Genomic DNA, 71,086 nt, shown 5'->3' with positions numbered 1-71,086 from the left:
ACAGGTATCGACTTTCAGTTGTTTTACTCATATGAGAAGTAGTATTGGTATAACAAGCAGTGGTAGAGTTGACATCTGCTGTTCATTTTTCTGAGGGTCAGGCTGGGGGTTGGGGGGCATGCAGAACAATTTGTTTATGTTATTCCTCAGGGCATTCTGCACCAAAAAAATGCAAATGCTGAGCACAATATTTTAAAATTCTGCAAAATTCTGTGAATTTTGTCAAATAAATGTGGAGGCTCCAGCATGGCAGTGGGGAGCACAGGGCACTGGCTGCACAGAGATAGGAGATCACTGTGCAGCTCCCCCCTGGGACATGGACTCAGCAGTGAGGCTGCCCCAACCCTGACATAGCGCAAGGACCGGGCCTGCCCCAGAAACACCCCAGGGCCCTGCTCCTCCTTGCCATGTGCACCAGGTGTGGGCAGGCAGGCAGGCTCAGGCAGGCCGGATCCAAGGGTGGAGGGGCTTAGTGTGTGGGGATCCAGGTGTGGATTGAGAGGGTTCTGTGTGGGGCAATCTGGGTGTGAGTGGCTCAGTGGGGGATCCGGGTGTGGAGGGGATGCACAGGGGCTTGTTGGGGGGTTCTGGGTGCAACGATAATGGAACTCTGCAGGGGGATCCAAGTGAAGGTGGTTGGAGCTCAGCGGGGGGGAGTGGGATCTGGGTGTGGAAGGGATAGAGCTTGGCAGGGGGGCATGGATGTGGGGGCTCAGTGGGGGGTCCAGATGCAGCTGGTTGGGGCTCAATGGGGATCCAAGTTCAGGTGGCTCATTGGGGTGGGGGAGTAGGTGTAGAGGGAGTGGGGCTCAACGGAGGGGGAGGTTCTGAGTGTGTGGGGGGTGATGCTCGGTGGAAAGGTCTGGGTATGAGGGGGTCTGGATGCCCAGGGGTTGGGTGGATGGGGGAGAAGCTCCCTGTAAAGGGATCCCTCCCCCTTCAGTTGAGGAGTGATGGGTGCAGGAAGTGTGTGTGTGTGCATGGGGGGGGGAGGGGAGTTTGCAGAGATTCATTCAGCCAGGGGAGTAAATTGAGGGTGGGTCTGATCTGGCCCCAGATGCCATGCAGGGGAAGAGGAAGTCCTGTTCTCCCCAGCCCAGCTGGGACTAGCAGCTGAGCCTTGCACAGGATAGGAGCCACCATCTGGGTCTTCCTCAGTCCCACCTCCTGCCCCACAGTGATTTACCTCTCTGCCAGCTGCCCTGGGCCCCCAAAACATACTTCTGAGGAGGGTTGCATGGCCACGCTTGTGGATTGCCTTTGCTTCCCCGTCAGAAAGTCATTTTTCTGTGGGGAAGCAAAGAAATCTGCTGGGGACATAAATTCTGTGCATGCACAGTGGTGCAGAATTCCCCCTTGAGTAATATAATGCACATAGGGATGTCTCTTATATCCTGAGAGATCTCAATGAAATTTTCTTGGTGATACTCTGCAATCCTCTCTTGAAGGTTTCTAGGGATGACTACCTTATTTTTTCCTCTGCAGAAGGACACTTTCCCATGCCAATCCACGATGACTTCGGCTGCTGCCATTGCAGTCAACAGGCTAGTGGCATATGGGTCTTTGCAGCTTTGGGACGCCAGCAGCAACTGTGCTGTCTGTGCCTTTGTTACTCTCACAAGTGTGATATCCACTACAGTCACCCCCACCAGTCAAGAATAGTGCCAGTATTCGGTGTCATAGCCCTATACTCATGCCCCTGGAAATAGGGGATGAAATCTTATTATTTCATGCAGCCGAGAATCTTAATGTCTTCCTCCCTTCCCCTTCACCTGCCCCTGGTGGGCCACTCTCACCCTGGCTGAGGCACAGTGGTGATGTGCGGAGGCACTCCAAAGCTGAAGTGTCAATAAGCAGGTCTTACTAAAACATTTTCGGGAATAGGGGAAGGGACTTATCTTTCCCTTTCCATTGTGGCTGCAAATCCAATGATACATCTTCCTGTTTTATATGTAGCTGCTGCCATTGTGGCCTTGAGAGCCCCTTCACAGCCTAGAATGCCTAGCCCTGATAAGGCGGAGAAAGACGAGAACTAGGGAGGATATGTTCACCAAGATCTTGCAAGTCAGTCCAACAATCAGTGGTCTTATTTCCCTATGCTGTTTCTGGAGAACTACACTGTAATAGCCAACATTCCACGTTGCATCACGTGTCGCGTCCCTTCCCTACCACTCCGTGTCAGGGGACAGTGAGAACAACCACAGCTTCCAATACACTGACCCAGGATAGCCACGGTTCATGTACGTGCAGCCAAAATGGGCTGCATTTTTGCACTGAAATGGACAGAAATATTTGCTTCCTTTTTAATTTTAAAGTTCTGTTAACTTATGTTAGATTGTATTGTCTTATCTTTTTTATTTGCACACTGTTTCTTTGCATTGTCTTTGCCACTCAATAAATTTCTCTCTTTTTTTAAAAATAAATTCCTCTTTATTAGTTCTCAACACATATTGCAGGATGCATAGCAGTTACTCAAAGCACCCAGTACTTGTAAGTGTCCAGCACCACCAAACTCATGGGTTCAAGAAAACACCCAGGCATATGTGTACAGGTACAGCCAGCACTGCAGAATCCATAGGTTCTGTGCAACATACAGTGTAACATTTATGAATGTACACTGAGCACTACACATATCTTAACAACTCAAACACCTTCAGGGCCAGTGCTCAGTCAAACACAGCACATTAATGTGACTGACTGTTAAAGAGCTCTGTCAAAGACTCCCGCAACTGCATGGCTCCATGATGAACTCTTGTAATGGCTCCTGTGCCTGGCTGCTCGAACGTAGCAGACAGCTGCTCCACCTCCACTCTGGCAGCAACTTTTCCCTCTTTGCCTCACAGATATTACAAAGCAAGCAGCTATAACCATTGAGATATTTTTCTGAGTACAATCCAGTCTTGTGAGTAAACATCGCCAGCGACCCTTCAATCTACCAAAAGCACATTCAACTGTCATTCTGCACCTGCTGGGTTGGTTGTTGAATCTTTCCTTGGTGCTGTCGAGGTGGCCAGTGTACAGCTTCATGAGCCAGGAGTCCCAGAATCACTATTGGCATTTCAATGTCACCAGTGGTAATCCACTGGTCAGGACACAACGTCCTTGCTTGCAGCTTTCAGAACAGTCCTGTATTCTTAAAGACATGAGCATAATGCACTTTCCCTGACCAGCCCATGCTCATATCAGTGAAGTGTCCCCAGTCATCCACCAATGCTCGTGTAACCCTAGAAAAGCAGCCCTTTCTGTTGATGTACTCTGTAGCAAGGTGTGCTGGTGTCACTCTATTGCATTCAGGAACCCCATTGTTGAAAATCCAGCCATTGCCAACACAATTTGGCATAGCAGGAGACAATTAATGGCCTCCCGCACTTGCATGGCCCCCACTGTGGATTTTCCAACTCCAGAATGATTCCCATTGACTGGTAGCAATTTAGCATTGCCAGCTTGCAGAGAGCAATCACCACTAGATTCTCAACTGTCAATGCAGTTCTCATCCTGGTATCCCTGTGCTGGAGGGCTGGGGTGAGCTCAGCACACAGATCCAGGAACGTCACCTTTCACATCCAAAAGTTATACATCCACTGCTCATCGTCCGAACCCTGCATCGCAATGTGATCTCACCAGTCAGCGCTTATTTCTTCAGCCCACAAGTGCCTCATCACCATCTGCAGCTGCTCCATGAATGCCACCAATAACTGTGAATGGTTTTCATGATGTCTGTCTCCATGAAGAAATCAACATGTCCTCCATTGTTGTGGTACTTCCTGTGGAACTTCCTACAAATACCAGAAGAGCATGCGTGCTGTATTAACAATGTTCATAAGAACAGTGCAGAACTCTGTGAGCTCCAGGCTTCAGTCCGAGATGGCAGACAGCAAAAAGTGCCAAACGGGTTTGTGCTGCTTGAAAATTATGGGATATGGATGGCATTATGGGATGGAGAAAATTCAACAATGGGAACTTGACCCTCCAGCTCCCAGAGATCCCTGCGTGACTCATTTCTACCTCAGAACATATTGTGAACATTTCCCAAAAGGCATTGCGCCGGATGGTGGTGTGTGGTACTTGTGGTGCACCTCACTTTGCACTGATGCAAGCACTCCAGGTGAGTAAGCGCAGTGCCAACGCAAGCAGCTAAGTATACATGTGCATGACTGATATGATCTTTGGCAGCTGTACGCTGACATAACTTGAATCAACCAATGTTTGTAATGTAGACATGGCCAGAGATAGAAAAACCCTTCTGTCAGGTGTAGGCTTTGCCTATGTTGTCGGGTTATGCCAGCATACCTATGGGGACATCGCTATGCTGGTATAGTCCCCTAAAACAAAAAACAACAGATGATACAGACAGATGGGCGAGCACAAAGTTTGTACCTCTCTTCCCCTTTTCCTTTGTGCTGTATGAACATGGCATGAAAGATTTTGTGGGGTTTTTTAAAAGGTTCTGTCTGCTCTTTTTTTAAATTAGAAATTCAGGTTCTGTCTCACCTGGGAGTGCCTGTGGATATGTCTACACTGCAGCTGGGAGGTGTGATTTTCAGCCCAAGTAGACAGATGTGCTAGTTAGCATGCTAAAAATCACAGTCTGGATGTTGTGGCATAGGCTGCAGAAACATCCACCCTCCTGGATTGAACAGTGCTAGTGTGACCCGTCTACCCATGCTGGGGCTATGTCTACTCTACAAAATTGCATTGACTTAGTTTACATCGCCATGCAGACACTGCAGTTATTAAATAGCTTGTCTGTGTGCACACTTGGATCCTCATGTCGGCGATGCATATCCTCGCCAGGAGCGCTTGTCTCAGTTGCATTGTCAGTGTGGGGCATTATGGGACGGCTCCTGAAATCCAGTAACAGTCAATGTAAGTAATGCAGTGTCTACACTGACACTGCGACAACCTCACCACATCGACCGTGACTCTGCACCGCACAGGGAGACGGTGTTATTAAGTCAGCACAGAGAGGCACTTATGCCAACAGGATTTAAATTTAAGTGAAGATACTTCCACAGCTCGGTTGACGCAGTGTAGACATAACCTGTGAGTATTCCAGGAGTGAAAGTAGAGCAATTTAGAGAGGAAGGAATTTTTAGTCAGCCTGCTTGAAACTTTGTCTTTTGTTTGTTTAATTCATATTTAGCTTTAATAAGGGGAGAAAGGAAACCTTTGATAACCACTCATCTTCCCCCCACCCCCTTTCAGTTAAGGTGAGAGAACTAACAAGGAGCAGCATCTGGATCATCCACAGATCCTTCTGCAACAGCCGGGATAGCCAGATCTTTCCAAGTTGCAAGAACAAGCAGAGGAAACCACACCTCTTTCAGGCCCACTTTGCACAATCCTAATGACGCAAGAAAGATCACAAGCCCTAGTACAGAGGTTCTCAAACAGTGAGTTGGGACCCCAAAGTGGGTCGTGACCAATGTTCCCTCTAATTTTTTCCCATGCCTGTGCAGAATGAATTTTGTTATGTGCACAAATATGGAGGTGATGTGTGGCAGGGGTGGGGCCAAGAGGTTTGGCGTGTGGGAGAGGGCTCAAAGCTGGGGCAGAGGGTTGGAATGCAGGAGTGAGGGCTCCGGCTGGGAGTGCAGGCTCTCGGGTGGAGCCGAGGATGAGGGGTTTGGGGTGTGGGCTCTGGGGTGGGATCGGGGCCAGGGGGAGAGGCGCCTCTCCCTGCCACAGCAGTTATGGCACTGGGAGAGTTCTCCTCTCTCCCTGTCGCAGCCCCAGAGCTGGGAGGGAGAGGTGTCTCTCCCCGTCGCAGCCCTGGGGCTGAGGGAGTTAAGTGTGTGGCCTTTGGTGGTGTCCTACACAGCGTGCAGGCCCAGACCTTAGAGGGAACTTAGGTTGCGACCCTGTTTTAATGGTTTTAAAGGGCTGGCATTAGACTGGCTAGGGTCCAGAGCCAAAGCCAAATCCTGAGGCCCACCACCTGGATCTCAGGCTTCAGCTTTAGCCCTGGGCGGTTGGGTTCAGGTCATAGACCCCCTGCCCAGGGATGAAGCCCTTGAGCTTTGGCTTTGGCCTCCCCATTGGGGGTGGTGGGGCTAGGGCTTTGGCTTTGGCCATCCCCTGCCGTGGCGGCAGGGCTCAGGTGGCTTCAGGCTTCAGTCCCCCCCTCCTGGGCTCGTGTAGTACTTTTTGTTGTCAGAAGGGGGTCATGGTGCAATGAAATTTGAGAATCACTACCCTAGTATTTTAAAATACACGGCTGGACACCTTTATGGAGCATTGTCAGCTTAGAACAGATAGGATTTCCCTGTGGACAGGGATTGGCCTATGATCCTTGAAGACAATGGCCACAAAAGAAAATCCTCATTGATGGGTCATTGTAATCTGACAGTCTCCAGATGACAAAGAGACCCATCAAGGCAACTAGCAGATGAGAAAGCATGAGGAATTCAGATGTACATTTCCGACAGCCTTTGAAAAATACACCTGTCACGTCTGTGAAAAATTCACCTGTTTGCATAGAATCATAGAATCTAAGGACTGGAAGGGACCTCAAGAGGTCATCTAGTCCAGTCCCCTGCACTCATGGCAGGACCAAATATTACCTAGACCATCCCTGACAGGTGTCTGTCTAACCTGCTCTTAAAAATCTCCAATGATGGAGATTCCACAACCTGCCTGGGGAATTTATTATGTGTGTGTGTAACCCATGTCAGTTGGGTGTGGTGCTCCGTCCCCTCTGATGAAGTGAGCTGTAGCTCACGAAAGCTTATGCTCAAATAAACTTGTTCGTCTCTAACGTGCCACAAGTACTCCTTTTCCTTTAGGCCATCTAGAGATTGATGAGTCTGCTACAGCCTTAGCTAAGAGCTTTTAGCTCATGCAGTACAGGCTCATAACACTGAGCTTTAGAGGTCCCAGGTTTGATGCTGACGAATGTACACAAAGGGCATTTCATTCCCCCAATTGACTGACTGTGTATCTCTAGCACATACTCATTTGTGGCCAAAGTTATCTGGATTGCATATGAGTTTATTAGAAAGAAAACCCCAAGTGCCTGGAAATGCTGTAGACTTGTTTGTGGGAGCCTCTAGCAATGGGATTGTGGCCCTACGTCTGCTATGCACACCTGATACACCTAATTGTCCTTTCCACCTGGAAGTTTGATCATCTGCTTCCAGGCCCCCTCAGAGGTCCAGAGGGGCCCGGGCCACTTCCAGCTTTTGAGGCCCCTCGCCATAATAAAAATAAAAAATGACGACATATGAAAACAAAATAAGGCACTAAAATGTAACAATTCTCTACCTTTCAACACACACTTGATCCAGCACCAGCCACTAGTAGTGGTTTGTTTATAGACTCCGCTGATCTGAGAGGACATGTTCATCATGGTCTAATCTTGTGCCATCAGAACCAATATATTTTTATTAATATTTATGAATATTTTAAACTCTTTAATATGACAAAATCTATATCAGTTAACAAAAAAATTATGTCTTTTACCAAATCACATCTCTTATTTGCTTAAATTTGCAGCTCTAAGCTGAGTGTGTCACATTTTCGTCCGATAGGGATGCGCATAAAAACAAGTTGCAAAACTTATCAAATGCCAAAAAATTAACAAGTGTCTAAATCTGAGGCCCCCTTTGAGCTTGAGACCCAGGCCAAATGGCCCTCCTGGCCCCCCCTCTGATTGGCCCTGTCTGCTTCCTAGTCCCTGGGGGGTAGTGGTGGGGTGGTCTTTAGAAGCTGCAGAGCCTCACAAAGAAGTGGGGGGACTGGAAAAGATGAGAGGCATTTGCAGATAAGAGACAGCAGCTGGGAGAGAAAGGTAGATGGTTGTGAGACCCTGTTATAACTGGAAAAGAGCTGGAGGGAACCGATCACATTTTATTTCACAAAGGGCTCCATTAAACCTAGGGCCAGCCCTAGCTAGCATATTTCTATAGCGTCCATCACTGAAGCTTGTGAGCCCTGCCCAGAAATGCTTCTCATGCAGGGTGTGGTCTTCTTTATTGACTTGACCTGTGCAGTTTGGTTCAGCATAGTGCTAGGTGTTGAGCAGAGATGGGCTGACTCAATCAAATCCCCAGATCCAGCCTTCCAACACCAGATCTAGGTGTCCAGGCTAAACCTATCTCTATAATATCAGATCCAAACATTGAATGAACCAAAACACCTCCTCAGGAAGGGAAGTTCAGAAATGCATTTACAAAGCCCCCAGCTCAGGACTGATGGATCAGGCTCCATCTCTCATTTAAAAAAAAAAAAGCGAAATAAATAGAGCTCATTTGCATTCCTCATTCAGCCACTCATAGCTGGTCCTGTTCTAATGCAGCACACGGATCCCTTGAAACTGTTCCCCCAGTGTTTCAAATGAGGCTTAGATTCCTGAGGTTCTTTATAGGAGTCACTGTGAGAACCAACCAATGGCTTGTGTGGAGCTTCTGGGCATCAGACGAGGATCGGGAGCTGGTAGCTAACTCAGAACTGCCCGCTACAGTTGCTGGTGATCACTCTGGGGGTAGCGACCTACGGGCTGAGACCATCTGGTTTAGTACAACAGACAGAGCTGTGTATAAAGAGTGACATTCCCACTCGCCTCTAGCTTATTGTTATGTGCATAGGGAAAGAACCAAGTCCTCTACCCAAGGAGCACGGAAAGACACACAATGAAAAGCAGAGGACTTAGTTTGTCTATCATGTCCCCTTCCCCAAAGATCCACTCTCTATCTCGTGTACAGGAAATACAACTGGCCACTGCTACCTCTCCCCACTTTCTCCATAAAGCCATCCAATTTCCCTGTACGATTCTGATCCTTCAGGCCTCAGAATTCACTTGGAATTTTGCCAGACTACAGTTTGAATTTGACCCAAGTAAGACCTGTAGGTTTATTGGTGTAGGGGGGTGGGGAGAGGTCGGGGGGGGGGGTACTGTTTTGTTTTTACCTATTCAGAGTAAGCTCCTCTGAAATAAAGCTGGTAAATAAAACATTCAAGAATCTTCTCCAGCAAGGGTTGTGAGCAGGCAGTTTCATTTAGACCAGTGGTTCTCAAACTTTTGCACTGGTGATCCCTTTCTCATAGCAAGCCTCTGAGTGCGAGCCCCCCCCAAGCGGGGTTTCAGGTGGAGGCTTGCGTCCCACCCATGTAATAACCTCACGACCCCCTCAGGGGTCCCAACCCCCAGTTTGAGAACCTCTGATTTAGACTGTGCTGAGTGTTTACCACCTGTTTTCTGAGCATCCAGATCAGCTACAGATTTATTGCAAAGGATGGAGTCCAGATGAGTATTCCTTCTTGAGGAATCGTTTATTCCTTCCTCCCCCAAGCATCCTGCTTATCATATGCTCACTGTGTGCCTAACTACTTATGCACACCATATTTTAAATGCATAAATACTTGTTTGTCAAGATGCCTTCTTTCTTCTGCTTCTTGAGAAAGGCCCTGAAGCCCTGCCTGTTCCGTGCAGTATCCATTACAGCTGCCTGGAATACACCTCACTTCGAGTTTGCTGTAAATAGTATTATACTTTGATTGCGGTTTTGCTATTTGCTCCACTCAAAGTGCCACATACGTGTCCAATGCTATATAACAGTTAAGACTTCCAGTTTTCAGTTTCTGGTCTTATTCATTTCTGGCGTCTATTTCTGGCTGCTTGGTCACTTCCTTGGCAAATCAGCTTTTTAATTTGTTTGTTGCGAAAACACAGATTTCAGCGGAAATCGTTTGTTTCAGCAGCAGAGAAATAAGCCCCAAAGTTAAAAAAAGACTCATAAGAGCTCCTTTTAAACAGTGTTGTTATCTGGGTTCTCACACAGCGAAAAATCACGCACCGCTTCTTGTTGCCACCAAGAAGTGAGCCAAAGAGGACATGAATATGATGTGACACGGATTGCCTTTTACAGTGGCCAGAATGTGAATTCTGCTTTGCTGTTTTCTGTGGTTTTTTCAGTACTTATTAGTTAAAAGTAGATTCTTGAAAAGTTTCAATCTGGGTTGGTTAACCAATTGCTTTCAGTTTGAACCAAACCCAGGGTCTTTAACAACTCAGTTTTCAGAGTAGCAGCCGTGTTAGTCTGTATTCGCAAAAAGAAAAGGAGTACTTGTGGCACCTTAGAGACTAACAAATTTATTTGAGCATAAGCTTTCGTGAGCTACAGCTCACTTCAGAAAGCTTATGCTCAAATAAATTTGTTAGTCTCTAAGGTGCCACACGTACTCCTTTTCTTTTAACAACTCAGTATGTAGTGTTTACTTAACACTTTGTAAACATTAACTTAGCACTCCTTCTAGGCATGAGATCAGAATAAGAGGTAACTCAAATTCCTTCCATAACACAAGCCCCATCCACTGATGAGGCCACAATGAAATGCTGCCCAAATTAAATTGTTCAAATGTTAATATGCTTGTCCCACTTCTTTCTTGTGTACTTTGATCAGCAGTGAAATAGTTAACAAAGTTAACATTTAAATTGCCATCATTAAGCTTCAGCGTTAATATAAAATTGAGGTAAATGAGAGCAATTCACACTTCTCTCTGAGCTCATTCAGGCTGCCTACAGACTCAGGCAGACAATGCTGCACCAGTGTCTATTATGAAAGGCTAGAGCAGTGGTTCTCAACCTATTTACCATTGTGGGCCACATATGCATTATCTGGGCCACATCCACAGAATATATATACTACAGTAACTCCCCACTTAACGTCCTCTCGCTTAACGTTGTTTCGATGTTACCTCCCTGCTCCATTACAGAACATGTTTGTTTAAAATTGTGCAACGCTCCCTTACAACACTGTTTGGCGCCTGCTTTGTCCACGGCTGGCAGCCCCCTATCAGCTCCCCTACGCCCCCCGCCCCAGTGCCTCCCGCCCACTAGCAGACCCCGTGGATCAGTGCCTTCCCCCTGCTCTCCCCCACCTCCTGCCCGTGGCAATCAGCTGTCTTGCAGTGTTCAGGAGGCTGGGGGGAGGAGCAAGGACGCGGCGCGCAGCCTCCCCACTCCCTCCCCAGCCTCCTGAATGCTGCAAACCAGCTGATTGCCGCGGGCAGGGGGCTGGGGGGGGGAGGAGCGAGGACGCGGCATGTAGAGTAAAGGGGACGGAGGTGGAGTGGGGGGGAGAAAAGGCAGGTTAAGGGTGGGGGCTTGGGGGAAGGGGTGGAGTGGACGGGCTGAGGGTTGAGCCCCCTGCTCCCGGCAAATTCAATGCCTGTGCTTACAAGAACAGCAAGAGGAGCAGGGGGGACAATCCACCCTCTTTTACTCTCTGACTCCACCACCTCAACCAAACTTCATACTCAGCGTTGATGATTGTAGTATTAAATTGTTTCTTTAAAATTGTTTAAAACTTATACCTTATTAAATTGCTTCTTTAAAATGTATATAATGCCTTTTGTCTGGCAAAAAAAAATTTCCCTGGAATCTAACCCCCCCCCCCCCATTTACATTAATTCTTATGGGGAAATTGGATTCGCTTCACATCGTTTCACTTGAAGTTGATTTTTCAGGAACATAACTACAACGTTAAGTGAGGAGTTACTGTACCCGTATGGCCCTGAGGATGTCACATGGGCCGCAGCTGTGGGTTGATTGGGCCACAAGTGGCCTGCGGGCCATGGGTTGAGAACCACTGGGCTAGAGATTTTTTTTTTTTAAATGAAAGTTTCGACTGTGGCCCACAAGATGGAAGCCTCCAGTGGGAAATGCTTGTGCTTGAAGGACTCAATCCAAAGCTGCTCAGCACCTTGGAGGATCTAGTCCCCAGTTGCCATGAAGGAACCCAACCCGTCCACTGATTTTCAAATACCTCCATGAGGCAGGTACCATAAGTAGGTAATATCCTCATTTTACTGAGGAGGCCCCCATTGGGTCAGACTAATGGTCCATCTAGCCCAGTACCCTGTCTTTGGACTATTGGTCTGACCCATTTTGATGGATAATACTGATGTTTATTTTTAAGTTTTTTTAAAGATTTTTATTTCTTTAAATTTTTACAATTGTGGGAACTTATGGGAGGGCCAGAAAATAGAGGGGGTGGGGTTTAGACAATAACTATTTAATGACAGTAGATGTTGATGTCCAAAAAGTTAAAGTTTTTATAACTGTGAAACCATAAACTGTGAATTTCATAGGTCAAAAATATACCAAGTAAATATCCTTAAATCAAACTAGGCTTGAATAAAGACTGGGAGTGGCTGTGTCATTACACAAAGTAAAACTATTTCCCCATGTTTATTTCCCCCCCTACTGTTCCTCACACATTCTTGACAACTGCTGGAAATGGCCCACCTTGATTATCACTACAAAAGGTTTTTTTTCTCTCCTGCTGGTAACAGCCTTACCTGATCACTCTCGTTACAGTGTATATAGTAATCACCCATTGTTTCATGTTCTCTGTGTATATAAAATCTCCCCACTGTATTTTCCACTGAATGCATCTGATGAAGTGAGCTGTAGCTCACAAAAGCTTATGCTCAAATAAATAAATTTGTTAGTCTCTAAGGTGCCACAAGTCCTCCTTTTCTTTTTGCGAATACAGACTAACACGGCTGCTAATCTGAAACATGGTAGAGTATGTGAGAGCTGCTGCAAGTCCATAAAAAGAAAAGGAGTGCTTGTGGCACCTTAGAGACTAACAAATTTATTAGAGCATAAGCTTTCGTGAGCTACAGCTCACTTAGTCTCTAAGGTGCCACAAGTCCTCCTTTTCTTTTTGCGAATACAGACTAACACGGCTGCTACTCTGAAACCTGCAGGTCCATAGTAGAGCTGGTGGGGAATTTTCCTTTAGAATAATTATCTGACAGAAAAATTCACTTTCTGCAAAGTCAAAATTTTTCCACGGGAGAATTGCCAGTTTGGTGGAAAATTCAGATTTGTCCATTGGAAAATGGTTCCCAACTCTGCAATTCCCCCACCTCTTGGCGGCCCACCAGCCAGGCTGCTGAGCAGTCAGGACTTCCAGGCCCACCTGGCACATTGCCAGGCTGCTGGAGCTATCAGGCTCCCTGGTTCTGTGGCAGGCTGCCAGGTGGGCAGCTGGGGAGTCAGCAATCCTGAGAAGTATGTTTCATTCTGGAAACATTGCAATATTCCTGTTTCTGGGAATATGTTGGTGTTTCCAAAACAAAAGATTGCAGGACTTCAATTCTGTGAAAAATCTTGAGGTTTTGGCTTCTCATCCTGACTCAGGATGAAAATGTTTCCAAAAACATTAGTCCTTTTCCCAGCCAGCTCTACTCCACCGTCTATCCACTCTGTGTTTGTATCCATCATCACCACCACAGCAAACGGAGCACCTTGCAAACTGTACAACACCCACACAGGATCCTTGTTTCTCTTTGTCCATTCCCCAAAGGGAGGGGGCATTTTGTTCTGAATGGTCATTGTGGGAAAGCTAGGATGAAGCAATCGGTTTTACGTTTATTTCTGAAAGGGTCCTTTTTTTTCTAGGGCCCTTGAGGGAAAGTTTCATATTTTATCCTGCTGTGGATGGAAAGTGGAAACAGGTGCACCCTGACTCTTGCAATCTGAATTCAGACATAAAACACAAACCCAGGGAATAAAAGCACAAAAGGTAAGGCGAGGTGAGATGAGGTGAGGTGGGGATGGAGGAAGAGCTAGGTCAAAGGTTGCAACAATACCGTAGTGCAGCCATGTGGAAAACCCCTGCACTGGCCCCTTCCCCCAACAGAACAACTAACTTCAGAGATTGAACTACTTTAGTTTTTTCTTTCTTTCTTTCTTTCTTTCTTTTCTTTTTCATTTGATGTTCTAACTCCCTTACTCCTTGCTTGAATTTTCCAGTGATTTGGGGGTGGGGATGAGTCAAGGCAGAGGAAGAGTGTTATGGGGTGTAATAAAAGGGTGATACAAAAATGTTCAGACCTAGACCCAGACCTGAATGACAAAAGGTTAAGAACATTGTCACATGGCAGGGATTAGTACCCACTAAGTCCAAGTGGCTGTTACATCTGAAAAGGAACTTTGTGAAGGTGGCAGTGATTTGAGTGCATATTACCTAGTGAAAAAGAAAAGGAGGACTTGTGGCACCTTAGAGACTAACACATTTATTTGAGCATCAGCTTTCGTGAGCTACAGCTCACTTCATCGGATGCATTCAGTGGAAAATACAGTGGGGAGTTTTATACACACAGAGAACATGAAACAATCATAGCAGTGCCAATTGAATATCAAACAGGGAGATCTTGAAAGATATTTAGGCATGTTTCAGAGTAGCAGCCGTGTTAGTCTGTATTCGCAAAAAGAAAAGGAGTACTTGTGGCACCTTAGAGACTAACAAATTTATTTGAGCATAATCTTTCATGAGCTACAGCTCACTTCATCGGATGCATTTGGTGGAAAAAACAGAGGAGCAACTCCCATTGGTTTCAGGGGGAAGTAGGGCCTGGGGCTGTCGCTAACTCTGGGCCCCGCAACACCTTCCAGCTGTCACCCTAACACAAATCACCGATAACGACAATAATTATTTAAATAATAATAATAATTAAAGAGACCCCAGGAGTCCTGGCTGCCGGCTCCGTGCCGCAGGCAGGGCTCGGTGAGTGTTTTGCATTGGTTCCCCGGCAGGGATCTATGCCCGGACCCCAGGGCATGGTGCATTACTCCGAAAGCCGCCGCAGGGAGGTCTGCAGCTCGGCCCCGGGCCGGCCAGCTGGCCGCAGCGGGGATAACACCGCGTCCCATGCACAGCGCCCGGCCACCAGCCGGCGGCAGGGGGCAGCACCAGAAAACTACAAGTCCCGGAGGCCTTTGCGCCGGCCCTTTGGCCCCTCCCTCGACTCTGACGCAGGCAGGCTGAGCAGAGGGGGGTCACCCAGCGCCGGAGCCGCCCGCGCGGTGGTCGGGGTCCGGGGCCGCGAGCGGGGGGGATCAGCCCCCGCCCCTCAGTGAGCAGGGGCTGCTGGGACTTGTAGTTCGGGGCAGGGCCAGCCGCGGGCCATGGAAGGGTCGCTGGCCAGCGGCTCCAGGCTGGGGGAGATCGGTGAGTGAGTCCTGCACCCAGCGAGGGGGGAGATTTTTTTGGGGGGCCTCTTCTCCCAGTGGAGGGGAAAAGGGTGATTTGGGGGCAGGGGGCTTGTTCCCCAGGAGAATGGGGGGAGCGCCTGTTTCCATTAGGGGTGGCCCCTGCTATCTAGGAGTGGGGGTGCCTGCTTCTGGGGAGGAAGGGGGGAGTGATTTGGGGAGGGGGAAGGAGGGAGGGGAGCTATTGGGGGCCAGGGACTCCGTTCCCTAGAGCGGGCCAGGGGTGTCTCGGGAGGAATTTGTAGAGCCCCAAGAAGACCTGTGGGGGTAGGGGGGAGAGCTCCTGCCCCCATGGCATGGTCTCCTGCAGGGCAGGACTATTCTGAGCAGAATAAAGGACATTGTACACCCAGGTGCTGAGGCAGATCCCACGCTGCAGCAGATGGAATGCACCTGCTCCGGGGTGCGACGGTGGGTTAGGGGCAGCAATCTGCAGGGACTCGGGTGTGCAGGCAGCAGCAGGTCTGGGGCCGCTGGTGCCAGATGCTTTGAGCGGCTGCACTGCACCATTCAGAGTGTCAGCGCTGCCGTGTCGTTGTGCACATAAGGCTACAATGTGCAGGCTTGGTTTTCCAGGAGCTGAATGGTCCTATCTGTGTCACGAGAATAATCGCCTTTAAACACAGGCAGTGTGCTTTTCTTCTTTGGCTCCGGAATGGCCCCTCTCATCTCCAGCCCTGCTGCTAGCAGGGGAGGGCTGCTTCTTAGCAAACAGCCTGCCCTCTCCTGGGCCAGATTCCCCTCTCACTTACAGTGCTGTAGATCAGGATTATTGCCATTAAACACAAAATATCTTTCCTCCGAGTGGGGTGAGGAAATGGAGGTCCCAAAAGACTACAGCGTATAAGTGTGCCGTGAAAACATCAAAACCCTTAATAACAGAAAAGAAGAGCTAAGGATTAGGGCAACAATGCAGCCAAGGTGTAAATGCATCATATTGTTGCTTTTTGCGGCAACATTCATGACTCTGCAGCTTTGCATTTAGCAGAGGACCTTCAATCCAGTAGCAGATACAGCTGGAAATTTTACAGGGAGGGTCCAGCCTTTTCCGTGTTGTGGGCACCTCCATGGGCAACATGCAGACCAGACATCATCTGTGTGGCATGACCTCACGTGTACGGGGTGTGCAAGGTCAGGCTGTGTGGTGGGTGCCGTTTTGTGGCCTGCAGAGGTGCCGTGCAACTGTGCTTGAGGCCCATGTCCCTGAAAAGGTTGGAGCACCCTGATACACGTTCATTAGAACCCCCTGTGAGGCAGGCTTGTCACCACCTCACCTTAAATCTCTTCACCCTGCCTGCCCACCTCCTGGCACCATGGAGTGGTTGCTTCTCAGGGGCTGTGTGGAAGGGCATTTCAGCATGGGGCCTATAGCATGTTGTTCTTCTTGGTGCCCTGGTAGTGGCTTTTATGCACACATAGAATATCATAGAATCATAGAATATCAGGGTTGGAAGGGACCCCAGAAGGTCATCTAGTCCAACCCCCTGCTCAAAGCAGGACCAAGTCCCAGTTAAATCATCCCAGCCAGGGCTTTGTCAAGCCTGACCTTAAAAACCTCTAAGGAAGGAGATTCTACCACCTCCCTAGGTAACGCATTCCAGTGTTTCACCACCCTCTTAGTGAAAAAGTTTTTCCTAATATCCAATCTAAACCTCCCCCATTGCAACTTGAGACCATTACTCCTCGTTCTGTCATCTGCTACCATTGAGAACAGTCTAGAGCCATCCTCTTTGAAACCCCCTTTCAGGTAGTTGAAAGCAGCTATCAAATCCCCCCTCATTCTTCTCTTCTGCAGACTAAACAATCCCAGCTCCCTCAGCCTCTCCTCATAAGTCATGTGCTCTAGACCCCTAATCATTTTCGTTGCCCTTCGTTGTACTCTTTCCAATTTATCCACATCCTTCCTGTAGTGTGGGGCCCAAAACTGGACACAGTACTCCAGATGAGGCCTCACCAGTGTCGAATAGAGGGGAACGATCACGTCCCTCGATCTGCTCGCTATGCCCCTACTTATACATCCCAAAATGCCATTGGCCTTCTTGGCAACAAGGGCACACTGCTGACTCATATCCAGCTTCTCGTCCACTGTCACCCCTAGGTCCTTTTCCGCAGAACTGCTGCCGAGCCATTCGGTCCCTAGTCTGTAGCGGTGCATTGGATTCTTCCATCCTAAGTGCAGGATCCTGCACTTATCCTTATTGAACCTCATTAGATTTCTTTTGGCCCAATCCTCCAATTTGTCTAGGTCCTTCTGTATCCTATCCCTCCCCTCCAGCGTATCTACCACTCCTCCCAGTTTAGTATCATCCGCAAATTTGCTGAGAGTGCAATCCACACCATCCTCCAGATCATTTATGAAGATATTGAACAAAACGGGCCCCAGGACCGACCCCTGGGGCACTCCACTTGACACCGGCTGCCAACTAGACATGGAGCCATTGATCACTACCCGTTGAGCCCGACAATCTAGCCAGCTTTCTACCCACCTTATAGTGCATTCATCCAGCCCATACTTCCTTAACTTGCTGACAAGAATGCTGTGGGAGACCGTGTCAAAAGCTTTGCTAAAGTCAAGAAACAATACATCCACTGCTTTCCCTTCATCCACAGAACCAGTAATCTCATCATAAAAGGCGATTAGATTAGTCAGGCATGACCTTCCCTTGGTGAATCCATGCTGACTGTTCCTGATCACTTTCCTCTCCTCTAAGTGCTTCAGGATTGATTCTTTGAGGACCTGCTCCATGATTTTTCCAGGGACTGAGGTGAGGCTGACCGGCCTGTAGTTCCCAGGATCCTCCTTCTTCCCTTTTTTAAAGATGGGCACTACATTAGCCTTTTTCCAGTCATCCGGGACTTCCCCCGTTCGCCACGAGTTTTCAAAGATAATGGCCAAGGGCTCTGCAATCACAGCCGCCAATTCCTTCAGCACTCTCGGATGCAATTCGTCCGGCCCCATGGACTTGTGCACGTCCAGCTTTTCTAAATAGTCCCTAACCACCTCTATCTCTACAGAGGGCTGGCCATCTCTTCCCCATTTTGTGTTGCCCAGCACAGCAGTCTGGGAGCTGACCTTGTTAGTGAAAACAGAGGCAAAAAAAGCATTGAGTACATTAGCTTTTTCCACATCCTCTGTCACTAGCTTGCCTCCCTCATTCAGTAAGGGGCCCACACTTTCCTTGGCTTTCTTCTTGTTGCCAACATACCTGAAGAAACCCTTCTTGTTACTCTTGACATCTCTTGCTAGCTGCAGCTCCAGGTGCGATTTGGCCCTCCTGATATCTTTCCTACATGCCCGAGCAATATTTTTATACTCTTCCCTGGTCATATGTCCAACCTTCCACTTCTTGTAAGCTTCTTTTTTATGTTTAAGATCCGCTAGGATTTCACCATTAAGCCAAGCTGGTCGCCTGCCATATTTACTATTCTTTCGACTCATCGGGATGGTTTGTCCCTGTAACCTCAACAGGGATTCCTTGAAATACAGCCAGCTCTCCTGGACTCCCTTCCCTTTCATGTTAGTCCCCCAGGGGATCCTGGCCATCTGTTCCCTGAGGGAGTCAAAGTCTGCTTTCCTGAAGTCCAGGGTCCGTATCCTGCTGCTTACCTTTCTTCCCTGCGTCAGGATCCTGAACTCAACCAACTCATGGTCACTGCCTCCCAGATTCCCATCCACTTTTGCTTCCCCCACTAATTCTACCCGGTTTGTGAGCAGCAGGTCAAGAAAAGCGCTCCCCCTAGTTGGCTCCCCTAGCACTTGCACCAGGAAATTGTCCCCTACGCTTTCCAAAAACTTCCTGGATTGTCTATGCACCGCTGTATTGCTCTCCCAGCAGATATCAGGAAAATTAAAGTCACCCATGAGAATCAGGGCATGCGATCTAGTAGCTTCCGTGAGTTGCCGGAAGAAAGCCTCATCCACCTCATCCCCCTGGTCCGGTGGTCTATAGCAGACTCCCACCATGACATCACTCTTGTTGCACACACTTCTAAACTTAATCCAGAGACACTCAGGTTTTTCCACAGTTTCGTACCGGAGCTCTGAGCAGTCATACTGCTCCCTTACATACAGTGCTACTCCCCCACCTTTTCTGCCCTGCCTGTCCTTCCTGAACAGTTTATAACCATCCATGACTGTACTCCAGTCATGTGAGTTATCCCACCAAGTCTCTGTTATTCCAATCACGTCATAATTCCTTGACATCACCAGGACCTCCAGTTCTCCCTGCTTGTTTCCAAGGCTTTGTGCATTTGTATATAAGCACTTGAGATAACCTGTTGATCGCCCCTCATTCCCAGTATGAGGCAGGAGCCCTCCCCTCACAGACATTCCTGCCTGTGCTTCCTCCCGGTATCCCGCTTTCCCACTTACCTCAGGGCTTTGGTCTCCTTCCCCCGGTGAACCTAGTTTAAAGCCCTCCTCACTAGGTTAGCCAGCCTGCTGGCAAAGATGTTCTTCCCTCTCTTCGTAAGATGGAGCCCGTCTCTGCCCAGCACTCCTCCTTCATGGAACACCATCCCATGGTCAAAGAATCCAAAGCCTTCTCTCCGACACCACCTGCGTAGCCATTCGTTGACCTCCACGATTCGACGGTCCCTACCCAGGCCTTTTCCTTCCACGGGGAGGATGGACGAGAACACCACTTGCGCCTCCAACTCCTTTATCCTTCTTCCCAGAGCCACGTAGTCCGCAGTGATCTGCTCAAGGTCATTCTTGGCAGTATCATTGGTGCCCACGTGGAGAAGCAGGAAGGGGTAGCGATCCGAGGGCTTGATGAGTCTCGGCAGTCTCTCCGTCACATCACGAATCTTAGCCCCTGGCAAGCAGCAGACTTCTCGGTTTTCCCGGTCAGGGCGGCAGATAGATGACTCAGTCCCCCGGAGGAGAGAGTCCCCGACCACCACCACCCGCCTTCTCCTCTTGGGAGTGGTGGTCGTGGAACCCCCAACCTCAGGACATCGCATCTCATGCCTCCCAACCAGCGGGGTCTCCTTCTGCTTTCTCCCCCCAGACATATCATCTGGTCCACTCTCCGCAATGGTACCTGTGGAGAGAACATGAAAGCGGTTAGTTACCTGTGTCTGTGTTACTGGAACCCGGACATTCCGCTTACCTCTTCTGGAGGTCACATGTTGCCAAGCTTCTTCACTGGCCTCTTGGCTCCTCTGTGCAACCTGCTCTATATCTTTAGAGCTTTGTGCCCCTAGAAGGCTATCCTGAGTTTGGTCCAGAAAATCCTCAGTCTCTCGTATACAACGCAGGGTCGTTACCTGTTGCTCCAGACCTTCAATCTTCTCTTCCAATATGGAGACCAGCTTGCACTTTGTACAGACAAAGTCGCTTCTGTCCTGTGGAAGAAAGACAAACATGGCACATCCAGTGCAGGTCACAATAGCTGAACCCCCCCCTTCCATATCACCTACCTACTATGAGCTTCCTCAGAGACGTTGGCAAGATGTAAGCCTCACTGGGCTCACTCCAGGCGAACTCCCAGGCAAACTCCTGCTGTGAGCTGCTCTGCTGTCCCCGCTGCTCAGCTGGTTCGCGAGGCTCTGGCTATTTTTAAACAGCCAGGCTTCCCTGATGCAAACACACAGACACCCTAATGCCCGCCCCCTGCAGGCTAGCAGCCAATCAGACACTCACTCAGGCTCTCTCCCTGCCCTCCCAGCAAACACACGCTCGGATACTTCCTCAGCAAGCAAACACACACACTCGGATACTTACCAGTCCCAGGCAAACTCCTGCTGTGAGCTGCTCTGCTGTCCCCGCTGCTCCGCTGGTTCGCTGCCGCTCCGCTGGTTCGCGAGGCTCTGGCTATTTTCAAACAGCCAGGCTTCAGTTCACACAGCTCAGTGCAGGTTACTTCTGCCCTTAGCAGCAGTAATCTGTGGAGGGGCCATATGTGGCAATGCTTGGAGATGAGGAAGAATTGCATGAAAACACAGCAGCAGTTGACTAAAGACAAAATGCAAATTAATGCTACTGGCTTTTTTCCAAGGATTTGGAGTGTGTTGTCCCCGTTTGCATGGAGGCAGAATGCATCCTGTTAAAAGGCATCACATCTAGATTGAAAGAGCCCAGGGCTGTTCTGCGTTTGTCACTCATTCTATAAGCAAAATACACTTACGCAGAGACAGTGCTGCCTTTGTTTCATACAGCAATCATTTTAATAACCATAATACTGTCAGAGAGCACATTCACACAAGGATTGCAACACGTTTGACAAATAGTAATTTAACCCCCCAGTATTCCAGTTTTTATACATGGGGTCCTGGTAGCACACAGAAGTGAAAGTGACTACCCAGGGCTACACACTGAGTCGTTAGCAGAGGAGGGACTAGAACCCCCAAACTCTTAGTTTCTTATTCAAGCTACTGGCCCATGCTCATTCTCCTCCCACTAAAGTGAGTTGTCTCCAGCTCACAGACTATCATTCACATTCTCTCCTTTCTCCCCAGGCTTCTGGGCTGATAGGACGCCTGTTCATGAAGCAGCCAGGAGGGGAGAGATCCTGCAGCTGCAGCAGCTGATAGCAAATGGTGCCTGCGTAAACCTGGTCACTTACGACTCTATCACCCCCTTGCACGAGGCGAGCCTGCGCGGTCAGACGCAGTGTGTGAAACTCTTGCTTGCTGCAGGGGCCCAGGTTTGTGATAAATTTGAGTGCTCCTTCCCTCTCCCCCCTGGCCTTTTGCTCTTGATTACCTTTCTACAAATCCAATTCAATAAGTGATATTACGTCCCCCGAAGGGGAAAATTTTTAGCTGCGCTGTCCTTACTATGGGCCGAGCCTTCACTGAAATCAGTGGGACGTGAGGTTCTTATAGAGTCACAGTTGAGTCTTGCCCTTCTGGGTCAGTGCACGTCAGCCGTACTATCCAAAGTGATCGCTAAGTGGCCTAAGGAGCAGCAGGAAAAGCAACTGGAGTGGATTCTCTGGCAAGTTTTGTATTTTATTGCTATGTTCCTTTTAATACTTCCCTTAGCTCTGTTCTGGGAACAAAAGACCTGGTTCGCTTTAGAGTGACGGGACTATACTCAAGCTAGGTTGGTGACAATATCCACTGGCTGGTTCCTGCCTTTTGCAGGGTTAGAGAGTGTGTGTTAAAGACCTAGGCAAGCGAGCACTGGCATACAGCTGCCCCTGAGTCAATACTATCTTTCTGCCTTCTAGGTAGATGCCAGGAACATAGATGGCAGCACTCCGCTCTGTGATGCTTGTGCTTCGGGCAGTATTGAATGTGTGAAAGTGCTCCTGTCCCATGGAGCGAAGGTGAATCCTCCGCTCTACACGGCGTCCCCTCTCCATGAAGCCTGCATGAATGGTGAGCCCGCAAGATCCATACTCACACCCATGGCAGCAGCAAAGGGCCTGAAATAACCGTAATATTCTGTTGTTCATCAGACTGTAACAGCTGGAAACTATCTCCTGTCGTCTCTTTTTGTTAAGATTAGTTGTGTGGTTTTAAGGCCCATTGTGTCAGCTGAGATCCTGCTGAAGTCAGAATGAAAAACTCTGCAGGACTGGGCAAATAAAGAAATTGTAGGTGTAAGGCACTTGGACACCATGTGGTGGACACAATTGAAAATCCTAGCTAGGTAGGACAACAACTTCCATTATTTGTTAATGTAGCCCAGAAGTCCCTATGTTGGGCCCACCCCATGACCTCTCCATTTGTTAAACTTCCATCAAAATCAGATTTGAGTCGTGGGAAGGTTGATCTTCCGGTGAAGGTGCTGGAGTGGAACTCAAGACCAGTGATCAGTTCCCAGATCTGGCATAGACTCCCTGTGTGACCTTGGCCAAGTCTCTTATTTCCTCTGTGCTTCACTTTCCCACTCTGTACATTGGATGTGATAACACTTCCTTCACCTACCCTTTGCCTGTCCCGTTAGATTGTATGATGTTAGAGGCAGGGGTTGTCTCCCATTGTGAGATCAGTGGGAGCTGTCAGGTGCTTACCACTTTTGAAAGCCTGGCAGGTGCTTAAATAGGTAATGTTAGGCTCCTAATTTTTGAAATCCTTGGCATGAGCACTCTTATAAAGGTTCAGCCCGGTTAGATGACTCAGTCCATCCCCCTTGGAGCATAGTTTGCCAAAGTTTAGTCGAGTCTAGCTTCAAAGGACTCGAGCAACAGGGCTTCTACCTCTTCCTATGGATGACCGTGTCACTGGCCGTTAGATTTAGCCCAACAGGGAAAAATATACCCAAGCCTTTGCGCTTAATGTCCCAGATGTTAATGACACTCTTAGGGTAGGTCTACACAGCAAGGGCTAGCCTGCCCGGGTTAGCTTAGATCCAGCCAGCATGGATAACAGTGCCAATGAAGACAGCGCAACGTGGGCTTCAGCAAAGGTAGTACAAGCTTGGTCTAGACCCTGGGTACATACTTGGGTTACAATCCACTGCGGTGTCTTCAGTGCTGTTGTTACTGTGCTAGCTGGATTCAAGCTCGCTTCTGCAGCATACACATACTCTTAGGCCAAGCTGATACAAAGCACATGGAAGTTCCCCTCAAAGCCAGGCTGTTTCCCACTGATCAGTTCTCTTTTCAAAGGGAGTTCGGCATGCGTGCAGCTCCTGATAGATGTCGGTGCGAACCTGGAGGCCCATGATTGCCACTTCGGAACCCCTCTGCATGTAGCCTGTGCCCGGGAGCATCTGGATTGTGTGAAGTTACTGCTCGATGCCGGTACGGCACACCGGAGGTGTTGATTTCAGTGTACGCAGTACCTAGTGGCGGTGTTTGTGCAATGCTCACCTCTTGTATCTGTTCTTGTGCTCAGAAGAGAGAAGTTATTTTAGAAGAAGTTTATTAATTCACGGAGCCCTTGAAATGGACATGATTATGTCCTCGGAGTGTCTGCCAGACAAAATAAATATATACAGAAGAAAAGGAGTACTTGTGGCACCTTAGAGACTAACAAATTTATTTGAGCATAAGCTTTCGTGAGCTACAGCTCACTTCATCTAATGAAGTACTCCTTTTCTTTTTGCGAATACAGACTAACACGGCTGCTACTCTAAAACCTATATACAGAAGGGCTTTTCTTCTGGGCAAAGCAATGCACCTATTTAGCCATTTTTGGAAGGCTTCCAGCTTAGGCAGATTAATATCCATGTCATAAACTCTCCTGTTTAGTTCAGTGGCATTTAGCTGTTCCTATTTTGTTAATAACCAAACCATTCCAGCATCCTAGAATAATGTTTCAATGCACTTTTAATAATGGCGTTGGATCAATATTAGTAATTTTTTTTTTAAGGTTGAAGATAGAGGAGAGCTGGAAAGAGAGACATATTGGGGTTTGATGTACAACAAAACATTAGGTCCCTGGTGTGATTTGATTGGAGTTACACCAGAGATGGATTCAGCCAGGGGATATTCAAGTAACATTGCATGCTCCAAGCTTCACATCCAGGGTCCCTGGCTATAGGAACCAGAGCTAGTTCTGAACTAAATCACCAGAGCCAAGCACCTCCGAACTTTGTTGACGTTTGGGTATGGATTCGGACTTTGTGTTTTGGGTCCATCCTTGTCAAGAACTCATGTGACCCCCAGTATCCACCTATCAGTTCAATAGAAAGGGTAACAGGAAGAGATGGGGGAATGAGGATACCCTTCTGGCTTGAGTTTACCTGTTCACACTTTCTTAGCAGAAATGAGAACGAAAAAGATTTGGTAAACGGTTGATGGATGCTGAAGGGCATCTAGATCTCCAGATCTCAAAATCCCAGCGTAACAAGATTTTCTGTTAAAATGACCAGCACTTAAATAGTTAACAACGCTGACATCAGTAAGTTTCAGATTGAACAACCCATGGAGAAGAACTGGGCAGTTCTGAGCTGGTTTCAGACTGTGTAGACTCAGGGCAGCAGCACTGCATAGGTTACATTCTGAAGTTTGTTTTCATAGCTATATCAGCTAACAATCTCGATGTAAGGAAAACATACGCCTGCTAAAATACATGAGGTGCTAACTAGAACCACTGGCTCAATACTTAAAACGTAGGTCAAAATAGCTACGGTGCTCAGGGGTGTGAAAAATCCATGTCCCTGAGTGCCGTAGCTATCTCTGACCTAACCCCCAGCTAGGTTGATAGACCTACCATCACTTGGGGAGATGGAATTCCTATAGCGATGGAAAAATCCCTTCTGTCGCCATAGGACATACACTGCAGAGTTATGCCACTGTAGCTTCGGCGTCGTAGCTATGCCGCTGTAGTGTAGACAGTCCCTTGGTCTTTCAGCTGATTGGTGGAACCTCATTAAGAAGCTTTACACCAATTGAGTGGTAATTTGCTCAGGTGAGAGACGACTTAACCAGAGTAAAGGTGGCTATATCGGGGCCTTAATAAACTCATTTTGTTTATGCTCCCAGGGGCAAATGTGAATGCAGCTAAACTTCATGAGACAGCCCTTCACCACGCAGCCAAGGTGAAAAATGCGGATCTGGTAGAGATGCTGGTTGAATTTGGAGGAAACATTTATGCCCAAGACAACAGAGGGAAGAAACCATCCGACTACACATGTAGGAGCAGCCAGACTGCTAAGTGCTTGGAGTACTATGAAAGTAAGTGGGGTTCGGTCCCATCTCTCACAGCTGTGCTAGAACTCATTTCCTCTTCCGCAGGCTGGGTCATCATCATGTTCCTTTCCAGCCTTAAAATCTATGCATCTTATGGCTGCCATTTTCTCCCCATCTCATAATCTGCTTGTTCCTCATGGAACTGGAAAAGGTTCAGAAAAGGGCAGCAAAAATGACTAGGGGTATGGAACAGTTTCCATATGAGGAGAGATTAATAAGACTGGGACTTTTCAGCTTGGAAAAGAGACGACTAAAGGGGGATATGATTGAGGTCTATAAAATCATGACTGGTGTGGAGAAAGTAAATAAGGACGTGTTATTGACTCCTCCTCATAACACAAGAACTAGGGGTCATCAAATGAAATGAATAGGCAGCAGGCTTAAAACAAGCAAAAGGAAGTATTTCTTCACACAATGCACAGTCAACCTGTGGAACTCCTTGCCAGAGGATGTCGTGAAGGCTAAGACTATAACAGGGTTAAAAAAAGAACTAGATAAGTTCATAGAGGATAGGTCCATCAATGGCTATTAGCCAGGATGGGCAGCGAGGGTGTCCCTAGCCTCTGTTTGCCAGAAGCTGGGAATGGGCGATGGGATGGATCACTTGATGATTACCAGTTCTGTTCATTCCCTCTGGGACACCTGGCACTGGCCTCTGTTGGAAGACAGGATACTGAACTAAATGGACCTTTGGTCTGACCCAGTATGGCTGTTCCTATGTTCTTATTCTGTTCTCCTGCATAATAGTCTTTCCTCTAGCTGGGAGACAAGGTGGGCGAGGTAATATCTTTTATTGGACCAGCTTCTGTTGGTGGAAGGGAGGAGCTTTTAAGCTTTGCTTAGCTCTTCCTCTGACCTGTGAACCTACTGCGTTCCTTTGGTGCTCAGCTCACACTGAGTGGGGGAGTTCACACCTCTTCGTTGCTGTGGCCGTCACGTGTGTCAATTCTGTGAGCCCTCTGGACCAGGAGTCTGGTGACCCGTCCCAAACTCTGCATCTCTGCATGGGAACCTGGTGCTGTCCCACATCGAGCTTCCCATGAGAATAGGTTAAAGAGTGTAAGAGTGTGCGCCATGAAGGGCGGAAGAAGAAGAAGTGTGTGTGTTTGTGTTTGTTTCAGTTTGAAACGCACCTGGATTGGGGCCTGGGATGCACCTCCTCTAACATAAAAAATTAGAGACCTAAATGGAAAAATTGTGATTTTATTTAAAATCCAGCATCTGATTCTTTGTTTGTTTGAATTCTCTCTCCACGTGCAATTCTCCCATGCCCACCTTTAAAGGGAACAGATTAGCCTCTCTCTCATCAATATTATTCTCTCTCTCGCTCGTGACCCTAAGCAAGAGGGAATCGGCATTTCGCTGATTATCCCCAACCTTCCCACAAGGTTACAAAGAAGTGGTACGGCCTGCTAGGGAGAACCTCGAGGTTCTTTCCCTGGAATCCAGTCTCAAAGAACAGGGTAAAGGCTCCTCCCACTTCTCCCGGCTGAGCTGTGCCTCTGAGAGCCAGCCCCACGCAGCACTGTCATGCAGTCAACAAAGAGAAGAGCCACTGGTCTGGTACCCGCCCGCTGAATGATCCTGGAGTGGTGCAGTAGGGAGTGATGTTGCATTGTTTGTGGGTGCGGTGAGCAGGAACGGCTGGCTGGGAGTGTGGGCGTGGTGGTGAGTGAGATTTGAAATTGAGCCGTTACCACCGCTTTTCTGTGCACTGCAAAGCCCATCTGGAATCCTGTGAACTCTGCGGATCCCATCGAGGCCTGGTGTAAGCGGAAACAGCCTCGGGATTTTGATGGGAGCTGTGCCGGCTGAGTTTGGCCTCCATTCATAGGCACTGACTTTTTACTTTTCCCTGGGGGCGCTGTGCCCTGAAGCCCCGCCCTCACCCCGCCCCTTCTCCCAGACCCCGCCCTCACTCTGCCCCTCACACAAGGCTCCGCCCTCACTCCGCCACTTCCCACTCCACCCTCCTCCCAAGACCCTCTCCCACCTGCTGCTCACTGGTCTCCACTCTCCCGCAAGCCACTCCCTGGGCTGCCAAATAACTGTTTGGCAGTTGAGCCTATCAGGTGATCGGCAGCACTGCCGAACAGCTGTGGCTGGTGGATGCTAAGCATCTGCTATTTTTTTCCCATGGGTGCTCCAGCCCCAGAGCACCCACAGAATCGGCACCTTTGTCGGTCTGTGAAGAGTTCTGTGCTTGGCAGAAATAAGAGCCTTCTGCCGAGCTGGCACAGTGACGCTGCTGATCTTTTTTTATCGTTTCAGAAACGCCCCTGAGTTTGTCGCAGCTCTGCAGAGTTAGCCTGCGGAAAGCCACCGGCCAGCAAGGGCTGGCGAAGATTGCCAAGTTAAATATTCCTCTGCCATTAATGAAATACCTCTCATACAACTGACCGAAAGAAGGTGACATTGCAGGACAATATCGTTAGACCCCACAAAATGAAGTATCTTGAATCTTTCTCTCTCTCTCCCTCCCTTCCTCTCCCCATAAGAAGTCCCTTTAATTTAAGTTAATTTATGTAAATACTTTTTCTGAGGCAGCACATCCCCCCGCATCCCATCATGTGACTGAGAGTTTTGACAAAGACAATCACTTAGATCTTGTGTAGATCCAGGGTTTTACTAATAATTAGGGCTGTCAAGCATTTAAAAAAATTAATTGTGATTAATCATGTGATTATTTTTTTTAATTAATCGCGCTGCTAAACAGTAATAGAATACTATTTATTTAAATATTTTTGGATGTTTTCTACATTTTCAAATATATTGATTTCATTTACAACACAGAATACAAAGTGTACAGTGCTCACTTTATATTTATTTTTTATTACAAATATTTGCACTGTAAAAAAACAAAATAAATAGTATTTTTCAATTCACCTCATACAAGTACTGTAGGTGCAATCTCTTTATCATGAAAGTTGAACTTACACATGTAGAATTATGTACAAAAAACCCCTGAATTCAAAAATAAAACAATGTCAAACTTTAGAGTCTACAAGTCCATTCAGTCCTACTTCACCCAATCACTCAGACAAACAAATTTGGTTACAATTTGCAGGATATAATGCTGCCCTCTTCTTCTTTACAATATCACCTGAAAGTGAGAACAGGTATTCGCATGGCACTGTTGTAGCTGGCGTCGCAAGATATTTATATGCCAGATACGCTAAAGATTCATATGTTCCTTCATGCTTCAATCACCATTCCAGAAGATGTGTCCATGCTGATCACGGGTTCTGCTCGATAACAATCCAAAGCAGAACAGTCTGACGCATGTTCATTTTCGTCAGCTGAGTCAGATGCCACCAGCAGAAGGTTGCTTTTCTTTTTTGTGGTTCGGGTTCTGTATTTTCTGCATCTGAGTGTTGCTCTTTAAGATTTTTGAAAGCATGCTCTACACTTTGTCCCTCTCAGATTTTAGATGGTACTTCAGATTCTTAAACCTTAGGTCGAGTGCTGTACCTATCCTTAGAAATCTCACATTGGTACCTTCTTTGCGTTTTGTCAGATCTGCAGTGAAAGTGTTCTTAAAACAAACACGTACTGGGTCATCATCCGAGACTGCTATAACATGAAATATATGGCAGAATGCGAGTAAAACAGAGCAAGAGATATACAATTTCCCCCCAAGGAGTTCAGTCACAAATTTAATTAACACATTTTTTTTAACGAGCATCATCAGCATGGAAGCATGTCCTCTGGAATGGTGGCCGAAGCATGAAGGGGCATACGAATGTTTAGCATATCTGGCAAGTAAATACCTTGCAACACCAGCTATAAAAGGGCCATGCAAATGCCTGTTCTCACTTTCAGGTGACATTGTAAATAAGAAGCAGGCAGCATTATCTCCTGTAAATATAAACAAACTTGTTTGTCTTAGCAATTGACTGTACTAGAAGTAGGACTGAGTGGACTTGTTAGGCTCTAAAGTTTTACATTGTTTTATTTTTGAGTGCAGTTATGTAACAAAAAAAATGTACATTTGTAAATTACACTTTCATGATAGAGATTGCACTATAGTACTTGTATGAGGTGAATTGAAAAATACTACTTTTTTATAGTGCAAATATTTGTAATCAAAAATAAATATAAAGTGAGCACTGTACATTTTGTAATCTGTGTTATAATAGAAATCAATATATTTGAAAATGTAGAAACACATCCAAAATATTTAATAAATTTCAGTTGGTATTCTATTGTTTAACCGTGCGTTTAATCACGATTAATTTTTTTGAGTTAATTGTGTGAGTTAACTGCAATTAATCGACAGCCCTACTAGTAATCTTTTTACACTAGAGATCCTGCCAGATCACTACCCCCATTGGAGTCTACTCTACAATGCCTTGTGTTCCTGAAGGGGTAATGGCTAATCACAAAGGTAGTAGGGGATAATTATCTGGGTGCCCTAATTAGACACAAATTTCACTTTTAGGCCAGAGGCTGTCAGCGGGCCTCCCAAGTCATGCAATGCAATTCTCGGCAGGCCTCATCCAAAGCCCATCACAATCCCTGGGTGTCTTTCCGGTGACTTCATTGGATCTGCCCTCACAATTTTGGAGGTGCAGCCTACTGAGATAACAACCAATCCCAGCATGCAGTGCTCCATCTGGATCTGAGCGACCAGTCTGATGGCAGCGCAGCCATCTCAATTTGATGTAAAAATAGTTTCAGCCCACCGATTCTGGCAGGTGACCAAGGCAGCAACGGTCTTAGGCAATATTTGGGCACCCTGTCAACAGGCCAGATTTTATCCTCAGAGGAGCACTTTGCAGCACAACTGTACAATCTGATAACAAATCCATTCATGCACCAATGACCAGAGGCGCCGACTTCGAGAGGTCCTGGGGGGTGCTTGACCTCCAGGCCCTGCCCCCACTCCACCCCTTCCTCCAAGCCCCCTCCCCCACCCTGCCTCTTCCCACCCTGTTTTCCTCCTTCCCCCCAGCGCCCCCTGCACGCCACTGAACAGCTGATCACCGGCGGGCAGGAGGTGCTGGGGGTGGGGGAGCTGGCTGCCAGTGGGTGCTGAGCACCCACTAATTTTTTCCATGGGTGCTCCAGCCCCTGAGCACCCATGGAGTCGGTGCCTATGCCAGAGACAAGGATGCATCGATGAGCTCTGACTAGGCTTTTAAGATTTTTCACTCTGAGGTTGCCTCTTGTTTCAGCTACTCCTTTAGATGTTTGCCCTGGCACAGCCACAGGGTCTGGTCCCCTGACATATTGCTGCATATTGTCAATGTTGATTTCCTCTGTTCTTTACAAACTGTCACAGCGTCCTTTTGATATTTAATCCTTTTGGGTGAGGTTAGATTAGAAGCAGAGCAAAAGTCTTAGTCTTCCTTAACATGTGCGATTTCATTGACCTGAAATCTGAAGGCAGCTGGCCACTTTAGTGGGTACAGCATTAGCAGGATCTAGTCTTCTTGATGCATGTCTGGTAAGTCTTAGCACATTAAGATCAGAATAAAACCCATCCTCTTAATGATCCTGGGCTCGTGGAACCCTTTAAGGGTGTCTAACATGGCATAAAACTAGATCAGGTTTCAGAGTAGCAGCCGTGTTAGTCTGTGTCCGCAAAAAGAACAGTACTCTTGTTCTTTTAACTAAATCAGTGGTTCTCAAATGCTGTCACATGGTGGACTGCTACTTAAAATCTTATAGCTTACTCCTCCCCCCCGGCCATCAATCTTAATCTTACACTTTCCCTGTTGCAACCGTAGTGCTATGCTACATGGGGAAAATAGTATTAGGGCAGTATTAAGAAGATGAGATGAAAATATTTTCAATTTAAAGGTGACCTGCAAATGATTTTTTAAACATTGGGTTCATGACCCCCCTTCTTCCCCTCCTCCCCCCACTTTTCATTTTTCTGCTGCATGGGTATATAAAGAAAACCTGAAGGGTTTTTCGTAGATATATAAAATTCTGCTTGGATTTTTACATTGGAAATATCAAGTTTGCCGGGTTTTGCTGGAGAAGCTTTGGGAGGTCTTAGAGATGTGTAGTGTGGGCTCTTTCTCCTTAACTGGAGAGACAAGGCAGTTGAATCTTTAACAGAAGCTTCCTGTATCCAAAAATGTGAATTAGTCATTGGAGTCAGAGGGGGGGCCAGAACGCTAAATGAAAACCAAACTGTTTTCATCAGTCTGGCTCAAAATCCCTCCCCATCTCAGCAGCTCAGTCTTCACTATCTTGTCCCATTTCACTAGGTCTCCAGTCACCACAGGGTCTTCAGCTCTGACAGGACCTGAATTTCCGATATAAAAAAATCAAGCAGAAAAAAACAAATCCCTTTCATGTCATCTTTATTTTCTCCTTTGCAAGTCACTTCCAGTGTGAGTGCCACTGCTTGGTTATGTCTCTCTTCTATTTTATCTGCGCTGTTCATTTCCTCTCTCTGGCCTTCTGGGAATTTATCCTCAGCCTCTCTCATCCCATGTGATCATAGTTGAATGTACACCAAAAAAGGAGCCAATAAAGACTTATCAATAGACCCAAGCTCCTTTGCAGAAACCCAGCTGGGCACAGGGCACCAAAGGAGATCTGGCAGGGATACCCAAGCATGCACAAACACACTTCTTAGGGGAAGGCGGGACTGCTGTTTGTTCCAGCCGTGCATGCTGCACCACTGTGATGCAAAGCAGCTCCCTGGACTGCCTGGAAGTGCTTTGAGAACCAGTGAACTAGGAGACAATCTGTAGTTGTTGACCTGTTTGTAATGGTGCTGAGTCAGGCAAGATGGGCTCAGGGCGATAACCATTGATGACCTAGCTGTTTGAGATAGCATTGACCTGAAGAGGAAGGTGATTGTACTCAGGAATCGCTGGGCGAGATTCTCTGGCCTGGGGTATGCAGAGGTCAGACTAGAGATGATCATAATAATGGTTCCTTGGAATCTATAAATCTACCTCCAGTTAGCAAGTGGCAGTAGGGCAAGCTAATTGAACCAATCCCAGGTAAACAAGAAGCTGCAGAGGATGTCTTTTTATTCCCCCAGCTCAAGATGGCCCTAAAACGAGGTGAAGTGGACTCAGTACTCCATCGCCTGTCATAGTTCGGTCCCTTTGCTAACTATCCGCTAGCGAGAGCGCCCTTGTCAGCTGTCTGAGCAATGGCAGCACCAGGCATAAAGAACAAGATAGAGACTGCCCGACAGGTGTCTGAGCTGGTCACCCTGAGCTTGGGAGCTCTCGCTCATTGCCTGATACCTAGCCTGGCTGGCTGCATGCAATGGCAACCTGTGATAATAGTACCTAGCTCTTTATATAGGGCTTTTCAGCAGTAGGTCTCTAGTGCTTTAATAGTAGTGCTTTAGCATTATCCCCATTTTACAGATGGGGAAACTGAGGCACAGAGGGGTGAAGGGTCTTGCCCGAAATCACCCAGCAGCCTAGTGGCAGTGCCAGGAACACAATACAAGTCTTCTGCGCATTCTACTGCCATTTCAACAATGGGTGAAGTGACTCCTGATTTGTAAAGAGCTTTGGGGTGAAAGACGCAACCTAAATCTCCAATATTAAGTCTTTTCCAAGTCTCCTGGGCTGGGTCTGTTTAGGTTACACCCGTAGCTTTGTTTTCATGCAGGGTTTGATCATTTAACTTCCTTTGCTTTTGTTTGTGATTAGTAATGTGCAATCAAAGTGCACATCCAGTGCAAATAAAATCAACCCCCCCCAAACTAGCTCTTGCGCCATATGTTCCTTTCAACCCGTGCCAGGGAAGGAAGAGATGAATCTGCAAATGAAGCTCGGCTTTCCACTCCTCCTCCCCACTTCCGTGCCCCTCTCCACGCCACACTGCCTTGCAGAGTCGTCTTTGCATGGAGAGGCCTGAAGAAAACCCCTCCAATCCAACCATGGCTTGCGCTTTGGGGAAAGTCCAGCTCCAGATGTGGCTCGGCTCTGTCTTGCCTCTTTTACAGTTAGCACTGCTCGAGAATCCTCAGGATTGTGTTGCTGGCTGCTGCCAGCAGAGTGCATTCACGTTGGCTTGCAGTGCAGGCATTTGATCACAGCAGCTTCATTCTAACTATGTCAAGTTGGTCCAATGAAAACAAGGTGTCGCCTAGAATTTTGTGCCTGTAAAAACTTTGCAGGACTGAGGGATTAACTGTTTGTAGCCCAGCCCTGTTGTTTTTCCAGGGGCTTGCACGGAAAGGAGACTCGACCCCTGAATCTCATTGCTAGTTATATTAAGACACGGAGAGCTCGGGTGGGAGAGGAGGTGTCAAATGCAAACAAGAATAATTGATGCCTTAGAATTCAGGTCACTGTGTACAACCAGTTTCAACCAGCAAGTCCCCTTGCAGGCTTTGCGTGATCTTTGGATCTTAAAATCTGCCCTTGCCAAGAAGTGCAAGACAAAGATGGAGGAGCGTTTCTGAGGCAGGGGCAGTTGGTCATGGGAGCATGATGGGGGATGGTGTTGGATGGGGGGGGAAACGGGGGAACAGCCATGTGGCCGGGGAAGTGTGGTTTGCATGTTCCTTCTCTATGGTAGCGAGCCAAGGTGTGTGTGTGGTGTAATATCTTCTATTGAACCAATTTCTGTGGGTGAGAGAGAGACGCATTCGAGCTACACGCAGCTCTTCTCCAGGTCTCTGCTGTAGTGAATAGGGCCCTTAAATAAGGTGAGTTTGTGCCCTGAAGGGACGCAGCAGTGCTAAGCACTGCAGGACCAGGTGGCTGCCGGAGGACAGGGAGAATGTGATTGGAGCATACTTTGCTCTTAGACCCACAGGAACCATGAGAGCTTGGCCTGCTGCCCCAAATCGTATGAGCACCCGTCCTGCTGGAACACACTGCTCAGCGTTCAGTGTGTATTGACAGAGCCAAGCCGGGGCCCGACTCAAAGCTGGCTGAAGTCAATGGGAGTGTTGCTGGCACTTGCAGCGGGCTGTGACACGTACAGCAGGGGGGGGACCCATTGCAGAATGGAACCTTCCCCTCTCGCGGGCTGCTCCAGTAGCTCTCAGCGTCTCAAAGCATGGATGGACTCGGTCCTTGCGACCCCCCTGGGAAGTATTCTCCCCATTTTAGCTGGGGAGCTGAAGCACAATGAGACTAAGGTTCAGCTCCTCAAAGGCATTTCGGCTCCTGCCTCAGTGTCAGCGAGAGCTAGGTGCTGGGTACCTTTGAGGCGCAGGGCCCATGTGACTCGTCCAAGGTCACAGAGTGGCTGAGGCAGGAATCGAACTCAAGCCCCAGTCTAGTGGCCTACCCACTAGGCCACCCTTTCTGCCTCCCAGCCCCCTAGGATGCTGCGCCTACCCGGGGCTCGGTATTCTAGGGATCGAGGGTGCTCGTCATGTTGCAGAATTGAACTCACAGCCTTTTACGTGTGGGTTTCACCATAGCCTGAATTGTCTTGGAACAAGGCAGGTCGCCTCCCCCGATCCCCCGACGCCTCCCTCCATCCCCGCCCCTATTGGTGGAGTTTGGCCATCTCTCCCCGAAGGGGCTGGGGTGTAGGCTCAGCTCTCCCACCGGTATTTGTGGCAAATGCTCCCAGGGGAAACACGTGACCCTGTCCTGTCTCTCCGGTGCCTCCTCAAGGGCCTGATTCTGGAGCTTACACCAAATGTCCCCGTCAGACCAGGCTCCGAAGCAGTAACGAGTCTGCCCCACAGCCAGACCTACTGGGCAAAGATGATTCCCAGCGGGTGCCGGGCTTGGATCAAACATGTGCAGGCCCTTATGTTCTTTACCGTGCAGTAACCAAGGCAGAATAATGCTCCCACTACAAGGCTGCCTTTCCTCTGGCAGAGCTTGCTTGGCTCTGCAGCGGTGCTTCCTTTCCCCGGCCTCTCCTCCTTCCCCCCTCGCCTCTTTTCGCCTCTTCGCCCCCAGCTCCCCCAGATGGTCTGAAAGCTCCTCTGCTGCACAGGGCAGGAACGCTGCTAAGACTCCCCTGGTTGCCCCTCCTCCTGCCAGCCTGTCCAAAACACTCCCACCCCCCCTTCCCAAATTTCCTGTGCCCCTGATCTGGGCCTCACGGGCCAGTTGCTCAGTAGGCCCCTGTCAGGCACACAAGCAATGAGTGTTTGCTGGGTCTGTGGCAGCACCTCCTCAGTGGGATTTGGGGCGGGGGGTTGTAATTTCTAGCCCAGCAGTTTGCCGATGGCCGCGGTCTCTCTGGCAGGGGGTCTCTGTGTAGCCCCCAGCCTGGGTTCAGTAAGTTGTGTGTGGCACATCTCAGGCTCTGCGTTATTATTTTGTTGCCTTGGTCCGTGGGGAATCTCCCGTCCCTCGCTGCCCCATGTCACCGAGTGATAATCAAACAGAATCAACACACGTTAATCAATGCTAGCTCTCTGGACCAACTCAGCAGCCATTTCCAATGCCTCGGCTAATTGGTTCCAGGGCTCTGTCTGTCCTGTGGATTGGCCTCTTGGCTCAAGGAGCTTTTGTTTTTCCGGCGCTCGCCCTTAACTCAATCCAGCTGTCAAAGCTTTTTTTTCTGAGTGTGTCCTGACATTTGCTGCTTTACCCCTTAAACCAGTCTTCCGGTAAAAGAAATGTAGCTGTACCCTGACTGGGCTGGGTTATTCACCTCATATGAGCTGCTGGGACCTGCTTTATAGCAGTGATGCATGCTCCTGAAATGTCCTCGTTGTTCACAGGTGAGCAATTTGTGCAATACCCCATAGCACTCTTCTAACTTGTCTTTAAAGAGTGGGTGCTCATTAATAGCACAGTGTACACAGAGTGGCCACTGCGATTGAAACATGTTGCTACAACTCTGGCACTGTATCCTGCAGGAGAGGAAATCTTCACCTTTGCCCCTGGCTTGCTGGGTGAGCTCAGGCTGGTTATTTTACTGCTCTGTGCCTCAGTTTCCCCAGCTGAGGAAGGATGTTATGATGTCTTGTTACTGCAGTGGCACCCCATTGGGGATAATTCTGACTTTCTTTGTAAAGTGCTTTGAGCTCTATGGAGAAAAGCACTACATAAGAGCTAAGTATTATCATGCAGAGTCAAGAAATCTGGAGAATGGAGACGGATAGTATCTAGCCAACATGTGGGTGGGATGCCTGGGTGTACCGGGCCTCTCCCTCGGCGGGTTAAAATCAGTAACACTTCCATGGATGCTTTTAACTGTTTGCGCTTTGCACCTGATTTGTTTCAATCAAATATACAAAATAAAGAAGAAAAAAGGCCACCTGACCTGAACAAACTTTCCTAGCTCCAGGCTGAGCAATCTCTGTTGAAGGAAGCTTTTCAAGTTGTGCAGATAGGTATGTAATAAAACATCCTCTGATGTCAGGGCCGAAGAAGAAGGTGTGGTGTGTTTTTCAGTAGAAAAGAAGTGAATTCATGATCTGCATGTTCAGGCAATGCGTGTATGGAGAGACATACGTTAGTCTGGGCAAACTTCCAGAGGAAAATATGTAGTAATGCTACTCCCAGCTGGCAAGGCTTGGAGCTTTCAATGTATCTCGCTGTAACAGAGTGGGGTCTAAACTAAACTCCCGGCCCAAACGCTCCCCAAAACTTCAGGGAAGTTTGGATACAGTTCTCTAGGAGCAACCTCTGCTCACAGCGAGTGGGGCTTACTACACGGGAGTCCCATTGAGGTCGATGCATGAGAGTCAGTTTTTCTCAGTATGAGGCGGGATGGTTGACTATGACCCTGAGGTTGGACCGGGCTGTATTAAATAAACATCTGGAAAGGTGGTTTTTAAGAGCCGCTGCCAGGTTTTGTAGACATCAGAGTGGAAAAAATGTGTGGTTCTTAAAGGCCCCGGTGTCCCGTTTCCTAGACCCTTGCGGGTGCTTTATTATCGGAACAAAGAGACAGTCTGCAGCCCGTGGCACGAGGTTATGATGGCCCACTCCCCTAAGTGCTGCTGCATTGTACAGCTGCCTGCCCTCTTAGTGCCAAGGCCACCCCTTGAGCAACGCTGAGACAGACACAAAAAGAAAAGGAGTCCTTGTGGCACCTTAGAGACTAACAAATTTATTTGAGCATAAGCTTTCGTGAGCTACAGCTCACTTCATCGGATGCTGTAGCTCACGAAAGCTTATGCTCAAATAAATTTGTTAGTCTCTAAGGTGCCACAACTACTCCTCTTCTTTTTGCGAATACAGACTAACACGGTTGCTACTCTGAAACCTGTCATTTTGCGAGACAGACACAGCTACTGAAACAACAGATTTGGGGGCTTGGGCTCTGCAGTTTTCTCTCTTAGCAGAAAAGCCTCTGTGTGTGTGTGTGTGTGCGCATGTATATGCATGGGTGGATGAATGTGTGCATGCATATGTATGAGTGTGTGCATGTGTATGCAGTGATGAGCTGCCAAAATCTTAACACCGGGTTTCCTCCTCACCCCACAAGGGGGTCGTTGCCCCCCCGCCCCCCCCCAGGACTCCTGCCCCATCCAACCCCCCACGTTTCTTGATGCCCCCCCAGGACCCGTGCCCCATCCACCCCGTCCCCTGACTGCCCCCAGAACTGGGCAGGAGAGTCTCATGGGCCACCGTAGTGGGTGCCCACCCCACCACTAAGAGCCAGAGGGACCTGCTGGGGGGGGCGAGGTGGGGAGTCCTGGCGGTGCTTACCTGGGGCAGCTCCCAGGAAGCATCCGGCAGGTCCCTCTGGCTCCTAGGGGTGGGGGAACGTAGCTGGGGGGGAGCAGGGGGAACGGCTGCTCCCCCCACTGATCACATCAATAGTGGCACATTAGGTGCCGATTCCATGGGTGCTCTGGGGCTGGATCCCCCACGGGAAAATTTGGTGGGTGCAGAGACCCCACCGGCAGCTCCATGCCTGGCCCCAGCTCACCTCACCTCCGCTCCACCTCCGCCTCCTCCCCTGAACCCGCCGCCTTGCCCTGCTTCTCCGCCCCCCCCCAGCTCCCCGCGAATCAGCTGTTGGGCGGGAAGCCGGGGCGGGCTGAGAAGCAGGCGGCAGCTTCACACTCAGGCCGAGGGTGGCGGAGGTGAGCTGGGGCGGGGAGCGGTTCCTCTGTGTGCCCCCCCCGGGTTACCTGCTGTGGTGCGGGCGGCCCTCCTCCCACTCCCCTGCCCTGCCCCAGCTCACCTCCGCCTCCCTGGGCCTGAGCGGGAAGCCACGGCCTGCTTCTCAGGCCCCCCCCCGGCTTCTCGCACGAACAACCGGTTCTAAAAGGGCTTCTAAATTTAACAACTGGTTCTAGCTGGAACCGGTGCAAACTGGCTCCAGCTCACCACTGTGTGTATGTGTGTGTGCATCACATGTATGTGTGTTTATGTGTGCGTGTATATGTGGATGTGGATGAGTGTGTGCATATATATGAGTGTGAGTGTGTGCATGGGTATGTGTGTGTGCATATTAGTGTGTGCATATGTGTGTGCATGCACGTGTGCACATGTGTGCATGCATATGTGTGTGTGCATGTATATGCTTGTGTGCATTTATGAGTGTGTGCATGTATATGCGTGTGTGCATGAGTGTGCATGTGTGTACATAAGAATGTGTGCCTGGGTATGTGTGTGTGCATATGAGTGAGTGAATGTGTGTACGTGTACGAATGTGTGCATGTGTATGCATGTGTGTCTGTGAGTGCCTACATGTATATGCATGTGTGGGGGGGGGCGGTGTTGCGGGATCAGGAGGAAAATTCAGCCTAGGCTGGCTGGTCCCTTTCGCCAGCCCCCTGCAACTCTTCCTCCTCTCTCTCTCCCCTCAGGACGCTCGTCTCCTAGTTCCTAAGTCGTCCTCCCCTTACGGGCAAGGTATGGCCCCTGCCCTACAATCCTGCCCCCACTCGTTCCTGCCCCACACCCCTCTGGAACAGCCTCCCTTCCACCCCCATTTCCCATCCATGGAGCTCCCCCCATTGCAACGTAGAGGCCGTTGAGGCTGCTGCTGCCTAGCTGTAGGGAGCACTGGGCCCTCGAGGGGGCTCTGCCCTGTTCAGTTGAGCATTGAGCTGCCTGCACAGTGGATGAGCCAGCAGCTGCTTGTGGGCTGCACGGAAACTGCCAGCTGCTCTGCCCAATTCCCTGCCCAACATGCAGCTTTGGTGTCTGTGTCCCCAAATCACAGCTGCCAAGGTAGTGCTGGGTGTGCTGCCAATGCTGGTACCACCCCAGAGCTGCCTGCATTTGAGTAGTGGGTGAGTGAGCTCTGTGTACAGTCTGAGGAGCACTTGGGGATCCTCTTGGCCAAAAAGCCCTCTCTAAATTGGTCATCTTAGCATGTTTGCTAAAAGAGCCCCTGGCTGCCTTCTATATCCGGCCCCCATTAAGGCAGTAGTTGAACCAGTGCAACAGTGAGACTATTGGAAAGATTCTTTGTCTAAGTAGGTCTATGGTCCCATGCCTAGTGTCTGAGCACCTCCGGCAGGAACTGTCAACATTTCCTGTCAAAACTGGCTCTTGACAGAAAATGGGGTTTTGCCATTTCTTTGCACGGAGTGTCTACTTTTCACAGAAAGGTTTGATTTTTCATCCAAAAAACCAAATGCCTGAAAAATGAAGTATATCAATTGGGTCAGCCTGCCATGGTGCCTCATGGGAGCTCTTGTTTGGATTCCTCATGTCCCATTCTCCTCTATGAGCCAGGCACCCCAGCTGGACTATGTCTCCTATGATGCACCATGGCCAAGGACTCTACTGATGCAACCGCCTCCACTCAACAAGTGAGCAAACTAAGGTGCACCATGGGAAAAGCAGTCCAACCAACCTCCTTAGTTTTAAGGAAAAGCTTGATAAATTTATGAATGGGATTGTATGTATTGCCCATAGTGGTTAAAGAACATAAGAATGTAAGAACGGCCAAACTGGGTCAGACCAAAGGTCCATTAAGCCCAGTATCCTGTCTTCTGACAATGGCCAATGCCAGGTGCCCCAGAGGGAATGAACAGAACAGGTAATCATCAAGTGATCCATCTCCTGTCACTCACTCCCAGCTTCTGGCAATCAGAGGCTAGGGACACCATCCCTGCCCATCCTGGCTAATAGCCATTGATGGACCTATCCTCCAATAATTTATCTAGTTCTTTTTGAACCCTATTATAGTCTTGGCCTTCACAACATCCTCTGGCAAAGAGTTCCACAGGTCGACTGTGCATTGTATGAAGAAATACTTCCTTTTGTTTGTTTTAAACCTGCTGCCTATTAATGTTATTGGGTGACCCCTAGTTCTTGTTTCAGAGTAGCAGCTGTGTTAGTCTGTATTCACAAAAAAGAAAAGGAGGACTTGTGGCACCTTAGAGACTAACAAATTTATTTGAGCATAAGCTTTCGTGAGCTACAGCTCACTTCATCGGATGTTTTGGTTCAGGGTTCAAGAGCTCTGGGGGTCGCTTCTGATTCAGAATCATAGTAATGTCAGGCTGGAAGGGACCTTGAGAAGTCATCAAGTCCAGCCCCCTGCACTGCGGCAGATCCAAATAAATCTAGCCGCCCCTGACAGGTGCTTGTCCTGCCTGTTCGTAAAAACCTCCAATGATGGGGATTCCACAACCTCCCTTGGAAGCCTGTTCCAGAGCGTAACTTTACTGTTAGAGTTAGGAAGATTTTCCGAATATTGAACCTAATCACCCATGCTGCAGATTAAGCCAATTACAGCTTGCCCTTATGGAATTATGTTCCTAAAACCTCATGCTTCAGGGCTTCAACCAGGCACCTGTAGAAGTCAGGAAAGGAACTTTCTCCTCACTGTGCGGTCTGGCTTTTGTGAGGAGAAAATTTTCTCCTCATAGTGTATTCGGACTTATATTTTTTTTCTTCTGAACCAACAGAGATGGAGAGGAGACACTGGACATGGTGGGCCGGTGCTCTGAGGAGGCACCAAGCATTCTCTTTCTCAGGTGTCTGGCTGATGGGTCCCTCTCATGTGCTCACAATCTAACTGATCATCGTATTCAGGGTCAGGAAGGAAATTTCCCCTGGGTGAGATTGGCTGGTGTTGTTGGGCGTTTTCACCTTCGTCTGCAGCATGGGCTGTGGGTCACTTGTGTATCTCATTTAATCAGTTCCCTGCCATTGCAGGGCCCTCTGGCATGTGCACCTTGGGGCTGCCTGTTCTCTGCATGTGGCACAGAATATCTCTGTCCTTTAAGGCAAGGGCGGAAGAAGCTCACTTGAATTGCAAGGGTGGGGCAGCGGTCCATATTGAAACCCAACACCCCTGCACCAGAGTAAGATACGGCGCCCATATGCCCCTCAAGCCCCAGCATTCCCATGGCGCATTCCGCACCAAACGGTGCGTTCCCTCGTCCTGCGCCCCCCCTGTTCATTGCTGCCACTGAGGGTGACAGACTGTGCGGGTGAAACCATGATCAGTGCAGCCTTGTGAACTTGTGAAGATCCGGAGTGTGGCAGGACTGAAAGAGCAACGTTTGCTGCTTCTGGTTTATTAAAAAACATGTGAAACAGCAAAGAAGCAGCTGTTTCCTCTTCATGTCTCTGCATGGGGAGCAGGGGGCGTCAGGGCAGGAGGGGAGATGGGGGGTCAGGGATAGGAGGGGATGGGGCGGGTGATCTGCCTGGGGAGAGGAGGTGTTGGGGTGTCAGAGATAGGAGGGGGAGGGCTGGATGCTCTGCATGGGGAGTTGGGGGAGGTCAGGGTGTCAGGGATAGGAGGCCGAGGAATGGGTGCTTTGCCTGGGGAGTGGGGGAGTTGGGATGGGGGATCTCAGTGGTTCATGTCTCTCTCGCTGAGGGTAGCTGCTCCTGGTCCCAGCCTGATTCCCCTCCCCCCCCCCAGTTCCTGCCTGCTCCCGGGTCAAGAGTGGCCACTCTAGCCCTTCCATGTCCTGTTGTTACCCAAGAACAAAATATCGGGATGGAAACATGGATCAGTTCCCACATTATTTCCCTTATGGGGATTCCATGCCCCATCCCCTGTCCCGGTCCTGCTGCCCCTGCTCCGAGGGCTGTAATATCTTGGTCCAATCAGGCTTGTCTGAGCTCTGCATTAGTCCCATTTCAAACAGTCCAATATTATGGTGAACAAGGACCTTTCAGTGTGCACCGGCATGGTCCATGTAGGCCAGTGAGTATGTGACACTCTCGTGCATGCTAGAATTGACCCCCGCTAGTGCGGCCTAATGCACAGTGTAGACAAGCCCTAATTCTGGTTGTTGAGGTGGGTGAGCAGGTTCTGCGTGGTGGTGGTGGCCTGTGAGATATAGGAGGTTAGATTAGCTGATCTAATGGTCCCTTCTGGCCTTAGACTCCAGGGAGCCCAGCCTGTCCTGGAGAACGAGCCCATGAGGTACCCACTCTACTGCTCCCATGCAGTACCACCTCAGCATTTCCAAATCGAAATATTTCAGGGTTTGATTTTGGGGGTGGGGGGTGAAAATTCAAAATTTTCAGCTGCCTCCAACTTTTTAACAAAAGAAACATAAGCGCAGCATTCATGTCCATTGCAGATTTTTTTTCTCCCCGCAGAATAATAGATTCTGCTGGGAAGGTGCTACAATTACACCTTTTGCCCACCAGGGGCTGCTCTGGCACCAGAAGAGTGGGCAGCTGGCTCACCACTGAAGCAGCCAGCCATGGAGAGGGATGGGGCACTTTGGCCTTGTCCCCCCACTTCTATAAAGGTTCTGGCACCCTTGATCGGAGGGCCAATGTCCTTGATAGTGGAGGATGTTATAAGGGAGGCGAGTTCTGCAGTGTAGCTTTCTCTTCCTACCAGCAACACATCTGCTTTGCCGGGGTTCACCTTTAAGCGCCTTCTCTTCAGCCACGTGCTAATCTCAGCCGAGCACTGGGCAAGCTGGGAAACTAAACTTTGCACAGGGTTTTCTTGGATTGTAAAAATTCTTCACAGTTTTTGAATTGTGTCTGCTCCAAGGTAACTCGCCGCATGCTTCAAAATAAAGCAAGAGCCACCATAACGATATGGAAACTGGCCTGGAAATTTTACACAGCTTGTTTATTTCCTAAGTGGATGATTTAACATACCTAAAATGCTAAGATTTAGCATACCTAAGAAGTGTTCCTTCCACTCCATAACAAAACAAAAGGCATGCACAGGGCAGGGTCATTTGAGTCAACTTTTATAGCCAATGTTAGGCAGAATTCAAGGAGCGGTTTTGATGATCGTAAATTAAAGAAATGCACCACAAAAATCTTTAGCTAACAGTTGCTGCAATGACTAGTAAATAGAACCATTATACACATCGCCTCTGGTATTAACAGGACTACATCAATTTACAACATCAATATACAACAATATATACGAGAACAACAATTTAAAAAACCCCTAAGCATGACAAAGACAAGGAATCTGCCCATGTAAGATAGCTTGTGTAATTGTTCCCATCCAGTTATATTTTCCAGTAATGACAATATCCATGTGCAAATTTACCTTACAAACTGGAATGAAGATGCAGGTTAGCAAGGAGGGTAATTAGCCAGTGGAACAATTTACCAAGTGCTCTGGTGGATTTGCATCACTTAAAGATTTTAACTCAAGTCTTTCTAACAGATGCACTCTGAGTCTAATTCAACCACAAGTTGTAGAGCTTGATGCAGAAATCACTGGGTAAAAATCTACAGCCTGTTACACAGGAGGTCAGACTTGATGATCACATCAGTCTCTTCTGGGCTTAGACTCTATGAATCTTACATGTTCTGACAGAAACCCTGATTGGTAAGGTACGTTGATCATAACCTTATCTTGAACGAGCTTTGGGCCACCATCATGAAAGAATTAAGCCTGGATGTGACTTTCTCCTGAGAAATTCCAGATCGGAGAGCCCAAAGCCGAGAGCGTTAGCCAGGGGCCACGTGAGCTCCATGGTGGCAGCATGGGCAGCGGGTATAATAGGCAAGGGGAGGCAACGCCCTAGCACAGCAGTCCCCCCATCCCCTTCCCCCCTCGGAGGTCCCTGCAGCTGCTGGCCGTGTCTTTCCTCACCTCCCTCCCCACAGGGCACGGGGTGGTGTGTGTGTGAGAATGCGAGTGGGGAGTCAGTGGAAGACAGGGGGAGTGAGGAGGCGAGTGGAGGGGATCCCTGAGTAACTTTACACAGTGAAAAAGCCTTCCAGAGCCCTAGTAGCAGAGAGCACTGACACTGTTAAAGAGCCATTAAAGTGGTAATGAAGCCATGTACTGTACCAGGCATTTGCCAACCCCCAGGAAGCCTTTGGCCACATTCAGCTGGCTTTTATATTGTAGGAAAATGTGTTATTGGGGTTAAAAACAGGTTCCAAATGACCCGTCAGGTATTCTCTGTCACCAGCAGAAGTAACTGCGGACCTGGCTCAAGGAGGAGCTGACATAGCCAGTGAGTTTATTTCTTGATCTAGTCGTTTTATTTAAACCCCAGTTTAAGTAAACGAGTCTGGCAGGGAATTCTGTGTAAGGAAGGTGATTAAACTACTGCCTGAATGCAGGCTGTCACTGACAAGGACAGATTAGGAGAGATTAGGCTTCAGGTTGGGGCAGGTAGCCTGGCGTTTCGCCTCCCTCTATACAGCATACACCGAACTCCCTGCCACACAGAGGAGAATCTATCTGGCAGTTGAGCTATACCTGTTGCCTGTTCAGGTCCCTTGGGGAATGTTATTAGTATTTTGAGGTGAAAAGGGGAGAGCGTGTCATGGGGGTGGGGGGGCCAGCAGCAGGGTGAGGACCCAAGCGGCAAGCCAGCTGCACGGCAGGAGGGGATGGCGGGTCTCGTGGCGGGCGGGGACAGGGCCTGGTGGGGGGGGGGGGGCGAGGAGGCAAGCAGCAGGTGGGCAAGCGGCAGGCGGGCGAGGGAGGGGGGATCTCGGGGTGGGGGGGTGCGTGAAGAGGTGAGAGGCGAGTCGGGGCGGGTGGGGGCGGGGCCTGGGGCAGAGCAGGGGTGGAGTGTGGGCGGGGCTGTGGGTGGAAGAGGCACGACAAGGAACTCGCCTCCCCCAGGGGGAAGTTTCACCCTCGGGGGGGGGGGGATTTTGTTTTTTCCCACAGTTCCATTGGCACGCTGTTGGGCTGTTGGGCTCCCGCAGGCAGAGTGGGAAATGCCAGCCGACAAAAAAGGAAAACGCGGATTTTAGCAGGCCGCAGACGCTGGCCCGGCTGGAGAGAATGGCCTGGGCCCTAGGTGCCTCCACCACACCCCTTCCCAGCCCAACTCCTGGTGTGTTGGGGCGCGAGGGGGCGTTCTTCGGACTTACCGACCACTTTCCACGCAGGGGACCGCACCTAGCGCTGGCCTTACCTGCGCCCGCAGGGAGCCTCTCCTCACACCTGTGCTGGCGCTCAGCACCCTTGCCAGGCCCAGGGAGATAGAGTAACTGTAGTGCGAGGAGGATTGCTCACGCCGGAGTAGGATTTAAGGATAGCCGCTGTGCCACCACTAAGGGCCTGGGACGGGATTGTACTTGGGGCAGCTTGGTCCCTCCCGCTGCTTGCGCTGGTGTGGCTACACTTCTGTTTTCTGATCCGGTCTCCTCGAGCTGGAAATTACACCTTCCAGCTCCAGTGTAGACATCCCCTAAGCACCGCAGGCCGGGGCTCCTCAGCCTGGGAGATAGAGAGCCAGGGAGAAACAGAGGCTCTGTCCATGTCCGGCAGCCACGGTAAAGAATCGCCTTTATGTTCATCACACCAGAATCCATCTCTGCTGCGAGACACACAGCAATATTTAGCCAACTTCAAAGGAGAAGTTTGCTGCTTCCTGCTAACCAGGAGCTATACGAGTTAGGCTGGCTCTGTGGTGATATGCCATTCATTGCATGACCTTAGTCTTCTTGGTCGTGAGGCAATTGTGGGGGTGTCTTCATGGCAGAGTTAGCTCAGGCTTTTACCCAGGTGTTTTTCCAGCCCTCCACCTTCCAGCCACATCCACAACCCACTCACCAGAGTTGAGTGGTGCTGTCAACCTGGGCTAGCTGGCCCAGTGGTGATAGAGGCTGGAGCTTAGGTGCTCCCTGCACTTGGACTGGTAATCTACCCTTTTGGATGCAGGTTAAATCACTATAGTGCTGGGAGGCCTGCAATGCCGTCACACCATCCCCCTGGGTGCCCAGAAGGACACACAAGTTCTCCCACTGGGAAAGAATCACAGAGCCGCTCGGCTCACTGCAGCACAAAGGACTATGGGATATGCCCCCAGAAGCCGGAGCAACACACACAGGCGAGTGCAGCCCTAGAGGGGACCCAGGAACCCTGGTAGGGCTTTGCAGTGTGGCTGCTGCTATCCAGACTAGGCTAACCTGTGTGCTAATGGCTGTGGCTAATTTTAGACATACCCATGGAGGAAGACACAGGTGCTGCCCTGAGAGAGCTTCCAGACAATATAGCTCAGATGCAGATCCCTTCTCTGCCCAAAGCATTGAAATGTTGCCTCAGAGCTGACCTAAGATAATGTAACATGAGTAGGGTCAGAACCCAGCACCTTTAGCTCCAGAGTGCAGACTAGAAGTAACTCCATTAGCAGGCAGCAGCAGTAGTAAGCTGTTGTACTCTAGTGGACCTGCTTCTAGTGAGGGAGACAAGACACATACGGTGAATTATCTAAACAATGAAAAGCGGGGGATAGCTTTTGCTTTTAAGTATAAATAACATCCTTGAAAATTCCTTCAGAGAAGGGTCCTTAAAAATTATTCTCCTTCATCAAACAGGTGCTGCCACATTCAAGTCGATCTACAGATGCTTTTCAGTAGAGAGACCTAAGAATGGGCCATATGCTTATGTACCTACATGGGGAACTTCAGTCTAGCAGATAAAGATATAACCAGATCTAGTGGTTGGAAGCTAAAGCTAGAAAGATTCAGACCAGAAATAAGACTGGAAATAAGTGATGATAGTTAACCATTGGAACCATTTACCAAGGATCATGATTGATTCTCATCACTGGCCAGTTTAAAATTAAGACTGATTAAAAAAAAAAAGTATCCCCTAGTTCAGAAGGAATTATTGTGGTGCAGTTCTCTGGCCTGTGCTATACAGGAGGTCAAACAAGATGATCACAGTGGTCCTTTCTGGCTGTAGAATTTATGAATCTAAGAATAAAAAGATCCCTTCCAAAACTACTGAAACAGGTTTCAGAGTAGCAGCCGTGTTAGTCTGTATTCGCAAAAAGAAAAGGAGTACTTGTGGCACCTTAGAGACTAACAAATTTATTTGAGCATAAGCTTTCGTGAGCTACAGCTCACTTCATCGGATGCATTTGATGGAAAATACAGAGGGGAGATTTATATACACACACAGAGAACATGAAACAATGGGTTTTATCATACACACTGGAAGGAGAAAGAAAAGGAGTACTTGTGGCACCTTAGAGACTAACAAATTTATTAGAGCATAAGCTTTCGTGAGCTACAGCTCACTTCATCGGATGCTGTAGCTCACGAAAGCTTATGCTCAAATAAATTTGTTAGTCTCTAAGGTGCCACAAGTACTCCTTTTCTTTTTGCGAATATAGACTAACACGGCTGCTACTCTGAAAACTGGAAGGAGAGTGATCACTTAAACAGGAAAAGGAGTACTTGTGGCACCTTAGAGACTAACAAATTTATTAGAGCATAAGCTTTCGTGAGCTACAGCTCACTTCATCGGATGCATTTGTTAGTCTCTAAGGTGCCACAAGTACTCCTTTTCTTTTTGCGAATACAGATTAACACGGCTGCTACTCTGAAACCATCATTAAAAAGGATTTAAGGATTTTGGCCACTTGGGGGCAGAGGTGCACCAAGCTGCCTGCAAGGCTGAGCCTCCAGCCCTGGCAGATCCAGGTGGCTGACTCAGGTCTGAGTTGGCTGGGCAGATTAGCTCAGGCAAGTTTGTTTCCAGCAGCCGGGCCTCACTCCCCCAGCCCTGTCCCAGGCCTTGCCCATACTGAGCTGGTTATTGGGACATCCCTTGGCAACTGCGGAATGCAAGCCTGCGGAGATGACGAGCTTTGCAGACTGGATGGGCCGGGAGTCCTGCGTAGCGTGGAATTTATACCTTGATTCCTTGATTTCTGAGAGGCCCTTTCCACCTTGTATCTGACTCTATGCAGAGGCTTTCCCAGCTCATTTACTTGGATGACAAATTCCCAGGAGGAAATCACTGGCCAGAAAACAATTTGCACTGTGCAGCCCCAGGCGTCTGCCTGGCCTGCCTCTCCTGTGACTTGTCTCCGCATGCTTCTCTTGCTTGTGAGTGGTCACTGATTCCCGACCTGCCTCCGGTGGCTGACTCTGCTCAGGATAGCCAGTGGGGAGCAGCAGATCCCCCCAGAGGTGTTACCGAGTTAACCTCAGCCTGTCTGGTGTAATAACCGATTTTCAGGATCCACCCTAGTTCTGAGTTTCTGGCCCTGGGCTGTTTGTTCCAAGCAGAGGGAGGGCAGGAAGGCACACACTCAGAGCAGAATGGTTGTAAGCTGCTGTTTATTCCGAACCATGCAGGATGAGGGGTACGATGCTTCAGTCGCCCACCCCGGGTTACGCTGGGAAAACGCCACTGACTTCAGTGAGATTACGCCTGATTTATTCGTAATATTTGTAATAATCATACTTACATCAGTGTATTGCAGTAGTAACGTGCTGTCTAAGGCAAAGTGGGTTTGGGCTACACTGTGATAAGACCTAGAAAAGGCTGCCTGTCCCAGTGATCCTGGGCTTTGTTTAGCTGAACGCCTCCAGCTTTCTTTGCCTCGCACCCCCCTTTCCAATGAAACAATGAACGCCACTGAGATCAGTGGGCTCAGGCCATGGCGCAGCATGGTGGTGCTTCATACCGTTGACATGCATTAGGCCAGTGGGTTGGGTGCTCAGGGCATTTGGGCTCTGCCCCAGACCCTGTGTGTGACTTTGGGCCGGTCACTACAGCTCTTTGTGCTCGGTTCCCCATCTGGCACATGGGGATACCGCTTGCTTGCACCCACCCTTTGTCTTGGCAATATAGACTAGGAGCTCTTCAAGGCAGGCGTGGTCTCTCACTATGCGTTTGTAGAGCACCTAGCACCATGGGGTCTCGGTCTCAATTGGGGTCTCTGGGCGCTACTGTCACAAACAATGATAAGGAAGAAGAAGATGGTGCCAGAGAGAGGCGCAGGCTCTTGGACTCACAGAGGTGGCATTGTGCGGCAGGACAGAGGGAAGTCAGGTGGCAGAGAAATTAGAAGAGCAGGAGAGGGCAGTAGAAAGGCCAGATTCTGATCTCCCTTACTCTGGTCCAACTCCATTAACAAGAAGGAAGACACTCCTGACTGCCCCTGCCTTCGGGAGGTCTGACACGGGCTCAAGACCTGTGAGATGATTATGATGTGTTTGTTAAGTGACGTGCGCTCGGCGCTGCACAAAACACAAGCAGAGCCCAGTCCTTCCGTGAGCTCTGCACAGGCGGATCCCAGTGCCTACGGGGAGCCCCGCTGATGTCAGCTGGGCTCCCTGCAGGCCTCATTGCACTATATGGCCCAGCATGGAAATAAAGGGCAAATTTTTAATAGCGAGGATGATTAACCATTGGAACAGCTTGCTAAGGGATTCTCTATCATGTGGAGTCTTTTAGCAGGAGGTCTCCACTCTTGATTTAAAGAGACTTCAGCTCAACTAGAAGTGATGGACTCAGTGCAGGGACCACACAGGGAAATTCTCTGGCCTGGGGTATACCGGTCAGACTAGATGATCACAGTGGTCGAGTCTAGCCTTAAAAATCTGTGAGTGTGGTTAATCTCAGACTCCACAGCGCCCTCTTGTGGCCCACCATGGCACTGTTTTCCCTGCCTCAGTTTCCCTCCATGTCTTCAGTGCTCTGCAGCCACCGATATGATCTGGGTGCTGTAGCCCTCTGCCAGAGTCCTACCCCTGCCAGAGTATCAAGGTTCCAAAACAAATATCCCAAATTCAAAGAAGGCGGGGGCGACATTCATCCATCCCAAGCCTGGACTGGGCCCAGCCCTTCCACTCAGGCACTTCCCTGGGCTCTCTCTCCTCCCTCCAGCTCCGCGAGGCCCTGACAGGCAGCAGTCCTGCATACGGCCACCAAGCAAGGCCCTGGCACAGAACTCAAATCTTCCCTGGGGGAGGCTCTGTTGGCCAACAGTCCAGCTCCCTGGAGCTCCCTGGTCTTCATTCACTGAGGGAGCGCCAGGGGTCTGCTCTCCTTCCCTATCAGCCTCCAACTGGGCTGGGTTCAGCCCTATCTTCTCCTGCCTCCAGGCCTGACGCCTACAGCCAGTATAGCAGGGTTGGGCTGTTTGGGCCCACAGGCTCCCGTTGTCCCCTTCTTAGCTAGTGTGGGGTTTGTACGCTCCTCCCGCCCATGCTCTGTGAAACATCTCCGAGTTGTTCATAAGCCGCTATGGTTCCCATTCATATAGCACCCAATGGAAAGGCTGGTGTGTAGGCCCCACAAAGAACATGCCAGAATATTTATTAAGGAAGAAGTGGATCCGCCATTTACAGTGATGGCCAAGCTTTATCTGCTCTTCCTCTCTCTTGTCCCACTCAGGCTCGCTGCCTGGCACTTGACCCCAGCGATTCTCACGTAGCTGCCATGGGAATACTTTGAAACATTGCCAAATTTCCATGATTTGTCCTTTGGTCTTTTAATACACTTCAGTTTCTTCCCAAGGTGACCAGATGAATGTCTGGGTAGCATATGAGCCAAGTGTAGCTGCTAGCGATTGAAAACCAGGGGAGGGACTTTTTTTTAGAGCCCTGTTGTGAGCTATGAAATGGCTTGAAAGCTTTGAAGGTTCCTGGTACTGCAAGGCTGGGGGGGGCGGCGGATGGCTCGTTGTGGATGGCCGTTGGAGATGTTTGGTTGAGAAGCCGCCATAGGGACGGATGAAACTGGCATCAATAGTAGAGCAGAGGTGGGGATGGTGACACAGTATCAGGCTGGGAGGGTTTTGAGGGGGAGGAAAAGATGCTGGAGCTTAATGTGGTGAAACAGGGGTAGCCAGTGGGAAGCATGAAAATGGAGGGGTGCTGTGGCTAGAGTGATGGATGTTGGCAGCCGTGTCCTGTGTGGAGCAGAGGGGAGTGATGAGGGAGCTAGGGGGTGAAAGAGGAGATGGTTACAGTCTTGTCCAAATGCCACCACCTACCTGCATGCCTTCTGCAATTTCAGTTCAATACATTAACCCTGTTGGGTAGTCAATTGTTAAACAACCATCACCTGCCACCCCAGAGCTGGCTGCATTTCTGTGCTGGGTGAAGAGGTTCCTGTGTGCAGTCTATAGAGCACTCTTGGATCCTTCTGAGAGAGAGGTGCTACATACAGTAACTAAGTCACTGTTGCCATTCTCTTCTCTCTGTGTTCTTTGTACTCAGCTATGGGAGATGGAATCACAGTCTGTCTTGAACAGGAGGCATTTATTAAAGAAAACAACTGTAGCTAGAGCCACACAAACAAGCTTCCACACAGCTCGAACTCCAGCTTTGTCTCCTGTGTTTACCAGTGACCACCTGCTGCCTGGAACTCTGCACAACTCACAGAGCCATGGCTAGTGGCTATATCATGTAACTTCAAGCATATGGGTCAAGTGAGATCTGCTCAGTTCCCCCAAGCAATGACATACCTGCAGGCTGTTATCCTGTGGTGACAAGAGAACTAAAACAGATCACAAAGAATTAATGTGGCTCTCAGACTTTTACTAGGGAAATCATTGAATGATGTGTCAAAGCCAGACCCTTAGAGGTGGTAACTAATGCCCACCATCAATGCCAGGGCTCAGAGAGCAGGTGAAGTGAGAGTGTGCTGAGCACTTATTATTCGTGTATATATCACAATAAATGTGCACAGCGTTGTACAAAGGGACAGCAGTGCCAGAGAAGGTGCTTAAATGCAACAGCAGGATGGACATCAGCTGTGGAAGGAGGTAGAAACCTTTGCTAGGCCAGAATGTCACTGAAATATGAACCAGGCAATCTTATTTGGAAGGCCGGAGAGATGAACGCCTAACAAAGTTGCGTGCTGGGCAGCCTCTTTGGGGCTCCGTTTCCTGACTCCTCTGCAGCAATTACTCCTCCTTCTGCTCTTCATACACTGCTCATCTGATCGGTTTGATGGTGGCTTCCTTCCAGATCTGTTAATGCTCCTCTTAGCAGAGTGCTGCCAATGTCAAAGGAGCGGGTGTGCTGCAACCCCTCAGGCTTATTTTAGTAGTTGGTAGCAGACATCTGGGAGGTATGTACCCTCTGCAGCAGCCCTTTGTTACCCCATGCCCACACAGAGCCTTTTATAGTGAGAATAAGCACCTCATTTGTCACTTGTCTCCTTATTCCTTGTGTTGTGGGTTGCCTTCCCCAGAAGGCGGGGGTGGTCTAGTGATGTTAGTACAGGGGCTTGGAGACAGAGTCTGTGGGTTCTGCTCCTGGCTTGACTTCTGATTAGTTGCGTCTCTGTGCCTCAGTTTCCCCATATGTAAAATGGGGATAACAATATCCACTTTTGTAAAGCTTTTGGTTGAAAAGCAGTCTAAGCGAGAGTGCTGGTGCAGACCCAGTGCACCTAGAATGAGCTACATTGGTGAGCTACAGCTAAAAGAAGGGGGCTTACCAGGGAAGACTTTTCTGCCGGTTTTTGTTTCATTTCTTTTTTTCTTTATTAGGTGATCTCTGGGGAGCAATGGCCCTGTCTGTTCAACTGGGGCCTTTTCCTCACTAGGAGATTCAGCCACAGGTGCAGCTGCACCAGAGCAAACCTCTAGTGTAGATGGGTTAAGCTGCAATTGCCACTAATGCAGTTTAGCACTGCTGGAATTAGCCTGCAGAACTCTCTGCTACTGAAAGTCATTAAGACCAAGAATTTAGCAAGATTCAAAGTGGGACTGGACCTTTATATGGCTAGCAAGAATATCCAGAATTGACATAATGAGAAGAAAAATATTGGTAGGGATATTAAACCTCATGCTTCGGGGCTTATGCCAAACTCTAATTATTAGAGACCAGGATGAGATTTAATGTGGTTGGCAGATTATTCCACATGCTCTAAGGTTCTTACACCTTCCTCTGAAGCATCTGGTGTGGGCCTGTTGGAGACAGCAGACTGAGCTAGACAAGCTGAGCCAGTCTGGCAATACCTGTGCTGACACCAGGGTAAATTGCTGCTTGCCCTGTCTACCCAGAACTATTCACTAGAGGCTGTCACCATTGCAAATTCCCAGAGTGCACAAGGCCTCGGCCTGTCATGGAAACCAACATCCGGCTAGCAGGCTCCTCCGACGAGGCTGTGAAAGGGTGCCAGGAAATCCAATTTGGGGGGCGAGACCCCCCTCAGCGTGTTGACAACCACGACCATAGAAAAATGAATTGATGTCAGCCAGCCAGGTAGTGCCAGAGTGCCGACGATACAGGTGGCATAGCTATGGTGACCAGATGAAACAGACAAAATATTGGGACACATGGGGGAAGCAAAAAAACAAAAACAAAACCTCTGGAGTGGCCAAAGCCACAATATCGGGACAAATGGCATCGGGACATGGGACAAAGAACTAAAAATCGGGATAGTCCTGATTTTATCGGGACGTCTGGTCACCCTAGGCACAGCTTGCTTACTGGTGTTGGAATTGCTTGCCTCACCCTGTCTAATGTCTAAGCCTGGCTCCCTGGGCAATGCCTCCCTCTCTGGTGTCATCTCCACCGGGTGCTGGAAGCTCCCTCTGAAGACATCTGGGTTTGCCTTCCCCCAGCTGCTTGTGGCTTACATCAGGAAGCCTGGGGGAGTGATTGTTCCCCTCTCCCACATCCATCCTCCTCCCTATGTTGCTTGGATTGGAAGCTCCTTGGGGCAGGGACTGGGTCTTTGTACGGGGCAGGACAAAGGCATTTCAGGGCTGGCCTGGGAATTGAAAGGTGCAGGCTGGAGGAGGGAAGGAGCCTAGCTGGGATGTTCTGTGCTCAGGCTGCTTGGACCAGGGGTGAGAGTCAGTGCTCTAATCTACACCTAGAACCAAGCTGGCATCCAAGCTCCTGGCCTTTTTAAATTACTCCCTCCTGTTTTAGGCTCAGCACCCGCACAGGGCTGAAGTGGGGCCTCTGCGTCTTGGTTTCACTGTCTGTAAAACGGGGCAATGATTTGAACTTTTTTTTGCCATGAGCAAAAGCCAAAAATTAACAATATTTAACTTGCTGCATGCTCACTTCCTGGCCTTTTCTGTGGTGTTCCAGTATGCTAGAAAAGCAGCCGCCGCATGTCACCCCAGTACCAGCTGCATTTTGGTAGCAGATCCCTGTGTTATGTTTGGCTCAGTTTGTCATGTGCCTTGGGCTCCTTCGAGCTGGACGGCGTTATAGAAATGTAAGAGGAGAATGATTGATTGGTGACGCCCTGAAAATAAGTTTCTACTCTGATGACATAGGGCCAAATCCCCAGCTGGAGTAAACCAGCTGTTGCTCCATTGACACCAATGGGCCAGATCCCCACATGGAGTAAATCAGCGGTCGCTCCATTGAAACCAATGGGCCAGATCCCCATGGCATAAATCAGCATAATTCCATTGAAACCAATGGGCTAGATCCCCACATGGTGTAAGTCAGACTAGCTCAATTGAAATCTATGGACCAGATCCCTACATGGTGTAAATCAGGTGTCACTCCCTTGAAACCAATAGGCCAGATACCCACATGATGTAAATCAGCTGTTGCTCCATTGAAACAAATGGGCCAGACCCTCACATTGTGTACATCAGCTGTCGCTCTATTGAACTAATTGGACCAATCCCAGATGGTGTAAATCGGCATAGCTCCATTGAAGTCAATGTGCCAGATCCTCAGATGGTATAAGTCACTGCCATTGAAGTTTTAAAGCCAGACCCACAGCTGTATAAATCAGTACAGATCCAGTGCAGGCCTTAGGCCAGATGCCCGGGTGGGATACACTTGCATAGTTCAATTGATGCCAACAAAGCTACCCCAGCTGACTGTCTGGCCCCAGTTTTTTCACAAGGCCCAGCATAGCTATAAACCCTTGGAGTGCAGAAGGTGTTGACAGGAGGCACATCTGGTATGTGCTTTTTGTAGCTCCATGTCCTGATGAATTTGGCAGGAACTCCTCAGTTCCAGACAGCCGTGGCTGGTCGGAGGAGTTCTCATGGATTTGTGACTCCCCCTAGAACCGTATGTTCCATTAGAACACTGGCCTCTTTTTCCTTGCTCAGGTTATAAATCCTGCTCAGATTAAGCGGGATTCTTGGGAAAAAATGCTCCAAGGCAATAAAACCTTCTGGTAGCTGCTTTTATTCTCAGCAGCGTTTGGTTCCATTTCATTGAAAAAGAAAAATTGCCCGGATGCCTTATTTGGCTTCCTTGTGTCAAAGGCATAAAGGCTACGCGAATGTCAGATTATAAAGGAGATCGTTATAGGAGTGACAGATGTAACCTTTCCTTTCTCCCTTCAGCCCTAATATTTACCTGGCGTTGTTGAACCCATCTATCTGGGGAAATGGGGCTTTCAGTGGAATGGATGCATTGGGACATCCCATGAGGGAAACAAGAATTTAGCACTATCAGTGCAGGGTGGGTCGGATATCCTGAGGGTACAAACTCTCCGGCCTGCTCCACAGACCCACATGCAGGAATTTCCTCTCTGCACGATTGCCTGAAAAACCTTCCCCTGCTCCCAAGCAAGGAACTGTTTCAGCGCGTCCGATGATAGCGTCGCTCCTAACAACAAATTGGGTTTCCAGAAGAGCAATCGGTGCTCTCGAAGCAGACACACAAACTCATTGGAAACAACAGCCCCAGCCCGTAGGGGGTGGGATCCGATTGTTCTGGAGGAGGATTGAGTGTATGGGTTGTAAACAGGACTCCGGGCTGGCATCTCTGTAAAGTCACGGGTCATAGGGGGTGGAATGAGTGCAACAAGGGGAGACGCCGAGGCGTTCTGGCTGACGGGGCCAGAATTCTCCCAAGCACTACTGGAGCGGGAGCTCAGCACCCTTTTACATGGAGCAGCCCATTCTCTGGTGGCTGGCGCAGACGGAAGTGGAGTCATAATCTTACCCTGGCCCCAGCCCCACTGAAGAATCTCATGCTAGCACGAGGTTAGCACAGTCCCTTGTCCTCCCTGATGGGACAGTGGCCAGACCCTGCTTGGGGTATAAGGGGAAGAAATTTGTTTGGCACTCATTTCTGACACAGATCAGCGGGTCCCATTGCAGGACCCAATGCGTTCCAATGGGATTGCAGCAAATGTGTAGAATTCTGTAACGACCTGCATAGTGCATACCGCTGCCTTCTTCTGGAGAGAATCAGAACTGCACAACTGTGCTTGCCACAGTTGTTATACTGCGAACAGCTAAGAAGTGACTCTTCATTAGCTCAAGAGGTAGGGACCTCTGCTTTCAAAGGATGCACATCTGCGGTCTAGCCCTGCTGGTTCTCTGAGGAGCTGTCGCACACTCAGAGAAGTTTCTGGGCAGAGGTGGGCTTCTTAAAATGCTCTACGGTCAAGCCCAGACTGCTCTGCAAAACTTGGCGCACGCCTGCTCTTTAGTGGTATTAAAAGAACAGTTACAAGAAACAAACCCCCGTTGTTGTAACCTTTTCAAACAGACTGTTGTTTGTGGCCCTAAGCACTGGTAAATTTACTGCCACGACAGAAAGAAAAATGGAACTGATGTTTGCTTTCATATCAGGCAGATATAGCGGCGAGCTTTTCCAGACCTGGGAAATTAAAAACCATTGCAAATGAAATACTTTCATAACTCCAGCAGCCTACTCTGTGCAGCCTCAAAATGCTATAATGCCTTTGGAGGTGTAATAGACGCACTGCTAATTCTGAACTGGCTATTAATAGAAACTGGAGGGTCTGGGTACTCCCGGTTTTTAAACCGAGTTAAAAAAAGTATTTAATGAACTCTGCTTTAAAACTGGTTCTGGCTAAATGGGTTTCTTGCAGAATCTGGTGCAATCAAAGGCCCAACTGTTTATTACAACTGACCAAAATTTTCAAAAGGGGCCAGTGACATGGGTGGTGGGTATCACAGGCCAGGGGAGGCTAAGCCTCCCCAAATAGCCAGATGTGGCCCCGCCCATACTCTGCTCCGAGGCCCCCTCCTGCTTTCTGCTCTTCCCCCCTGGCCCTAGCCCAGGCTGCTCCTCTTCCCTGAAGCAGGTGGGGGCAGGTGCTGGTGCTTGGGCTGGCCAGCACTGAGGCCGCCGGTGCTCTAGGGCTAGGGCACTGGGGCTGCCCACCTGGCGCTCTGGGGCTGGGGGCACTCAGGCGGACCAGCTGGGGCACCCTGGGGCTGGAGTTTTGGGGCTGGTGGCTGGGGCCAGCCGGCAGTCTGGGACTCGGGGCAGCTGGGGGCATGGCTCCTCCGGCCGTGGTGGGGGGCTTGGGGCTCTGGAAGGGCTTAGGGGTGTAAAGGGGGTGGAATGGGAGGAGGGGTAGCAGAAGGGGCTGGGCCGGGGATAGCCTCCCCAGGTGGTTCACACGCTGCCTATGGCTAGCGACTTTGGCTGCCTCAACTCTAGACACTGGAAAGGGGCTTGATTTGCCAGGTGGGATGCTCAGCACTTTCTGAAACGTGGGTCCTGTTAAAGAGTCACAGGTCAGGTGTTCAAAAATCACTAGGCAAAGTCTTTGCCTGCACTGCACAAAAAGGTGTCTCTCAACGGGAAAGCCAGGTAGTTTTTAACCTTGATGTAGCTAGTCAAAGTCAATCCTGATCCTCTCCTGCCCCCCACACATGGGTTTTATCTGACTAGCTGCGATCACTAAAAACCACCGTGGTTTGTCTCTGGGAGGATCTTATGCTGGAGTCACTATCTCGCTGTGCAGCACCCTTTATAATACAGTGAAGATGTAGCCGAGATTTAGGTCCTGTTGCAATGGAGCTGCATGCTGCAGAAAATCATAGAATATCAGGGTTGGAAGGGACCTCAGGGGGTCATCTAGTGTAACCCCCTGCTCAAAGCAGGACCAACCCCCAATTTTTGCCCCAGATCCCTAAACAGCCCCCTCAAGGATTGAACTCACAACTTTGGGTTTAGCAGGCCAATGCTCAAACCACTGAGCTATCCCTCCCCTCAATAGACACAATCAGCAGCTGAACGTTTCACTCGCGTGCTGGTGCTTGGGGAAGTGAGATGAGAACCCTGGGCTGTCTGCTCCAAAACCACAGACATGGCTGACTTGCTGGAAAGGAGATTACTGCTGCCTGGTGTAGTAGTATGTGGGGGGCATGGACAGAAGCTCCCTGCAAATGGGGATAGGAGGGGGGTAGTGAGGGGAGGTAACTGAAACTTAGGAGCAGCTGCCTCCAGGCTGGGAAGGAAGGTTCTGAGGTTTCCGACCTGCTCCCCAGATCAATCCTGAGCCCTGCGACAGCCCCTCCAGATCCCGCTTTCGCTTCTGCCCCCCTGGATATATGTGAGCCCCCATAATATTTCCATTGTGGGGTGCTAGCCCTCCCTGCCCTCCCCTGTGGTTCTATCATCCTTCTAGTCTGAAGGCCCCATCCACTCTGGTGGCAATGTGACACAAACACAGCACGTTGTGTCGTTTGCTCTGAACCAATTCTTGCAGCAGGGCTGCAGTCCCACGGTGGCCGCTCCTCCTCCCAACACAGCTAATCAGGTCACAGTCTTGCAGTGCATTTTGGTGGAGCTGGGTTTTTAACCACAATCCTGAGCTGTGCTCAAGTCCAGCATCACAGCGTGGTATGAGAAGAGAGTCGTGGCCGGGCGTGGTCTGTGCCTGCCTCTTTCCAAACAAACTGTTTGGAGACCTTCTACAGGTAAAACACACAGTGATTTCTTTACAAAGTTCATGCACACCAGATTGTACAGCAGCTTTAACAGACTGAGCAGGGGAGAGACCTCCTTTGGCTTGGGCTCGACCAGCCTACCGTTCTTTCATATTCTCATCCCCCTTTCTCACTTCCCTTCTATGCCTTTGCACTTTCTAAATTAATGAGGAATTAGCTTTGACCTCTCTCCAGCCTATCCTCAATCTCTCAATTTGGTGCAGTTCCCATATTCAGGCACGTGGGGACAACTAACTGAAGTTTCAGTGATCAGAGAGCTGGATCAGCTGCTGTTGCACAGATCTCTGTCCATGCTGATTTGGCCTCAGCTAGAGTATTGTATCCAGTTTGGGTGTCACATTCCAGGAAAGATGTGGACAAATTGGAGAAAGTCCAGAGAAGAGCAACGAAAATGATTAAAGGTCTTGAAAATATGACCTCTGAGGGAAGAGTGAAAAATTTGGGTTTGTTTAGTCTGGAGAAGAGAAGACTGAGAGGGGACATGATAACAGTTTTCAAATACATAAAAGGTTGTAACAAGGAGGAGGGAGAAAAATGGTTCTCGTTAACTTCTGAGGATAGAATAGGAAGCAATGGGCTTAAATTGCAGCAAGGGAGGTTTAGGTTGGATGTCAGGAAAAACTTCCTAACTGTCAGGGTGGTTAAGCACTGGGATAAATTGCCTCGGGAGGTTGTGGAATCTCCATCATTGGAGATTTTTAATAGCAGGTTAGACAAACACCTGTCAGGGATGGTCTAGATAATACTTAGTTCTGCCATGTGTGCAGGGGACTGGACTAGATGACCTCTCGAAGTCCCTTCCAGGCCTACGATTCTCTGCTTTAGGCCGTTGGAACAGTTTACAAATTGTTGCCATGTAAATATCAGAGACAAAACCTATCATCATTCCAACAGTGAGCTTTTGTTTGGAGAAATGTTATACTGTAATGCCATCAGCTCTCTCTGTTTAAGTGTTACCCTATTGCAGAGAGGCTGAGAGCCTCTTTGCGCTGCCCAGAACGTGTCGTTTCTCATGATTTTATTGAATGGAATGAAACTGCTGGAGACATAGTTAAGCCCGGTCCCTTAAGTCAGCTTGATGTAGTTGGGGGCCTAGTGCTTGAGATGCTCGAGCAATGCACAGAAGAGGAATTCGCCTTTCATTCCTAGCCAGCTCTCTCTGTGCAAAGGGCACGTTACCATGTGTTTATAATCACCTCCGCTGTTCCTGTGCAAAGTCTCAAAGCCCTGGAGACCACTGGAGGAATCTGTGGAGGTAGCATGAGCAATAGCAATGCTCCTCTGAGCCTCACCTATGGGAGCAGAAACTCAGTCAGGACTAGCAGAGAACAACTGTAATCCAGCAGGATTTCGAGACGAGCCCCCTCACCGCTACTCCGGGGGGGGGCCTGAAACCTGACACCCACTGAAGTCAGTGCAAGGATCAGGGAAAGTTATGGGTGGCGGGTGGAGCCCCCCTTTGGGGAGGCTAGCCCCCCCGTCCCTACCCCATCCACCTGAGGCCCTGCCCCTTCCGCGGCCAGAGACCCAAACCTCCCCCCAACCCCCTGCACGTGGAGGAACCTTAAGTCGTCCCCCCTCCCGCGGCCAGAGGAGTTCAGGGCAAACTGGAGGCCTGAGGGCCCCCCCCGCTGTGGCCAGAGGAGCCCTGGGCCAGCCAGAGCCACCCCAGCTGCCTTGCGCCGCCCCTCCTGAGACCCCAAGCCACCTGGCGGGAAAAGCTCTTGTCTCTTCCCAAAGAACCTGAACTTTTTCTATGCATCATGCAAACAAGAGGAAGTATTTCTTTACACGACACACAGTCTACCTGTGGAATTCTTTGCCAGAGGATGTTGTGAAGGCCAAGACTATGGGCTTGTGTATACTACCGTGCGGGGTCGATCTAAGATACGCAACTTCAGCTATGTGATGTCGCTGTACTTAGATCTACTCACCGTGGTGTCTTCACTGTGGTAAGTCGACAGCTGATGCTCTCCCGTCGACTCCACTTGTGCTTCTCATTCTGGTGGAGTACCAGAGTCGACACGAGAGCACTCGGCGGTAGATTTAAATCGACCCCTGCTGGATCGATCGCTGCCTGCCGATCCGGCGGGTAGTGTAGGCAAGCCCTATAACAGGGTTCAAAAAAGAACTCGTAAGTTCATGGAGGATAGGTCCATCAATGGCTATTAGCCAGGATGGGCAGGGATGGTGTCCCTAACCTCTGTTTGCCAGAAGCTGGGAATGGTCAACAGGTGATGGCTCACCTGTTCTGTTCATTCCCTCTGGGGCACCTGGCATTGGCCACTGTCGGAAGACAGGATGCTGGGCTAGATGGACCTTTGGTCCGACCCAGTATGGCCATTCTAATATTCTTATGCTGATGGGATAGCTTCTCCCATTAACATTGCTACCATCTCTTGGGGAGGTGGATTAACTTCGCTGACAGGAGATGCTCTCCCGTTGAGACGAAGGGGCGCCGTGAAGCAGCATGGAGCTCCATTTGGCCTATTGCTGGATAATTCATCCACCCTCGTACTAGACCAGCTCATGTCAGTTCAATGGAAAAAAGGAGCAAGCTTTTGGTTACATGGATTTGTAGCATTTTGGGCTAGGGAGAGCTCTTGGAAATAGATCCCTGGCTTGATATTGGTGCGACTATCAGTGTCGTTGATCGCGACTGCACTGCAGGGTGTTGGTACTGTCACAAGTGCTTCCAAAGTCCTGTCGCATCAGGACGGGATGGGTCTGGTGGGATTTGGGTCTTGCGGGACAGGATGTGGCTGATGACTGGGGATGAACCCGGGGGCTGTAGCTGCCTCTCATCCCCCATGTTGGTGATTAAATCCCACAGACTGCCCTCTGCTGGTTTTGTTATTGTTAGTTTAGTTCCCTCATGTGGCTCCCGCCACTCTGCCCCAGTATGGTGTCACATCCAGGAATCCTTGGATTAGATGAGCCCTAACGATGCCGCTTCTCTGGCTTTGTTAGAGAGAGTTATCCCGCACTGAGGACGACAGTCAAACACCCGGGGGGAAATCCTGGCCCCACTGAAGTCAATGGCCAGCTACCACTGACATCAGCATTTCACCCAACCTCCAAGTACTCTTTCCACTCAGGAACATAGGACTAGATCAGACCAGGGCTCCATCAGACAATCATCCTTAACTTTTACATAGTGCTCTCCATCAGTAGATCTCAAAGCGCTCTACAAAGGCAGTCAGCATCATTATTCCCATTTTTCAGATGGGGAAAGTGAGGCACAAAGAGGAATCAGGGCCTGCAGCAGAGCCAGTCTCTGGGCAAACTGACAAGCACAGCTGGCCTGTAATAGGCTGCCTGATTGGCTGGAAGAGTGAGCAGACCAGCTCTTAAGCCCAGCAGCAGCAGTCCAGCGACTGCTCAAAGCATTTGCCAACGGCTGCATTAGCTCCTGTGCCTGCTTGTTCCTAGCCCTGCTCCCACCTTGTTCCAGCCCTGCTCCTGCCTGGTAACCTGGTTCTGTCCCTTGCCTCTGATTCCTCATTTCTGATTGGGGCTCTGACCCCGATTCTGGCCCTGGGCTCCTATTCCTGGCTACCGACTCCTGCTCCAACCAAAAAGAAAAGGAGGACTTGTGGCACCTTAGAGACTAACAAATTTATTTGAGCATAAGCTTTCGTGAGCTACAGCTCACTTCTTCGGATGCATTCAGTGGAAAATACAATGAGGAGATTGATATACACACACAGAGAACATGAAACAATGGGTGTTACCATACACACTGTAAGGAGAACAATCACTTAAGATGAGCTATTACCAGCGGGGGGGGGGGGGGAAGGAGGAAAACCTTTTGTGGTGATAATCAAGGTGAGACATTTCCAGCAGTTAACAAGAACATCTGAGGAACAGTGCGGGGAGGGGGGAGGGGAAATACCATGGGGAAATAGTTTTACTTTGTGTAATGACCCATCCACTCCCAGTCTCTATTCAAGCCTAAATTAATTGTACCCAGTTTGCAAATTAATTTCAATGTTATAATGCCATCACCTTCAGCCCCCAACTAAAACCTCTCCAACGCATCATCAAGGATCTACAACCTATCCTGAAGGACGACCCATCACTCTCACAGATCTTGGGAGACAGGCCAGTCCTTGCTTACACACAGCCCCCCAACCTGAAGCAAATACTCACCCAGCACCACACACCACACAACAGAACCAACTAACCCAGGAACCTATCTTGCAACAAAGCCCGTTGCCAACTCTGTCCACATATCTATTCAGGGGACACCATCATAGGGCCTAATCACATCAGCCACACTATCAGAGGCTCATTCACCTGCGCATCTACCAATGTGATATATGCCATCATGTGCCAGCAATGCCCCTCTGCCATGTACATTGGTCACACTGGACAGTCTCTACGTAAAAGAATAAATGGACACAAATCAGACGTCAAGAATTATAACATTCAAAAAACAGTCAGAGAACACTTCAGTCTCTCCGATCACTCGATTACAGACCTAAGAGTGGCAATTCTTCTGCAAAAAAACTTCAAAACCAGACTCCAATGAGAGACTGCTGAATTGGAATTAATTTGCAAACTGGATACAATTAACTTGAATAGAGACTGGGAGTGGATGGGTCATTACACAAAGTAAAACTATTTCCCCATGTTATTTCTCCCCCCACCCCACCCCCCACTGTTCCTCAGATGTTCTTGTTAACTGCTGGAAATGGCCCACCTTGATTATCACCACAAAAGGTTTTCCTCCTTCTCCTCCGCCCTTCCTGCTGGTAATAGCTCATCTTAAGTGATCATTCTCCTTACAGTGTGTATGATAAAACCCATTGTTTCATGTTCTCTGTGTGTGTGTATATAAATATCCTCACTGTATTTTCCACTGAATGCATCGATGAAGTGAGCTGTAGCTCACGAAAGCTTATGCTCTAATAAATTTGTTTGTCTCTAAGGTGTCACAAGTACTCCTTTCTTTTTGCGAATACAGATTAACACAGCTGCTACTCTGAAATTCTGCTCCATCCCACTAGGCACGACCGCCCCACAATCTGGTCTCTGACAGGAAGTGTGACTTACCCAAGGTCACTTGACAGGCCAGTGGTGGAGCTAGGAATAACTAAATACCATGTCTCCTGGGTGACACTGCTCTGCCCACAGGCACAGCAGCTTCTCCTAGCAGTTTAAATCAATTTGCTTTCTCTGGCTCTGGCCACTCCAAGATGCCCTCAGAAGAAGGTGAAAAAAAATGCTGCAGTGGGCAGTTTTGGGATAGCCTGTTTCCAGAAAGAGTTTCTTCTTTGGAGCTGGAGAGTGGTTTATGCCCTGGAGCATGCGAGTTTATATCCCTTCCAAAGCTCTTGTTTTTCTCCTCAATTCTGACTATTGTAATTGTACATATCCGTGATAGTCATATAAATATCCAAGCCTTTTTTGAATCCTCCTAAACTCTTGGTCCCAGCAATGTCTTGTGGCAATGAGTTCCACAGGTTAACTGCACCCGCCATGAAAAAGCATTTCCTCATATCTCTTTCCCTGCCCTCCCCCTCCCAAGCTACAGTGAGTTGCTAGTCTGCAGTGTCTCAATATTCCCTGGAGATCAGAGTCAGTGTCACCCATCGCCCTCAGTGGGTGTGACACAGAGGTGAAAGTTAAAACCCAGTATGCCCCGGTATGGCGTACTGGTAAGAGCCAGTGGTGCCGTACCAGGACTGGCTTCAGAGAGAGCAATTTAAAGCCCTGGGGTAGTGGCCGGGCGTGGGGCTGCAGTGGGGATTTAAAGGGCCCCAGAGCTCCAGCTGCCTGTTACCCCGCTGGGGCCCTTTAAATCCCGGCCTAAGCCCTGCTGCCCGAGCCCTGGGGTAGTGGCGTAGGGGCTCTGGCAGGGATGTAAAGGGCCCCAGAGCTCCAGCCGCTGCTACTGGCCCCGGGGCCATTTAAATCCCGGCCTGAGCCCTGTGGCCCAGCCCTGGGGTAGCGGCGTAGGGGCTCTGGCAGGGATTTAAAAGGGCCCCGGAGCTCCAGCCCCCGCTACCCTCCCGGGGCCCTTTAAATCCCTGCCAGAGCCCCGGCGCCGCTACCCCAGGGCTCGGGCAGCAGGATTTAGGCGGGGATTACAAGGCCCCAGGCAGTAGCAGCAGAGGCTTTATCAGGAATACAATTGCCCATTGCAGTGAAAACATACATCGTGCTGCTCTCACATCCGGGACTCAACAGCTTCACTGTAATGTACACAGTGTCAAAGCTGAAATGGAGTGAGCAATATTAGACATGGCTGGGCCCTGATCCAGCTGTGCCAGGATTAGGTGTACATTTCTGTTGTTCTATCTGTTTTCACCAGATCTGGATTTGACCTAGATTTTAAATTTGGTTTTAAAGTTGAAAGAAACTCTGTCTGTTGGGATGCATGAAAAGCCAGACCAGATCAAATCCATAGTCCAGTAACTTGTCCGTTGACATAGCCAGTTCCAGTTACGTCAGAGGAAGGTACAAAACTCTTACAATAGGCAGATATGGAATAATCTGTCCATAGAGAAAGTTGCTTCCTAGTCCCCCAGCACAGAGATCAGTTTATGCCCTGATGCAAGAGGGCTTATATCCTTCCTAACTTTAAAACTACTATTGATGTAACTCAGGATGTTCTCCTCATTCAAACCTTTTCTGAATGGTGCTAAGTGGTTGGCCTTAATCTTGTGGTAATGAGTTCTGCAGGGCTGTTTGTAACTGCAGACCTCTGTGGCTAGTCTACATTGCAGGTGATTGGGCGCTTGTCAGTGACGGGGATGTGGGCAATTGTGCCACATGGATAAGCAGGAGTTGGTAGTCAGGAATCAGAGCCCAGGTCAGGTGCCAGGGTCAAGGGTCAGAATTGAAATTCAGAAGTCAGGAATCGGCTCTGGTATTTGGTCTCATGTGATTTTCCAGTCTGACTAAAGTGGAGCCTGGGCTTAACTCTCTCCAAACTTGGGCCAGAGGTTTTTTTCTGTGTGGATGGTAGAGATCAGTAGGCTCAAACCCAGGTAAGAGCCCTGGTTTACCTGTGCAGTATAGACATACCCTTTGGCCTATCTTCAGTAGGGAAAAGAAGGTGTTTTTTTTTTAACCTTTGTGTGGGTAATGCCTGGTAGCCAACGTGTGGTAAAACCCTAGGGTGGACGAAGCAGTTTGTAGCTTTCACAGGTGTTAGCAGGTTGAGTTCACTCCAATCTCCATGCTACAAATTCACCATGTGTGAAAACTACACCCCTGCCCTTGTCATTCACCGGGATCGTACCACATGTTAGTTACACATGTAGACACTCTTTTCTTCCTCCTCTGTGCCTGTCCCACCCTACAGCTTTCCCAGATCCTGTCGAGAGGAACAACATTGAGGCTGAAAGGTGTGGTAGTGTTTTGATGCAAGACAATCCAGGCCACATTATAGTGAACGACCTCACTGATTTCTCAACCAAAGGGAAACCACCGGCCCGGGCCCAGAATGTTGGTTGCTGCCTCTGCCAAAGAGGCAACTCTGCTGTTCAGTGACTGGGGAGGGGTGGGGTTCAGGCAGTAGCCGGTGCATGTGGATGCTGGGAAGGAGAAGCCCTCTCCTGGCTAAATCTGGTTCTTCACCCCAACCTTTGAGTGCTGCAACCTACACCACCACGGAATATAGGGACCTCCCGGGTACTAGCCCCAGATCTGACACTGATGCCTCTTGGGGCACAAGTCACTTCAGTTCCCCATGCCAGTTTCTCTGGCTGTGAAACCAGGAGGATAAGCCTTACCATACATAACTATCTCCCTGGGGGTGCTTTGAGGACCTCCCGTTAATGTGTGTACCTCACTCAGGGTCAAGTTCAGACCTGGTGGAACACTACCGGAACCAGGGGAGTTGCACTGAGAACGATTTGGCTTGTAAAGCACTGTGTAAGTGTTATTATTTAGCTGATGCTGGCAAATCATGGTGAAGATAATGGCTAAGTATTATGATTTGACTGCTGTGGAACAAGGCTGAACTCGCTGTGGAGCTATAATTATTATGCCTCTTTATTATTTTCTTAAGGTACAAAGAGGCCCTGATCAGAGCTCCTGTGTGCTGGGTGCTGTCTATCCATAATAAAGACATTCCCTACCCCAAAGGGCTTACAGTCTGTACATGTGATGAGACAATCGCAGAGGGGTGAAACAGGTAAATGGGCTAAGGGTACCGGAGGAACAACCCTAGTTAGCTTAATAAGGAGTAGGGACAACATCAACACTGTTTCTTAACAAATCTTGGAAGCTATTAGTAGTTCACATCCTGCAAAATGAAACCTAAACCTCGTGACCAGACTAATGTGCCTTGCTTTTCTCCATCCTGGGCTAAATCTTAGATGACAGGAGAGTTACTGCCATCTGGAAATAAGTCACATGCTCAGTTCCCAGCCCAGCGAGACACACCAAGCACCCTGGAATGAAAAATACACTCGAACAGGAAAGAATGAAATGTGATAGGACCCAATCCTGCATCCCTAGCGCCCTCAAAGCCAAAGTCACTGGGAAGTCTGGGGGCACAAAGAATACAGAGCTGGATCCATGAGAGCCAGGCAGTGGAAAAAGAAATGAAACTCAGTTCTATTTTTTCCATGGTCAAAAATATGTGACCTTTGCTCCTCGTTTCTATTCTTGGGGTGTATTTTAGGACTAACTTTATTCCCGTCAATGTATCATTAAAGTCAGTAAGGGTCTGATCGTACGAAGCATTGAGAGCCCCTCGACTCTATCTTACATCAGCAGGAGCTGAGAACCCTCCGGACCTCATTGGAGGAATTGAGTATCATGAAGGATCAAAGTCTGTAACTGCGGTTTCAGATAATCAGAATGCATCCGATGAAGTGAGCTGTAGCTCACAAAAGCTTATGCTCAAATAAATTTGTTAGTCTCTAAGGTGCCACAGGTACTCCTTTTCTTTTTTTAGATAATCTGATGAAATTCTCAAGCAAGAGGACAGCGCAATCACTCAGTGTCCTTTCCGAGGGCATGTCAGAGCTGGCTAGTTCTGAGATTTTCCTGGGCCACTTCACTGCTGGGCTCCTTCACCATCATCCGATCATTTCTGGGAACTGCTCCTGTAACCCCGGGCATTTCTTGTATGCAAAGGCATCCTTAGTTGGCTGCTTTTGCAGCAATGCACACCCGTGGGGCATTGTGCTCTAAGGCTGGAGCTTTCCCCAGAAAGGACATCAAGGCACCAATCAGATTATCTTCCTCTTGAATCAGCACAGGACAATGCAAGCAGAAGGACGAGCTCCGTAAAAGTAAACAGTGACCTTTTGAAAACAACAAAACAATCCAGATTCCACACTCCCCCCCCTTCACCTACCCAATGCTGGGAAGGCCAGAAATGCAGGAAGTGTGTTCAGCAAACCCTTGTCACTGACATCATAGCTTTGGCCTTTGCTATTCTAGGGGATTGCCGACCCCTAGGCTTCATGCTGCCCTTTTAGCTGTCTTGGTTTGTTGTGTGGCACCTGGGGGCGATGCTCGGAACAAAGGGATGACATTAACAAAAGGGAAATATAGGCTTAATGTCAGGAACCACTTCCGGCGAGATGTAGGAGGCTGGGGAAACGTCTCCAACCAGCCAGTGGTGGACCCTCCATTGCTTTGGGACATTCAAAGCTAGACTGGCCCAAGCTTTAGAAAGGGAGGGCACAACCCTGCCCCGGCCAGCAGGGGATGGGCTGGATGATCTAATAGGTTTCTTCCATTGCTCATTACTTTGACTGACAAGAATTCACAAGAGCAGCAGGACAAGGACAAGACATTTCCTGATCAGTGGATGGGGATTGCAATGAAAGGGCAAATAAATGCCAGGTGCAGTCAGCTTATTAAATGATCTAAGGAGGAAGAACATCTCCTCCTCCGGAGCAGCTCTGCTGACGGCCTAAAGAGGGTTAGTGATAGCAGATCAGCAGGGCTATAATCATAGATAACACAAGGCCACCAGCAAGCTGTGGCTGTGTGGCTGGTTACCGAAGCATGCTCCACCTTTGCAGCATACCTCTGTGCCGGGTTGCCTGCTGCAGCACCAGTACCCTGAGGGGGTGGGTCAGAGATCTGGGCACTGGACAGCGTGAGCTGAAGCTGCTTGTTGCTGCTTGCATGTGCCCACTGATGTACAATGAACTTCTATGGCAGGGAGGGGACCATCCAGGGCAGGCTGGTTCGCCCTGGCCCCTCCTGTATGGCTCGCTTCTTTCCAGCTACACCTACCGGCACAGATGCGCAGAGCCAGGCCTGCTGCTGGAAGAAATGCTTGCACTTGTCACATCGGACACGGATAGAGATATGCTTGTGTGGCACAGCCACCCTGGGTCTAGGGGGGAACCTCGATGGCCAGCAGTCAATTCAGACTCTTAGTCCAGGGTACCAAGATAACGCTATTCGCATCCCTCCACCTATTCTTCTGAGTCACAGCCAGCGAGCCCAGACGGCAGCAGACACTGGATCATCATCCCACCATCTCAGCCAGGTTCAGCTGAGACGTGGGGCCAGCAGCCGAGGGGCACCGGCATAGTGAAGAGAACTCATCCCAGGCTTCTCCCGGTGGCCGTGCGTGGAGATTCAACAGGGGGAGGAGACAGAATGGGATCCTGCAGCACTTGCATGAGAGAACCTTTCCTGCTGTGATCGCCAGCTGGGTTGTCTCTGCCAAAAAGGAGCAAAGCCACTCCAAGGCAGCCCCGTTTACTTCTCCCAGGGACAGCACCTGTGCCAGCCATATCTTGAGGTGAACAGTGTTAATACTTAGTCCTGCCATGAGTGCAGGGGACCGGACTAGATGACCTCTTGAGGTCCCTTCCAGTCCTACGATTCTATGATTCTATGAAAGGTGTCTCAACAACAGACTAAAGCCAGCATGGACACTGGCCTCTCACCCAATTGCAGTCACCAGCTAATGCCACCAGTACACGTGCAGTCCATACCTGGATCTAAAACTAGACTGACCAGGATCCAGAGCGATCTGAGGATTCTAGGCCTGCTTCACCGTCACTATCTCCATAATTTGGTGTTTCATCCATACAGTCGTTCCTGGAGCACCACCTGGTGCTCTCCCCTCCCCTCAAGAAGTTACGGACAAATTCATCCATCTCAAGCCTGTTGCCACCCCAGTAGTCTTAACCAACCAGGAAGGACAAGGGCCAACCTCAAAGTATGCAACTCCTTAGCCCTTCTAGGGAGACAAGGAGCAACCCTGTCTGACACTCGCTCTGGAAAGTCTCAGCCTCCACCTTCGTGGAGAACTCCCTGGCTGCACAGACACGTGATCTGGGTCTGAGCCATTTTAGTTGTAAGGTTACTTGGAACATTTCTCACAACAAGAAAAATTCTGATTCTATAGTGAGGTGGTGGGGGACTGGGTGAGTGGCGCTACGCCTGACTTTGCCGGTACTGCGGTAGGGGCGAAGAACCCAGTGAAAATTCTGTATGCTGCCCTGATCTGTGCGGCTTGGCACCTTCCTTCTCGCTTCATCTTTCCCGGGCCAGCTGTAAAGCACAGTGACCTGTGAGAGTGAAGCCAGGGACAAGGGCCTTTAGGATCCGGTGAGTCAGTGGCGGTGGACGCTGATAGTGATCCCTTGCTCCATAGTGCTCTCCTGCAGAGCTGTCTCCTCGACTGGCTCCTCAATGTCCCTGTGCAATCCCCCAGTGAGCTGGGGGTGCTCCAGTCTCCAAGGCATAGAAAGGGGTTGGTCAATCCATGACAATGGCATAATCTTCACCTCACCAACCCTAAACCCCAGCCCAACTATTAGAGCCACAGTGGTCAGCTACGTGGACTGAGCCAGAAACCACCTGAGCGAGCCCCAGGGTTGCTGTGGCAGCCATGAA

General features: G+C 49.3%; 1 protein-coding gene across 2 annotated transcripts; it reads left to right on the top strand.

The window, feature by feature from the left end:
* The first annotated feature begins 14,751 nt into the window (after nucleotides 1-14,751).
* On the top strand, nucleotides 14,752-41,908 carry ASB13 (ankyrin repeat and SOCS box containing 13). 2 transcript variants are annotated; one of them, XM_038417841.2, is made up of 6 exons: nucleotides 14,752-14,963; nucleotides 21,467-21,654; nucleotides 22,183-22,333; nucleotides 23,569-23,703; nucleotides 25,390-25,581; nucleotides 27,868-32,101. In XM_038417841.2, exons 1-6 carry the CDS (start codon nucleotides 14,921-14,923, stop codon nucleotides 27,993-27,995), a joined length of 837 nt encoding a protein of 278 aa, XP_038273769.1. In that variant the 5' UTR covers nucleotides 14,752-14,920; the 3' UTR covers nucleotides 27,996-32,101. The 2 variants fall into 2 exon arrangements, with proteins under 2 accessions (XP_038273769.1, XP_038273777.1); XM_038417849.2 differs by lacking the exon at nucleotides 27,868-32,101 and adding an exon at nucleotides 41,336-41,908 and having other exon boundaries at nucleotides 14,773-14,963.
* Nucleotides 41,909-71,086: the final 29,178 nt, after the last annotated feature.

Source organism: Dermochelys coriacea, chromosome 1 (assembly GCF_009764565.3).
Source record: "Dermochelys coriacea isolate rDerCor1 chromosome 1, rDerCor1.pri.v4, whole genome shotgun sequence".
NCBI classification, from domain to species: Eukaryota; Metazoa; Chordata; order Testudines; family Dermochelyidae; genus Dermochelys; species Dermochelys coriacea.
This window is presented reverse-complemented; position numbering and strand designations above follow the sequence as displayed.

What these genes read in the sequence shown, in the direction of transcription:
- ASB13 (XM_038417841.2), top strand. Translation starts at nt 14,921, where the DNA reads ATGGAAGGGTCGCTGGCCAGCGGCTCCAGGCTGGGGGAGATCG. An exon ending in CCATGAAGCCTGCATGAATG is followed by an intron (nt 22,334 to 23,568) that starts GTGAGCCCGCAA and finishes CTCTTTTCAAAG; the next exon opens with GGAGTTCGGCATGCGTGCAG. An exon ending in GAAGTTACTGCTCGATGCCG is followed by an intron (nt 23,704 to 25,389) that starts GTACGGCACACC and finishes TTATGCTCCCAG; the next exon opens with GGGCAAATGTGAATGCAGCT.